At 33.1% G+C, this 72,089-nt stretch overlaps 3 protein-coding genes, 1 long non-coding RNA gene and 1 pseudogene across 5 annotated transcripts; 3 read left to right on the top strand and 2 right to left on the bottom strand.

Annotated features, from left to right (window-relative positions):
- The first annotated feature begins 23,221 nt into the window (after positions 1-23,221).
- LOC108450152 (RNA-binding protein 2) lies at positions 23,222-29,208 on the top strand. 2 transcript variants are annotated; one of them, XR_001866201.2, is made up of 8 exons: positions 23,222-23,621; positions 26,090-26,226; positions 26,319-26,607; positions 26,728-26,789; positions 26,926-27,007; positions 27,709-27,808; positions 28,722-28,808; positions 28,948-29,208. XR_001866201.2 is itself a non-coding variant. In XM_017747650.2 (7 exons), exons 1-7 carry the CDS (start codon positions 23,534-23,536, stop codon positions 28,747-28,749), a joined length of 786 nt encoding a protein of 261 aa, XP_017603139.1. In that variant the 5' UTR covers positions 23,222-23,533; the 3' UTR covers positions 28,750-29,208. The 2 variants fall into 2 exon arrangements, 1 of the variants encoding a protein (XP_017603139.1); XM_017747650.2 differs by having other exon boundaries at positions 28,722-29,208.
- LOC128292636 (uncharacterized) lies at positions 28,895-31,944 on the bottom strand (annotated as a pseudogene).
- Positions 31,945-32,449: 505 nt separating this feature from the next.
- Positions 32,450-34,152, top strand: LOC108450170 (SKP1-interacting partner 15). The gene has a single exon (XM_017747680.2). The coding sequence runs from the start codon at positions 32,668-32,670 to the stop codon at positions 33,775-33,777; it is 1,110 nt and encodes a 369-aa protein (XP_017603169.1). The 5' UTR covers positions 32,450-32,667; the 3' UTR covers positions 33,778-34,152.
- Positions 34,153-36,747: 2,595 nt separating this feature from the next.
- On the bottom strand, positions 36,748-41,051 carry LOC108450228 (transcription factor VIP1-like). Its single transcript, XM_017747756.2, has 4 exons — positions 40,262-41,051; positions 39,328-39,460; positions 38,155-38,239; positions 36,748-37,300 (listed from the first exon to the last, which is right to left on the bottom strand). The coding sequence occupies exons 1-4, from the start codon at positions 40,771-40,773 to the stop codon at positions 37,059-37,061; spliced, it is 972 nt and encodes a 323-aa protein (XP_017603245.1). The 5' UTR covers positions 40,774-41,051; the 3' UTR covers positions 36,748-37,058.
- Positions 41,052-56,327: 15,276 nt separating this feature from the next.
- On the top strand, positions 56,328-58,855 carry LOC128293039 (uncharacterized). Its single transcript, XR_008283061.1, has 2 exons — positions 56,328-56,404; positions 58,527-58,855. It is a non-coding gene; the product is annotated as an uncharacterized LOC128293039 (long non-coding RNA).
- The last annotated feature ends 13,234 nt before the right edge of the window (positions 58,856-72,089 follow it).

The following is a 72,089-nucleotide window of genomic DNA, read 5'->3' on the forward strand; positions in this document are numbered from 1 at the left end:
ATATCACTACCACTAGATATATTGTTTTTTTCATTTAAAAGAAAAATTATTGTACAATCATGAAGAATATACATGATTCATAATAGTACTATAAATTAATGCATAAATTTTATGTCTATAGTAACAATAATGTTAGAATAATTCAAAATAAATTAGAGATGCATCACCTTGATCAAATTTCTAAAATTTGCATCTTAGCATTGCCATCATCAAATCAACTTGAAGATGAACATCGATCGACCAATAAAAAACTGCCAAAAGCCTAAAAACTTACCACAAAACAAGATTAAATAATAAAAGTAAAAATAAAGCTACATCTACTTTCAACAAAAGTACTACAAAATTGTGAACAAAATCATGATATTGTGGATTAAATTAAAAACAAAATAAAGCTACGAAAAAGATGTCAATGAAACTACAACCAGCTCAAAGGCTGGTGCCGCCGCCAACGAAGCAAAGATTTAGTTTTAAAAAGTTGAGTGCCCTGTAAAAAGAATAGGAAAAGTAGTACAAATATGACTGATGTTCTAAAAATTGAATTAGTGGTCAAATCAGTAAGATAAATTTTTGTTCAATCATAGATCCAACAATAAATAAATATAAAATTATAAAAAAATAGCATTTATAAGCAAATTCAAATGCTATTTTTTTTTTGTCACGATCTAATCTTTTTACCGATTTTAAACAGTTGATTTGAAATTAGTTCAATCTCTTTATCTAAATTAGTATATCAATTAATTTTCAATCTAATCGATTTGATTGACCGATTTGATCTAATTCCAATAACACTAAACATTATTATGTGAAATAATTTTAAAATTATCCTCAATACATTTATTGATAAATTTTTATTTTTTATTTTCTCTATTTTATTTAATTAAGTATTGATGTTGTGTTTTCAAGGTTTAATAATAATGTTAAATTATCATTGTTAAAGAAATTTATTTAACACAAAAATAAAGCTAAACAAAAATCCAAGGTGATGGAGTTATTTTTCTTTTAAAAACCCTTCAAGTTAATTAGTTCCATGATTTTTCTCTTTTTCCAAATATATTATTTTTAAAGTTGAAGTATCACATTTTAGAAACCCTATAAAATTTAGGGATTATTTAGCAAAATATTCATCAAAAGGGGTTCTATTTTCCATTAACTCCTAATTACAACCCAACAAAAATATTTTTGTATTAATACAGAGTAGGTTCCTTTTCATCTTACTTGTTAAATATGATCTGTCCATAAGAATTATACTATTAAAGACAATGAAGAATACTAATAATAAGGATGGTGGTTGAAGAATTAGTTCAAAATAGTAGAAAATAAATAGAAAAAGTAGTCAATTATGCAGTAATGACAAATCCAGCTTTAGGCTTTGACAACCCTATTGTTAGACGGAATTTGTCTCTCAATTTTGTTTAATTGCTTTTGAAATGTTTAAAGCACTTATTCACTCAACAATATTTTTTTATAGTTAATTGGTTTTCAATATGTGCTTTTTATTTTTATTAATTATTGGAATATTTTTATTTATATTAATTATTTAAAAGATATTTAAAGTTTTAAATTAGTTTATATTTTATGTTTTATTATTTTAAATTATTTAAATATAATTTATCACAATATATAATTTTTGTAATATTTTATATATCATTAATTTTATAAAAATTTATTAATTACTTAAAAGGCATTTAAATTTTATGTTACATTATATTAACTAATATTTTTACTTCCCTGCATCATGTTTAAAAGGGACCTTTTAACTTTTTACTACAAACTTTGACGGCAATGCCAAACACTAATAAACTATACTTTTTCGTGGCACATTTTAAAAGTTCTTTCCCACAATAATACTCAACTAATGACTAGTTAAGGATAATATTATTATTCTAGAGACTATATTATTAATTTATTTATTTAAAACACGGAAATCAAGGTGGAATATAACATTGGAAATGCTTTTATTAATAAAAATATGATAAATACGTATGTAATTGTAATCATCTCATGATTAATCTTTGAGCATACTTTAGTAGCACCCTCCTCAAAATGAGACCTTCTACCCTTTCAATAGGTTCCGGCCTATACCTTCTAAAGAATGAAGAGCTTGACCTCCAAGGAAGTGACCAATTCCCTAACAACCTTGTAGTTTCCAAAGCCAACACTGATTTTTCCACATTCATTGTTGTTATTTTAAGGGCTCAACTTCTTTTGATCAAAAGCTCTACACAATAGCTTCCACAACCTAGAAGACAAGCTTCTTTAGACGAAGGGATACCCATAACCTTCATAAGATTAGGCAAGCTAAAGATGCATGAGATGAATATAATGTCGTTAGCTCAAATGATCGAGGTAGGCTTTGTAGTAAAAAATTTACAAATTTGCCTTAACATTCTAATAATTCAAGGGAAAATGGACTTGATGTTTAAGATAGAGCAAACACCCTTAGAGGAGCAAGAATTTAACAAGGATCCAAACCGGTTTGATAGAGTCTCAAGCTCAGCACATTACATCAAGCCTATGATGATATTAGTTTGAAATTGTTAAGGAGCTTGACATTGTGACTTTGTTCGTACAATTTAAGACATTGTTCACCAACAAAACCCATAAATTATGGCTATCAAAGATACCAAAGTTAAAGCCAAAGATGTCTTGACTATTGTTGAGCAACTACCATTTGATGCTCAGTGTGATATGAATATAATTGAGATGAAAGGGGACATTTGGTTCCTTTGGCTTTTAGTTGTTGTCATTATCAATCATCTTCGCCACAAAGAAGAAGAGATCCATGCAACAGTTAAGGTACATGCTACCAATACTCAATGGCTTTTATAAGTTATTCATGCAAGTCCTAAACTATGTGAATGTAGGCTAGTTTGGCACAATCTAAAGACTATAGATAATTTACACAATATGCCTCAGCTCGTTATTGGGAATTTTAATAAAATTGTTTCTATATCAAATAAGAAAGGGCCCTTCCAACTTTCTTGTCCTGAAATGGAAAGTTTCATAATTGCATAAATTGTTGCAACCTCTTCTATCTTAATTCCAGGAGTCTATATTTCACTTAAACAAATTTTAAGGACTAACAACACCTAATTCAAGAAAGGATCAATTATACTTTCGCTACTCCTCAATGGAATACCACCAACCCTAAAGCCCAAGTGAGCCGCTTACCAAAACTAGATTGGACCATTGTTTGATTTTCCTTACACTTTCTAATTTGCAATGGCCAATATGTAAAATTTCATTCCGCTTCCTACAAATGTGGCTTAATGACCTTGAGTTCCAAGACTACGACACCTTACACTTAACCTGGTCGTCGGATCCAAATGTGTGATAACACATTATGTTGCCAGAGCAACTCAGGTTATCTCAATCCAGTTAGGGAATAATTCGAAATATTTATGACATTCAATAACATAACATAACATTTAATGTATTATACCTTAACCTAGTTAATTGAGTGATTTAATACCTATGAACATGCATACTAGTTCGATCCATTTCATAGCATCATCGGCCCCCAAGGTTATTAATACATAAGTCACATGGTCTTTCACTAGCTTTTGTAAATCACAATCCCATTTCAATCATATCGATACACTACAAGGCTTTACATTTTATTTTCAGGTATTAATCATATTAATTCATTTCATAACATTGATATGTAACAATTTCATAATCAAACATGTGACATTTTTATATTTCATTTCTAATTTACTTTTTATTTTAATCATATTACTGTAATGTTTTAGCCCCCTATGAACTAGAAACAAACTTAAGATGGATACACGGCTCACCAACACATCAATATAAAATGTCCATAGTGCTCATTGGTACATCCGAAATAATATGCACCTAACACTCATCAATATAAATTGAAGTAATACGTACCTAACACTCATCCGTACGTTCAAATTAATACGCACCTAGCGCTCATCGATATAAACCAAGAAACTTCGTATAACAAATCCTATGACATGCCGACTATACTTGTAACTCGATTCGAGACTGTTTAATAGGACATTCATATTTATAAAATCCACAAATTCTCATATCTTTTATTTAAATACATAGCATTTTTATATTTCTTTCATTTTGTTGTCATGCTTTCACATATCATGTACATATTAAGCATGTTTTTCTATAACTCTAATGATCTATCACTAAATCAAAAACATGTAATACACATTCATACATACAAGATTTCAACAAAACATTAGGTATCAATTACAACTTTCCACTCATGAAACAAATCATTAACATCATACCAATTATTCTTTTCATTATACTATTATTACACTAAATCATTACAATTACTAAAACTCAACCTTCCTTTCATGAGATTAACCATTAATATCCCTTCATTTTATTTCGTTCAATATCTTTTCTTTCAAGATATCATATATATTTTTAGTTCAATTTATACTATTTTATTTCAACTCACTCGTCTAATTAAGAACTAATAGTCTAGGTTCTCATACCAACAAAGATTACTCGTGTATCTAACATATAATCCAACAATCACCATTTAAAAGCTTACTCAACAAGTAGAAACCATAATCAAAACAAAAATTAACATCAATATATTATCAAGCCAAATATTTAATTATCTTATACAATAAAGACAAATTATGCTAGCACAAATCAATTTCGTTATCCGTCACCCATTTTCGCCTTGACCTTGACATTCTGACATTATCATTAGCTACATACAACAGATTTGGTTATGGGAATAAAGTTAGTACTTCACTCAATTAAGACATATCCAACAACCGACATATTTGTATATATTTTTTATATTTAGGTCCCTTTTAACCTTAATATTCGAAATGCTCATATCTCAAAATTTACTGTAGCAGTCCGGTTTTAGCTAAATCGGAACAGTGATTTCAGAACTATAAATCTGAGGTCATAAAATTATTTTAATATTATTTTTGGTGTTTACAGAATGTGATTATATATGTGTAAAAATTTCTTGAGCTAATTTTATTGTTTAATAGCTCAATTTGAGAAAAATGACTTAATCGCGTAAAATGCAATAGTAGCATGCTATAAGTTAAAAGTGCCAAAGTGCTATCGTTTAATAAGTTTGAAGCCCTTATGATGTTATTAAACCATTTGAATAATGTATGGACAAATATGCCTATAATTAGTGGAATGTTAATATTTATTCATTAAGGGTAAATATGTCATTTTGTAAATAAGTTAAATTAAATAAAATAAAGTTAAAACTTAAGCTTCATTTCATCCATATTTGGCCGAATATAGTGGAAGAAGAAAACATAAAATTCATTTTAGGGTTCGGCAAGTAATTGGCTTAATTGAGGTATGTTTTGAGCTCGATTTTTTATGATTTCTACGTTTTTGTGATCGTTACTTTGTGTTTTACCTAGCCCATGTCTCAATTTTTTAAAGTGTTGATGATTTTTAAAGTTTCCATTGATGAATTCATGTGTTCTTGAATGTTTGATGATGGAAAATGAGTATTTGTTGATAGATTATCATGTTTTGTAAAGTGATTTTTAGTGAAATTGCATAAAAGTGACTAATTAGTGAAAAGTGTAAGATGTGTGGTTAAATGTGTAAAATATTGATAAATATGGGATTTTATGGAGCCTATAGATATTCTTCTAGCTTGGATTTAGTTGAAATTGTTGTAAATTGTGTTTTTATGAAATAGGGACTAAATTGAAAAAATATGAAATTATAAGGGTTAATGTGTAGAATGTCCCAAATTATGTGTTTTGGAATAAAATTGAATGAATTGAGGAATAAAAGAGTTAATTTTGAATGTATATAGATTAAGAACGAAAGAAATTGGATTTAGATCGAGGGAAATTGAAAGTTATCGAATAGTCGATCTGGTCCCTCTATTCCGACTACGAGGTAAGTTCATATGCAAATAAATATCTTTAAATTGAATTATATGTGTTTAGTTGCCATTGAATTGTTATGAATGTTGAACGAGTAATTACGAGCAAGAATCGACAGAGTTACGACATCCAAAAATCCCATACGAACTTTAGGAATAGTATAGGATATGAATGTTATGACATTAGGTTACCGAGATGAGATTACATGTAAAACCATGTCTGGGAAATTGGAATTGTATTGAGATTACATGTAAGACCATGTCTGGGACATTGGCATCGTTAATCGATTACGTGTACGACCCTATCTAGGACAGTGGCATCGATATGTGATAACATGTAAGACCATATCTGGGATATAGCATTGTACAAGCTTATGTGATTTCTGAGTATCCTTAACGATTCTGAACTATTCAACGGGAAAAGACAAGTTGTGATAGAATGTGTTAATGAGTTTAACGACTCAAGTACGTACGAGATTCATACGATAATTGGAAAGAGAAGTGTTGATGAAATTACATGTGAATTTGAATATGTATTCATTGAGAAAGGTTTGTGTATCTATATGTGTTTACTTGTACTTGGCCAATTGATAGAAATGTTGTGTAACACCCCAAACCCGGCCCAGACATTACGGCCGAATTCGGCGGGTCACATTGAAGTGTTTTTCGAAAACCATGTTTTCATTGAAAACCCTTCTTGATGTAAAACTCATTGGAGCGTTATTGTAAAACTCATGTTTTAATTAAAAATCTTTGAAAATAATATTTTCGTTATAGATTAAAGTGAATGGAAGCTGTGCACCAGGTAGGAAGCCAGAAAAGAGGAGGTGAGTCTATTGGACTGCTTAAGTACCAAGCTCTTCATGGATCCAATCCTAGACATGCACACATCCATTGCCACACTTAAAGCATATTACTTGTCCACGAACAACAAATTAATTTTAAGTCCATTTAAAATATTTATTTTCTTTGAAAACATTTACGTTACGGAAGCTTTGCTCGGTAATCGTGATATTTTGAAAATAAGTAACTTTTATAAAACACGTCCTAGAGCTAACCAATTTAATAACCCAAAATATTAAAAATAATAAAAAGAGCGACCTTATTACAACTTAAACCAGAATAAAAATAATCAAAATAATAAATGCGAAACTTATTTTAAAGAAAACAGAAACTTAATCTTCGTGGCCACTCTGAATCTCGCCCATCTCCAAGTCCACCAACTAGGGCTCACCTGCAAGGATGGAAGAGAAAGGGGGTGAGTTTGGAAAACTCAGTGTGTAAAGTATCCCAACCAGAGCCCAAATCGGTTCAAGCTTTACTGGGCCTAAGCCCTATTCAGAAATCAGTGTTAACTGGGCCTTAGCCCATATCAATATTAATCTAGGCCATAGCCCCTTACAGTATCAGAGTATATTTGGCCTAGCCCATATCAGTATCAATCTGGGCCGTAGCCTTATTACAAGTCGAGATATATTGGGTCTTGCCCATATTAACATAGTTGGGCCCGCTTCAATACAGTTGGCCCATAACAAAATAGTCTCATATGATTAATGCATGATAACCCCATCCAACCCTGCACTTGCCTCCGTCCATCCTACACTTCCGTGGGGAATAAATCACCCACGCCATCCCTACACTTACAAAGTGTTAGCACCGGTTAAAGACTAACTATAATCCGTAGCAAAGCTACTTATATCGTAATATGTGGCATGACCACCGAACAGGTTCTTCCTCCATAACATAACCTGGATCCCATACAATGAGATATACATGTCATGGCATACAACAAATGTAATCGAATATCATGCATTTCACTCAAAATTAACCCTAGGGGTATAACGGTCATTTTGCACCTAGGGGTAAAATGGTAATTTTCATACTTAGGGGTAGTTTAATAAAATTTACTATTCTAGAGTTTACATACATATTCTAACCATTAACACATTAACAGAAGCACTTACCGAGTGTTTTTACCGAATTGGGCCCGTTGGCCCACTAACTTATTTTCGGCCCATTAAGCCCAAATATACCAAAGTGCACGAAATTGTGCACTCTGCAAGCATACTGCTTGCGATTACCAAAACTAACAAACAACCATCTCACGAGGCACGCTCGTAAGTTCATAAAATATTGGCTTTCTGGCATTTCGGCTTTTCGGCTTTTGCCGATTTAGTCTATGAGTGGGTGTCGTTTACACACCTGATTTGCGATATTCCTTGACGAGATCTCCTACGTGATTTCTCCTATAATCAACCGCTTATAGATTAGATCATGCTAATATTTAAACCAAATCGAAAACTACCTATTATCATTACTTACATATTCGGCCACCATCCACAATGGCCCTAGAATTCATACCTTTGCCGAAATTGATGACTAGATCTAGATTTAGTCACTCCGATGATCCAAACTTTTCACACACTCCTCGATCGGCAGCCTTTAATCCTCATTAGCACTAACAAACCAAATAACACCAAAAACCCTTTCAGTCTTAGTCGACAGCCACCTTATGTATATAGGGGTTTTCAGCTTTTCTTAAACCACAAGATACAAATGGAAAGAAGGTTCGAATACTTACCAAGAGATCTACTCGTTGAAGAACATTCCAAATACCTTTCTACCCCAGTTCCGTTGTGAATTCAACTTAAACGTGCATAGAAAATAGATCTAAATATTAATTCCCGAATCACTAAAATATGAAGATTTTAGGCTTTTGGATCTATCCTAGAAAATGGCTATTGCGATCTAAAAGAAAAAAATAGGTGACGATAAGTTCACCATTGAAGAGACCATCAGTAGAGGAAGAGATGTAGGATTAGAGGTTCAGTCTTTTGAAAGATTAAAAGGAAAGGAGATATAGTTTCAACCAAAGGAGTAATCGGCAACCACTATTTGAGAAGAAAAAGTTGTTTTAAAAAAAATTTGGCTTCGAGGAAAGAAAATAGAAAAGGAGAGAATTGTTCAGCTTTTGAGAAAAATAGAAAAGAATATGAGCAAACGAAATAAGATAATATTAGAATAAAATAAAATCCTTTTCCAATTTTAATTCCTTTCTTATCTCCTTAATTCATGGCCAAGTTCAAAGTTTGAATTTAATTCAAACTCTCCACTGCTGAGCAGCAGTCCACCACTCAACCGACTCCTCCTGTTATTTCAATTCCATACGGCCCTTTCCACGCACGTACAGCAAAAAGAAGCACCCTCCTACGCGCAATGCTGCTCGAACCTAGGACCTCTAGGTTGCCCAGCATGCTGCTGGCCACTGGGACGCGCATTTGCTTTCAACAATTTACCGTCACATTTAATCTTAAAGGTTACCTGCTGAAGCTCCAGTCCGCTTAAACATAAAAAAGGGATATTTGCCTTCCACGCCACTCAAACCTTCAACCTCCAGAACACTCAGCCACCCTGCTTGCCGCTGCGACACACCCTAGCATTTGTTATATTTCGACTGCATTTACTTATAAACCTTATCCGCTTCAGTCACGGGCTTCTTAAAAAAATAAAACAAGTTTTGGTTTCCTCTGCCTTCGAACACGTGGCCACCGGGTCTCCTTAGCGCGCTGCTGCCACTGCGCCAAAGCGCTCTTTGTGTTAAATTATACTCGCAAATCCTCTTAACCCTTATTCTAGCCGCGATCTATATATTAAAAAAAAACCCAAATTGCGTATGCCGCGCCTTGAACCCAAGCACCTCCCACACCTTCCTAGCGTGCTTAGCCACTGGGCCAAATGCTCCTTTATACTAAAACGTAGCCCAAATTTTTATTAAGGCCTACTGCCCAGATTCCCTAAGGTAGCATAAAATTAAAATTTTTCTAGAGTCTTAAACACCAAAACAACAATACTTTTATAAATATATATATATATATATTATTTTATTTTTCCCTATCTAATAATAATAATTATAATAATAATAATTTTATAAATATATCTAATAATAAAAATTTCAAATATCAATAATACAAGAAATAATAATAATTTTCATAAAAATTTTTCAAACATACATATAGTAATATTTTTCTAAGAATAATAATTTTATCTCATAATACTAATTAAAATTTCGTAAAAATTTAAAATATCCGTAATAATAAAAATTTTCTAGTAGTAATTCAATTTTTTTCTTAAACGGTAATATTTAAAACTTCTTAATTATTCAGGTTTTCTTCTATCTGAATTCCAGACTCAAGGCCCAATTCTTTCTAGGCCCAATTTTTGGGGCGTTACATGTTGTAATTCACATGATAGCTTTATTTGTATATGACTTACTATGCTTTTAAAGCTTACTTTATGTGTTCTTTCTATGTTTTATAGATTTTCGAAGCTAGCTCGGACATCGAGGATTATCGGGAACCATCATCACATTATCGACTATATGTTGGTACTTTTGGAGCTTTGTATATATGGTATATGATAGGCTAGTATTATTTTGGTATGTTTTGAGTTATGATTTTAGCCATGAGAATTGGCTTACTTTTGGTTGAAATGTTGGTATGTATTTGGTAATTTAAGTTGACCTAAGTGATGTGTTTGAAAAGTGATATATGATATGTATATTATGCCTTAGATATTGGCTTGTTTTGGATATGTTTTCTTTAGTCGTTGATATAGCTAAATGGTGTTTTGTGACATGAAATAGATAATAAGATGATAAGTTAATGCATTTGAAATTTATGCAAGTTGTGATGATTTTAGGTATATGGATATGGTATGTTTCGAATATGAAATTTAGTAGTTGAATTGGCTGATGATAAATAGCTTGATATGTGAGTGATTTGGCATGTTTTGGTTTCCTATATATGAGTTGAAATGATACCATTTTGATGGCTAGGTGTGTTTGAGAAAAGGGTGGCAAATTGGCTTTGCAAACGGCCTATTTTTGTCCACACGGGCAGAGACACGAGCATATGTCTCAGCTATGTGCAACACACGGTCATGTTACACAGCCGTGTATCCCTTGGGGTACCCTTTCGAATTAAGTCAGTATACCCTATAGTTTTGACACGGTCTAGACACACGTGCGTGTCTATTGGCTGTGTATGGCACACGGGCTGGCACATGGGCGTGTGGTTGGCCATGTGACCTAAGTCAGTAACCTCCCTAATTTTCCCATGGCCATGGCACACGGGCATGTATCCGGCCGTGTGGTACAAGTCAGTATGTATGCTCTGTTTTCACACGGCCTATGACACGGGCATGTCTGGTTGCCGTGTAAGGCACACGGCCTGTTCACACAAGCGTGTGACCGTGAAATTAAAGAAATTTTCTAAGTTTCTTAAAGTTTGTATATGTTATTGGTTTAGTCCCGAACCACTTCTAAGCATGTTTTAAGGCATTGTAAGACTTTACATGGGACAATGTGTTTGATATGAATGAAGTTTGATTATGATTGCATACATGTATGTGAATGAAGTGTGTTATCCGGTAATGCCTTGTAACCTTATTCCGACGACAGATACGAGTTAGGGGTGTTACATTTACCCAATCAAATCTAAATTTGACTTCGTAAATATACTACTAGGACCTCAATCTATCATTATTTGTTAGCAAACCTCAATTTTCTCATCTTATTCACATAGGTCCTCTCTACACATAATTGATCTCTTAGCTTATAATCTAATTCAGTAACTAATTCAATATAATCCCTCTCATTTCTAGCATAATTCAAACTTGTTGAACCATAGTCTAAATTTATCACTTTTAAACATCCAAGACTAAATTTTTCCTTTTCAAATTATTTAATAATTAACAATGCAACTATGTAGAAATTTTAATCCTTTCTTCAAACTCATCAATGGATTCATAAATTCTATAATTTCTAACCAAAATTAAAATTAAAATTTAATGGAAGAACCACTTACCTAAAGAAGTAGCTTACAATATGAGCTTGATGAGTGCTTGAAAAAGCTTTCTTTTTCCCTTGAGTGAATCAGTGATGAAGAGAAAATAATGGACTCTTCTCTCTCTCACTTTCACTAATATAATACATAATTATAATATAACTTTAATTAATATAAGGGTTAAATATAAAATTACTACCCAAACTTGTCCACTTCTCCCAAATTGGTACTTATAGTTTTTTTTTTCCCCAAATTGGTACCCAAACTTTTTTTTGTTAACAAAAACAGTACCTGAGTCTAACGCCGTTAAGTTTAGAACACGTGACAGAATAAGATTGTGACTCATGACATAAATGACATCATGGTGATGTCATAATCTAAAAAAATTAAAAAAATCTTTTATTTTTTTACTTTTCTCCCTCCCTCTCCCACAATTTTTTTGTCGTTCCTTTTTTCTTTTTTTTCTTCTTCTTCCTCCCTTAACTTCTTCTTATTTGGCAATAATAGTCAACAATTTTTTTCCACTAGTATTTTCCTTCTTCAACCTTAAAACCCTTCTCTCCCATTTATTTTTTTCTGTTTATTTCTCAAGAAGAAAAACCTAGTTCACATTGTCTCTTGTGTTTGCTTAAAAAGAACCCAATTCATATTTATTTTTTCCTGTTTGTTTCTTGAGAAAAAAAAACCCAATTCACATTACTCAATCAAAACATTTTGGAAAACAAATGTCAACATGCCATGAGCAACCATTTTAACTAAACAACATAATTTTGTATCCTAAAGGCAAAACCTTTACACAAAAATTACATGAAACAGATACTCCACTTAGCTCTAAACCTCAATTCAAATCATATGCACTTAGCAGAACTTAAATTCTTTCTCAATAACAAATGTAGCTAAGTGTTATTTGTGGAAACAATGTAGCTAAGTTTTAAAGCAAGTCAATAGTTGAACGACTTAAAATATTTTATCAAATTACTCTTTTAACTTACTTTTCTCCTAAAGGAATCACAAATCAAAACAATCACCGATAATGCATAAAAAATATAAATTTCTTATCAAATACAAATCCATCATCAACAAAACTTGAGCTTTTTCAAATCAAACTTGTAACATCCCTAACTCGTCTCCGTCATTAGATTAGGATTATGGAGTATTACAACACATATCAAAACAATTTACATCATTAAACTATTCATTTATTAATAACAACATTTGAATATGCATTTCATTCTTAGCAAAATAACATTTATGGGCTTGAAAACGAGCTTACTGGGTCCTAAAAATAGTTTGGGAATAATCAGGGACTAATTTGAATCAAAATAGAAAAACATGAAAATTTTTAAAAATTTTAGAAACAGGAATCACACGGCTGTGTGGCCAAGCCTTGTGAAAGAGGCCAGCCCGTGTGGCTACCCCACACGCTCGTATAGATACCCCACATGCCCGTGTGGATACCCCACACAGCCGTGTGCTCAAATCGTGTAAGTAACTGTGACTGTGTGAAAAATCTTGCACTTAAAATTAATAAGGCACACGACTGTATGATAGCCCATGTCCTAAGCTGCGTGCACCTTAAAAAGCTTCCAAAATAAGACATCTTTCATCCAATACTTAGATACCAAGCCAAATCAAAATCAACCCCACACGCCCGTATGGATACCCTACATGCCCGTGTGGATACCCCACACAGCCGTGTGCTCAAATCATGTAAGTAACTGTGACTGTGTGAAAAGTCCTGCACCTAAAATTAATAAGGCACACGACCATGTGATAGCCCATGTCCCAAGCTGCATGCATGTAACACCCCCTACCCGTATTCATTGCCGAAATAGGGTACGAGGCATTACCGGAGTTTACTGAACATTTTCAGATAATTTTGAGTCATTTATTATTCATATTTTGAAATAATCATAACGTCTCTCTATTGGGCCCTTGAAGCCCAAAACATACATTAGAAACCAACTGAAATAAAATCGAGATCATAAAAAAAATTTCGCAAAATCTTAAATTATATTTTCATCTAAGTACTTACCATTTCAATGCTCCTTATAATTAAACATGTTACCATTCAATCAATAGCTTGGCACTTGTCTAAGCGTCAAACAACAACATTGTTAGTATACTTGCACATATTTCATATAAATTCAACATTGATATACCAATTTTCTCAACATATCACACTTGAGTTTAATAATAGTCTCAACTTACATAATTTCCTTGTATCAACATATCAAAGATAATTATATATGTACATGTCACAAAATATATTATTCTCTTCTTGTTTCTTCATAAGCATATATCATTCATTTCGTTATATCAATATTTCATGCACCATCATTTCCTTATATCTTGTATATATTTATTTCGGTAATAGTTCGTATTAAACTTAACATAAATTAAATTCCATGTACTTATACTTATTTCGTTTATCTATCTTCTTAATTATTTCATACAACTATTTTGTATATATATTTCCATATGACCAATTCCTGTAAACATTTCACACAACCAGTTCATATAACCATTCCATCTGATACATATTACCTGAATATCGATTGTTCAATAGATATCTTGGCGTTTCTCTTCCTCGATCTTATTTATCTTTGACATGATGTCATAGTATCTTTCAACTATGGTTTTACTCGTTTTCTGTCATGTTGCCATGGTATCTTTCAACCATGGTCTTATTCATTTTCCCGTCATGTTGCCATGATATCTTTCAACCATGGTCTCACTCATTTCATGTCAGGTTGCCATGGTATCTTTCAACCATGGTCTTACTCATTTCATATCACGTTGCCATGGTATCTTTCAACCATGGTCTTACACATTTCATATCACGTTGCCATGGTATCTTTCAACCATGGTCTTACACATTTCATATCACGTTGCCATGGTATCTTTCAACCATAGTCTTACACATTTCATATCAGGTTGCCATGGTATCTTTCAACCATGGTCTTACACATTCCATATCAGAGAGCACACTCCATGAACCTTATCCTTACAGTGGGATTACCGGTCAAAGCTAAATCCCAGCGACAATTACTCTAATGGCGTGGATCCGAATTACCAGTCGAAGCTAAATTCAGACCTAATTCGGATTACCCGTCCGGGCTAAATCCATTTTACACATATTCTTCGGGAGGGCTATATCAAGATAGGATCACCCGTCCGGGCTAAATCCTTTTTACCGTCAATTCCTTTTCAGAGATCCATCAAATTTTCCTTCCGTTTAACCGAGATTTTTTTTCCCTTTTTTTTTTCAAATATATCAATGTTTCATAAATTTCCATATAATGAACATTCAAATCATATTCATATAAAAAAAATGCATTTCAAGCATTTAAGAATATAATTCAAGTTACATGAACTTACTTGGCGAAATTGCAAAAATATCAAGATTAAGGGGCATTTTGGTAATTTACCATTTTCCCAATTTTCACCCGATCTTAAATTGAAAATTTCATTCAATTTATTAATTTAGATAATAATAAAAAATTCATTCCCTTCAATTTGGTCATTTTGACATTTTACAAAATTACCCCTCAAGTTTTACTTTTATTCAATTCAGGTCCTTAAGCCTAAAACATGCAAATTAGCCATGCTAGCTGGATATTCATATATATTTTCCTCCTCCTCCTCTCCATTCCACATCCTTAATATATATAACACACTTGTAAGTAACATTATCTATAATCTTTATTATTTACTTTTATGAATATTCAATTTGTCCATCTGTATCATAGTCACTAAATTATTTATATCTAGAACTATATAACTCCAAATTAAGATCCGGTAATTTTCCCTGAAACTAGACTCATATATCTTATTACCATAAAATTTTCAGAATTTTTGGTTTAGCCAATAAGTACAGTTTATTCTTGAAAGTTACCCCTGTTCTGCTGTCTAATAGTTCCGACTCTTCTTCACTAAAAATTAATTATATCCTCGTACAAGATTCAAATGATGTTGTCGTTTGTTTCTATGGAAAATCGGATAATTAAGGATTCTAAACATATAAATTTAAGCCCCTAATTATTTTTATCCAATTTTTTATGATTTTCCAAAGTCAAAACAGGGGAACCCAAAATCATTCTGACCTTGTCTCATAAAATTTATTATATCTCATGATTCACAATTCCATTGCTTACATCGTTTCTTTTATAAGAAACTGGACTCAATAAGCTTTAATTTCATATTTTATTCATCCTATAATTCGATTTATAAAATTTTTGGTGATTTTCCAAAGTTACACTACTGCTGCTGTCCAAAACAGTTTTAGTGAAAAATGTTGATTTCCATTTTGCCCCAAATTTCACAGTTTATACAATTCAGTCCTTGCTCAATTAACCCCTCAATTGAGCTAATTTTTATCAATTAATACTTTATTCTATCATTTTAAACTTCTTCATAACCCCTAAAAATCAGAACTTTAGCATTAGACATTAATTCCAAACTCTTTCTTAATTAGGTCCTAAAATGAATTTCCATCAATTTTACTTGATAAAATCATCATATACCAAAATTAAAGCTTCAATTCTATGATTATCCATCATATTATTTCAGCAATCATCCATAAAAACTTTAAAAATTAGCCATGGAATCAAAAACTAATGAAATAGTAAGTTGGACCAAATTGTAAAATTCCGAAAACATAGAAATTTCAAGGAGAAAGCAAGAATTAAACTTACATGAAGCTAGAGCATGAAAACCAGCTTGAACCCCCTTCCATGGCTGTTTTTCAGTTGATGAATATGAAGAGAAATGAAGAGAATTCTAGATATTCCAATTTAGTCCCATTTTTATTTAGCTAATTTTGGCAATTTTCCAATTTTGCCCTTATTCCACTCATTTCCTGATTTTTCTCAGCTATTGCCGCCCAAAATATCTCCTTTGGGCTTATTTTCACTTTAGGTCCTTCCTCATTTGACAATTGAGCTATTTAATCCTTTTAGCAACTTTTACACATTTTCCAATTTAATCCTTTTTATTTAATTGACCACCCAAACGTCAAAATTTTCTAACGAAATTTTAATACTACCTTATTGACATTTCGTAAATATTTATAAAAATATTTATGGCTCCGTTTAAAACATCGAGATCTCGATACCTCTTTTTCTCAATTTTTTGACCAAATAAATCTTTATAAAACACAATTTACTATTCCAAAAATCTTTTAAAAACAACATTTGGCTCGTAAATATTAAATAATATAATCTACGAGTTCATTTGTCGGATTTGATGGTCTCGAACCACTATTTTCGACATCGTTGAAATTCAAGCTATTACAGTGCACCTTAAAAAGCTTCCAAAACAAGACATACTTTCATCCAAAACTTAGATACCAAGCCAAATCAAAATCAACCATTTCCATACTTTAAAAACACATTTAAACAAGCCTAAAACATGCCAAAATATTTAACCTAAGTGCCTAACCAATGTGTCCTCATTGACACCTCAATTCAATTATCAACTTTAATTTACATGTCACACTAAACTAATTTGCATTCAAGATCATAAGTTCATATATAAAACTCAAGCCAAACTTATCATTTCTTCTTATTCATTCATATCATCATTCAAACACTTAAATAAGGTTTATATCAAATGACCAAAACAACTTTATATGAACATATTCACACCAAGATTAAAGGCACATACACAAGTAAGCTTATACCAAGCTTAAAACATAATATTTGTAATAAGTATCCATACATATACAAATACACCTATTATATGCCATATAACCTAAAATAAACATATCAAAATCTACCAAAATGTATATGGATAGTGTGACCTTCAAGTTGATTTGATCGCCCAACTCCACAAAACGTTATCTACAAGGAATAAGAAAGGACACAAGTAAGCTTCACTAAATTAAGTTCAACTATTAAAACGATAAAGCTTACCAAATTAAACATAACAAGATTAAAAATCAGAGTTTCCTATGAACCACAATCCACAACAGGTGAGTTTATAAATAAATAAGTACGGGATCATTCACTATTAAGCCATAATGCTATCAAGAGATTCATGAATAACCTTTCAACAATTCAATAGCAAGACATTTAACATAATAAATATTGTCTGATGAACGATATACAGATATGAGTACACAGTTATCCATCTGAAACACGCCAAATGCTCAAGCAAGCCAATCCAACTGATAACACGCCTTAGCACCAAGTGTCTAGCTCGTAGGCTAACATCTCTCTGAAACACGCCTGGGCACTAAATGCCAAGCCCCAAGGCTTTAATCTGCCCTCGATAACACGCTAGAATCACTATAACATATCGTGATAGTCCCTAAAAAGTGTTGGACTTCGATATATTAAGTGTAAAATCACAAGTTAGGAATCATCGTCTCATCTCAAATCAATCACCATATCATGCACACTATAACCTATTGGCATGCCAATCGTATTCTATTCTATGTTCATTCGGCTCAAAAGTTATCATCATTAATCTGTATTATAAACGATTCATTACTTCAATTCTCATTAATTTAGCATCTAATATATTAAATTGAACATTCTCCAATCAATTTTTTCATTCAATATGCAATTCAAAATATAGTAAATTAAACCGAACAAAATTACCAGGGCTACACTGAAGAGTTTGCAACAGTCAGGGATTATTCAGCAACTTTTCCTTTTCCTCGGTTTTCTACTTGATCTTGATCTATAATATAATTTATTTGTATACTATTCAATTTAATACACATAACTTCTTATTTACAACTTTGTACATTTGACCCAAACATTTACACTTTATTCAATTTAATCCCTAAAACCAAATCAAACTTAATTATACAATTAAATCCTCAACCCATAGAACCAAATTTTAACCACATCAAAACAGTTCATATGGGCTAAAATTTCACAATAAAACCATACTTATTTTTGTTTATTTCCAATTAAATCCCTAAACTTAAAAATCATACAAAATCTCTTAACAAAATATTTCTGACACCCAAGTATTGAAATCTACCGTTAAACTTCAAAAACACCCTAAACTCATCAACAGTATCTTCCAAAACATTTGATAGTTTCAAAAATAGAGGTACGGGTTAACTAGACCTAGTTGCAACGATCCATGAAAAACTTATAATAAACACACTTACATGCAAGGAGATATAGCAAACCAAAGCTTCTTCTTCTCCCAACAATGGCATTTTGTTCTCCAGCCAAAATATAACCAAAATGATGACCAATTTCTTTTATTTCCTTTTGTTTTGATTTCAACTTAATTACAAAAATGTCATTCCTTATATTTTTTAATCCATTTCCAATCAACTACCGTTCACTAACTATTGAAATGGCTTATTTTCCATAATAACCAATTCTATTTTACTTAATCACCTAATTGGCACTAAAATTTTGCACTTTTTACAATTTAGTCTTTTTTACTTAATTGACTATCCAAACGTCAAAATTTCTAAACCAAATTTTAGTACAATACTAATTACCTCGTAAATATTACTCACACATTGAAATTGTGGTCCCAAAACTACTATTTTCAAAACAGGTTATTATAAAACCCAGGTCAAAAAGAATTTTTCTTAATTACAAGAAAAATAAAACAAAGACTCCCACAAAAAATCACCATATTTTAATAATCTAAAACAAACCCACATTATAAAATTTGAAGCTAAAATGAAAAAAAGGTTAAGAAAATTTACTAGTTTGAAGCTTCTTGTCAAGGTTGTTGATTTCGACAAGCACCTCTTCTTGTTCTTTCCTTAATCGATTGAGTTCCTTTAAGTTTTCCAATATTGAAGCAATGTCCGGCGATGACATCGTATCCTATTCTTTGTCTTTATTAGAAATACAATGTTGTCTGTTTTACAGGATAACTTAAAGCTATATTTTTTTGCTCAAGAAAAAAATTTGTTGGCTATGCCTAAGACGACCCATAAAGCACTTGATCACGATCAACTTTGTACGCCTACTTGAGTATTGAGCATTTTCATGTAAAAATGAAATTCCTTGGAATGTATAATTGCAACTCCGTAAAATGGAATCGAGTAACTTTTTTCTTGCACATGGAACCATTCATATATGTGCGGATAACATATAGATTTATTTTAAACATATAGAATATAGATTTATTTTATAGGTATCCGTTTGTATCCATTTGATTTGATTGACTTTTGCTTGAGCCGAATGATGAAAAATTATCATGTCTGGTTCTTTTGGAGGATGGATCTAGAAAAATGCACCTATCCTAATAACAAAAAGACCTACCAAACAAGAAGAAGAAACTTGGGTTGAGGGAAGAAGAAAGAAGGGGGGAAAAAAGGAACAACAAAAAATGGGGGGGAGGAAAAGTCAAAACAAGAAAAAAGTTTTTTTTTTTAGATTATTACCATGACGTCATTTATGCCATGTGTCACAATCTTATTTTGTCATATGTCTTAAACTTAACGACGTTAGGCTCAAGTATCAATTTAGTCGACAGAAATAAAAGTTTAGGTACCAATATGAGAAAAAAAACCATAGGTACCAATTTGGGAGGATTTTTATATGATAAATCATTCTCATTCACCACTTCATGTGTAAATTAGCCACTAAAGAGTTTGGTTAATTGCTAACCAAGTCTTTGATCAAAGAAATATTCAATAGTCCTTATTCGTCTCAATTAAATTCTATACCACTTGATAATTTCTGCAATCCAATTTTAGTGTCCTCTTTACATCAAAGCTAAATAATAATTTAATGACATTTAACATAATGTTCAAAACAAATATTTTAGAGCGTTACAATCAAAATTTATAACAAGTTAATTTGCCATCCAAATTTTATCGATGGTCAAATTGCACCCTAGGCCATGGCTTATCATCTCTTTAGGGACATATTTAGTTCCCACCTAATTTCCTCTATTTAATCACATTACAAATTGGTCCTTGTACTGCATCATTAATAAGCTTCCAACCTAGACCCTGTACTATTGTAATATTCAATCCCTTGATTACTTTATAATTTAATTACTAATATCCATATTTTTTAGTTTCGTACTTGTTTTGTAATTGTACCGATTAAAATTTCAAATGGCCCGATTTAATAAATTCAATCCTAAAATTGACTTTTTTTATACTAACGAAACTCAGATCGCTACAAAGACATTATCAACAAGTTTTGGATCAAATACCTTCAACCTCCTATAAATTTTCAAAGAATTCATATCTTACCTAGATGAATGGGACAAAAATACACTGAGGGTAAGTTTAAGAAAAGAAACAACTTCTTGCTAGATTGTCGGCCATCAAGAGAGCCCTAGTCGAATACCCCAATGACTCCCTACTTGACCTCTAGAGATTTATAGTTGTAGAATACTCAAACATCCTCAAACAAACGAAAAAGCTAGCCCTAAAGTTTAGAGTCAACTGGATAGTGAAAACAAACGCAATATTAAATTCTTTCACCTCATGACTATAGGGTGGCATAGCCATAATACAATACTTTGATTCAATGATCGAGAAGGCAATTAGATCCCAAACAAAATAGTGGTTGAGTCTATTGTTCACAATTACTTTATGAACCTATTTTGCATATCCATAATCTCATCACTTACTAAATATCCCACCTCATCTATAACATACCCTACCCTTAACGTTTTGGGTCATCAAGCCCTAGGCTAGAAGCACCCATAATTGATGTATACAAAGACAAAGTTCTATGGTATTCAACTTGTTTAACGAGTTAGGAGTAAATGGCTTATACCTATTCTTTCTTATAGAAGTGTTGGCCCAACAACAAAGATAAAGTACTAAAGATGGCACTAGAGGTGTTCTCTAGTGCCCAACTCTCTAAAGGACTCAATGACACAATTATTGTTCTCATTCCTAAAACAAAAAATGCAACCTTTATCAACAAATTCTAATCAACCGATTTATGCAATATGACTTACAAAATCATCTCTATAGTTATAGTTGCTAGGATGCGACCAATTCTTCAAAAACTCATATTTCCATACTAGGCCAACTTTCATATTGGGAGGACAAACTTTGGATAATGCCATTATTGTCCAAGAAGATATGTACTCTCTAAAGTGTTTAAAAGGAAAGATTGGCTCTACAAACTTTAAACTCGACCTAGAAAATGTTTATGACAAGTTGGAATAGAGTTTTATTAGGAGAGTTTTGAGTTACTTTTAACTTTCTCAAGTAATGGATTGATCTCATCATGCGTTGTATCTCTTCGACTCTACTACTGTCATTCTCAATGGCTCTAAGTTAAAGAACTTCCAACCATCTAAAGGAATAAGATAAGAGGTATAAAACTAGTTTTGGAGGTCGCACATGATTATACTCTCAAAGATAAAAAGTTCAAATACAATTTCAAAGCAATGTTGGATAGGGTTGATTTGTGTGATGAAAGAATTCAATTCTTTTTTATGGGTTATAAACTTATTATCTTTCGATAGGATTGAGCAAGAAAAACAAAAGAAATCAAAAATTGATCTAAACTGAGGTGTTTGAACGATTTTTTGAAATACACATTAAAAATTCCGATTATCCAAACCGATTTTTATTTTTATTTAATTTATAAATAATTTAAAATATTTATGATGTAAAAATAAATCTTTTATATTTAAAATAATAAAATAAAGAATTCTATATAAAAACTTATTTTTCAAAAATACACTAATGGTATTGATTTTTTATTTAATTTAAAAATTATTTTTAAGAATATTTATGAAAATTTATTTGAAACTTTACCAAATAATATAAAAAAATCATACAACAAAACCTATCTTATAAAAAATAAGTCTAAGACCCCAAAACCCTAAATTAGTATGAAAAATCAAACAAAATTATCACTTAGGGTTTTAAAAATCCAAAAAAGTTTCTAATCAAACCTAATTGATCTCGCATTTAATTTTGGATATCATATTTTTGTACAAACTTTTTCATTTGTTAGGCAAGCCTTTGAGCTTAGATGGATAATCCAACCATTGAACAAGTCTACTATTTATATAATAATTTTTATTTGAATTTAATTATAAAAATATATAAATACTAATCTAAGAGTAATATTTTAATATTATCCGCCAACACTAGTTAATACATTTTAAATCACGCTTGACCCATTTTATAAAAAATAAAAATAAAATGTGCTTAAAGTTGACGTACTTTTTATATATTTGAAAATTAGTCTTTTACTTTTTTTTAGGAATTTGGTCTTTCTACTTATCAGATTTAAAATAAAAGCTAAATTGTTAACATCATTAAAATTCTTTTGTTAAATTCAAGTTTATTATAGTTTTTTTTGTTGTTATTGTTGCATAATTATTAAATGAGTATTTCTTTATTTCTAAATGCCACGCTAATGAATTTAATAAAAGAATTTTAACAATGTTAAAAATTAGACTTGAATTTTGAAATCTGAAAAGTATAGGGACTAAATTTTTAGAAATAAAAGTCGAGGGACTAAACATCAAAGGTAGAAAAGAACAAGGACTTGGAGCATATTTTACCAAAAGGAGCCTACTTGACCCATGATCCGTTCTAGTGGTGATCCATCCGGAAAGATTTATGAAGGGTACTGCACCGAAAACTTCCGAACGTATATACTGACTCGCTAGTCGTCTGAGTTAGGAAATCTTTTCACTGGTTACCAGAAACTCAGCAGGAAATCCGATTTGCAAAAAAAGAAAAAAATGAAAGGAATAGAAGTAGATTATATTTATAGCTAGAGTTAGGGTTTCCTTGATTCTGGGTTTTCCACTTTTTTCCTCCTTTTGTAAAGGGAAATTTAGAAAAATTAAATTATTTTAATTGTTTTTTTGTAAAGGAATTTAGAAAGAGTAAATGGCAGATGGTTACTGGAATCGGCGACAGCCAAATCCTCCGATGCTCTCTTCTGGTGGGATGCTTAAACGACCACGTACTGATTACGGTAAACTTCTTTTTTTGCCGCTATAAATCCTTTTTCTGTTGCCATTTTGTTTGTTTAGTTTTCCAAAATTTTGTTTATTTCTGTTTTAGCTTTAGCTGCTTTTGAGATTAGTTTAGAAAAAAAAAAGTGGAAAATTTTCGGTTATATTGGTTGAATTATGTTCGAACTTAGTATTGGAGTTCGATGTTAGGTTTCATTTTGTTGAATTAGATACATTTATATGTAAGCACGAATCAAAATTGATATTTTTTTAACAATGAAAAATGGATGCCCATGTTACTCGGAGTCACGGGTTGAGTGTTTCTTAGTATGCATCTAAAATCAGTATGCTTATTATTATTTTTTAAGCTTTTCCATATATTTGGGGGATCAAACCCTAAAATACTCTTCCTGTACTCATTAGGCATCTTATTACATTATCAAATCTTGCTAAACAAGTTAGTCAACCACGACCTCATTGAGGCGTTTTCAAACTTTGATAGGAATTGGATATTGGCCTATCACCATTTCAGTTTTCGTCTGGGGCAAGTTCTTGTTAAACAAGTTCCTCAACCACCCAATCCCAACCTCATAGAGGCATTTCCAAACTCTGATAGGAATTGCATTTAGACTGATCATGATTCCAATCTTCATCCGGTGCAAGGTGTTTCTGATCTCAAGGTTCAAAGATCTTATTTTACCCTTAAAGTCACATTTTAGGTCATCTAGTGGTATATTTTGATAACCACGTCTTGAGAGTAAATATAATTGAAGGCTTATGAAATATTTCCATCTCTCGATAATCTTATCAGCCTCCACCAAGACCATATGGTTGTTATCCTTAATAGACATACCGGTTCCCAAGTATCTAGTCTTCTTCTCCCTCATCTGAGGAAAGCCTATAGATACAGTTCCCTCCATCTTATGGGTCCAATTTATCAAAAAATACTTTTATATCTCTCACTCTAGCATCCTTTACAGCCTTCTTGATCTCCTTTCTTTTCTAGCTTGTATTTCTGAAAGTTTTTTTTATCCCTACAATTTCTTAACTTTGTATAGTCAGATCGTTTGTCCTTAATAACTACCTTTACTTCCGCACTCCACCATGATGGTTCTTACGTTGTGATATCATGCCCATAGATTCACCAAGTTCCTATTTAGCTACCAGCTACCAGTGTGATACAATCAGTCATCTTATTCCACATCATAATAGGGTTGACTTTATCTTCCCATTTAGCCTCCTTGGTTAATCTAGCCACCAAAGATGATTGTGCATTCCCTTCCAAAATCCTCCATATCCTGGGTTTAGGACACGTCTCAATTGCTTATATGTCTTTCTAAAATAAAACTTAAAACTGGAAGTTGATGTTGCGTAGCTATACTCTCCTCCAGTATCACCTTACAGTCTATGTAACAACTCTATACATCAGTAAGAAAAATAAAGTCTATTTGGCTAGCATTCTTTCCACCGAGGTGATTAGATGGGAATCTCTTTTCCTGAGTAAAGTGTTTGCTAAAACCAAGTCTTTAAGATTAAAAAAACCTAGGATGATACTTCCTCTTTGCTTCTATCCCAAAATTGTACCTGCCATGCACACTCTCAAACCCCTAAGACTTGCCCATGCATGTCCGTTGAAGATGTTCCAATGAAAATCTTTTCTTCTACGGATCTGCCTTGCACCACTTCATCAAAGTCCTCCCAAAATTGTCACTTAATAGCATTCTCTAGTCAGTTTGTGGTGCATAAGTATCAGTAATGTTTAAAGCATTGGCTTTTACTTTTGAGTTTTATGAGAAATGTCTCATTGTCCGTCCTTATAATTTCAACAACCAACTGATGGTCTTAAACTATACCTACTCCACTTCTACTCCACTTCTAGTTACTATATCTACCCAAATGATATAATTTGTGACCCCACTCACCATTAGATTTAACTTTCTTATCTATCTGTTTAGTCTCTTGAAGGCAAAAATGTGGATATTCCTTGTAATCCTCTGCTAGCTCTACATAATTACATGTAAGAGACCTTGTGTTCCAAGATATTAAACCTATGCTAAAGTCTGGCCTTTCTTTAATCCTATCTGTCCCTTATCTTGGGGGGAATGGATCTTTTACTCAATTGACACCATATCCAGTTGTTGATGTGGCACGTTGCTTAGGGGCAACAGCCTAAAACCCCATGCCCATTTAGCATTGCTCCTGGCCACAAAGAAGCTGCACATTGCTTAGTAGTGAATGTCCCAATGTTAATTCTCTTATCTTGGTTCATGTCAAAAGATGTGACGGGATTTCCTGCTGGCTATCACAGGTGCCCTGCAGCCCTCCTTCATTTGAGTGAGCCTGAGACCAGCAGTGCAAGCACAAGTGAAATTCCATTTTGTTTGTAATCAATTTAAGAAAATGCTTGTTTCACTTTGCATGTTTTTTGAAAGATATTATCTGCTTTAGGAAAGAGTTGCATATAAATATTCAATTTTCAACTTAACAGATGCTCCGCCCTTTGGACCACGTTCAGCCCTTGAGATGCCTAGTTATTTGGCAAGAGATGATGATCATGGTGGACATCTGTCTGTGAGGGATACAAACTCTATTGGATCAGCATATGATCGTTATCTCCAGAGTGCAGTACCTTCTTCGACTTTTACTCATGCTTATTTATACTTCACCTTGCATCTCCATTGTTGTTTTCTAAAGCATTCATTAAATTGCTTTTGAAGAAACTTTCTTCTTTTACTTCTGGAGAAGCTAGTGCATTTGGTGGGTCAGGAAGGGCTGTTGGTGGTGCAATGCCTGTTCATCCAATAGCTGATCCTCCCCTGATGGGTCGTCTTGGATCTGCTGCTCCAGATCTGTCACCAAATGGTCATAATATCGGTTATAGTGGTCAACATCCAGTGGATGCAATTGCAAGGCCAGGGCGAGATACTGTTCCTCTCCCTCCTGATGCTTCCAATACTCTATATGTTGAGGGATTTCCTCCTGACAGCACAAGGAGGGAAGTAGCTCGTATCCTATGTAATTTAGTGCTTGATAAGATATGTTGATATATTCTTTTTATGATACGGTATTTTTACTTTAGTGTATTGCTTCCAACTGTTGGTTCACATTCCTTGATTGAGATTATAGATATCTTTCGCCCTTTTGTTGGATATAAAGAAGTACGGTTAGTGAGCAAAGAACCCCGACAGGTAAGTGGACTAGGCATTGCCAAAACTTAATTTGTCTCCTTTAGCATGATTTCCTTTGTTGTTTTCTTTACATATGAAATTGTCATGAGTGAGCGTGCTGCTTTGAATGCTGAAACCTGGTGCATTGGTAATGCAGCGTGGTGGAGATCCTATTCTCCTTTGTTTTGTTGATTTTTCAAGTCCTGCCTGTGCAGCAACTGCAATGAGTGCCTTGCAAGGTGATCTCTTCGTCCATTGTTTTTGACATTTATAGAAGGTAGCTTATCATTGGATGATGATATGAAAAGATAATAGGAAACCATAGTGAACACTCTAGAACGATATTGGTGCACTTGAGCATTTGACTTAAGTGGTAAGTTTCTGTATCCACTGTTAAAATAGTAACGCCCGAATCTCCCCTTCCTCGAAATTATATAAAAAAAAAAGGATATCTATAGCTTTTTATGCTATGATTTTTCTCTATGTCATAGGTTTTGCCCATCATCCACTCAATGCACATATCTATATTCTATAGAATATATAATTCTTTTGACCAAGTTTGGTATCACAAGTTAAATGAGACTATCTCAGTTATTGGACTTGCATAAAAATCAAATAAAGTAACAATAATAACTATATGATTAAAGATATATATGTCATTTTACTTCTCTATGTTTCAATAAAAAAACCTCCATATATTAATCACCTAACTAGAGGCATCCAAGAACCAGACTTTGTTTGGGCTTGGATAGTAATAAGGTTTGATTGTTCAAAAGTCAAGACCCAGTTTGAATCTGGTCAAGCCTAGCGACCTACCTAGCCTTTGACCAGGTCTACATGTACTTTTTTTTCCCCCTAAATATCTACATTTGACCAAATTTTAGTCTTTGTTATTTGTTAGTGCTTTTGATAGTTTTGTGATTATTGTTGTATTCTGCAGGTTATAAAATGGATGAACATGACCCAGATTCTAACTACTTGAGGCTGCAATTTTCTCGGTACCCTGGCCCAAGGTCAGGTCCTGGAACTCGTGGAAGGAGGTAAATGTCACTTTCTGTAGACAAATAGGCTTGTTTGCAAGCCATTTTTAACCAAATTTTTATGGCTATCCTTTTTATAAATGGAAGGGTTGTGAGGATTGCCCGGCCTTATTAAATAGTATTAGTATGTTGAAAATTTGAATTTAAATCGCTCAATCCTGCTGAGCATTGGCCATAGAAATTGAGTGAGGATCAAGCAATTCTTGAGTTGCTTGCATATTTGAGGAATCCATGTTGTATGATAACTTAAGAGATAAAGGAGGTGTTTTTTGTTGTAGAGATGGAACATAGTAGCATTTGCATTTAGTGTTTAAATTCAGGATTTAGCGTTTCCGCCACCATTAAAAGCTCGGATTTTCACCGAAAACTGTTGTGTGTTAGCTAATGGATTTGGATGGATAACGTTGTGTTATTTTATTAATGATAATTGTTTTCTGCGTCGTTCTTTGGAGTTGATTATGTGCATTGTCATTCTAGATACTTGTCTAAGAATACTTAAAGCACTTTCATTCATTTATTTTCTTTGTATATTTTAATGGTTATGGACCCGACCCATCTGATTTAACAAATAAGTCAATCCTTGACTAAAAGCTCTTTAACGAACAATCCTAGGTTTACCCGTTCATTGATTTCGTTGAAGTGTTAATGCTGATTTTGCCATTATCATTTGTTATTGTATAAGTGAAAAATAACCTTCTATACTTGAAATCATATTTTACAATTTTGTCGAGAATTATTAGGTAGGTTATTACTATCATATCAGTTATGATCCTCAATCAATAGTATATTTGACAAATAGGGATATATTTATGTCATTAAAAACTTTACTAACTCACTATTAGCTTTAATTTGAAATCTTCTCCATCTTACTTGTGCTCCTTTCTCTTTCAAACTACTCACTCCTAAATTGAAGCCTTGACATACGACATCATTCAAGCTAAAAACAAGGGACCTCTTTCCAAAGCTTATAAAGATAATGGAGAAACCAATTTACATTCAGGTGATTTGCTATTTTGATGTAGTTGTTGATTGTTCTTTAGTCTCGCTGCCATGAACAAACGAGGAATTGATTTGCTCCTTGGCTTCTCATACTTTTGGATCTTCATACTCTACTTGTAAAATTCTCGGTCCATTGACAGGCCATAACCCTTTTCCTGCAAAGCAATCCTCCAATGCTTGAACACAAATCTTGGGATCCTCAACAGTTTCACGGTCAATGCAGAGTGCAAGTAGCATTCTTTTGTGTATTGTTCACTATATATCTTGTTTCCAGCAATTGGGAGAAGCAGAGCTGATAATATTAAGAGCAAAATCTGTAGTTGATTCTCTGCTTCGAAGCAACAGTTGTTAATAGTAACACAAAACCTTTTCCTTTTCCCCATTAGACTAGATGAATCAAACTGTCTGCTAATATGCTTTAACATGCCACGCTTGGGATCCAATAGCATTCTCCTGTCCTCTGAGCTGCTTACAAGTGTAGAACCAACATGATAAAAAGGGTCATCACTGGATCTACAGAATTATCTTACAAGCTTCACTATATAATGTCTTTACATCTTATCATCTCCAATCTGAAGCAAGGAAGAAATACCGTTATCAATTATGTTAGATTAATGGTACTATAGCCTGGCTTATACAGCAAATGCATGACTATTTTAATCAACCCCATTTCAACCATCTTAGCAGCCAGTCCTGCATGTTGGCACTAAAAGAACCGAAAATCTGAAGAATGATAATATTTTCAAACTTGAAAGAATCGAATAGCAAAATGGATGGATGTTCAATTAGATTGAAAACCAGACAAAAATCAAAGAAAATATCTTTTGTCAATAAAATGATGAAAATCCAATTAAAAATGTTAAAACAAGCTTCCCATCTAATTAGAGTAAATAATGACAGTAGCCAATAAGAACATAAAAGAATCCAATGAAAGAATAAAAAATATTTGATGAAAGAACCGGTAGGAGTGAAGGGTTTGAAAGAGAAAGGAGCAAAAACGTGATTGAGAAGAGTTGAAATGGACATTATTAGTGAGCTAACAAATTTTTTAATGACATCTAAATATATTTTTATTTGGTATTATATTATGAGTTAGGTCCTAATCAAAAGATGTGGATGGTCATTTTCGACAATTGATTGATAACTGTTTGATGATTGTAGTGACTAGTTTGATCAATTGGTTCTATTAATTGATTTTATTAACTGTTTATTTAAAAGTGTTTGATAAAATTTAGTTGATAGTTAAAATTGATAAGTATAAAATGACAAATAAGGGCAGACACATTTTATTATTAGGTATTTATTTGTTTACAATACTTTAGTCTTTATTGGGTGAAATTATTGAAATAAAACACTATTACTAAGTAATTAAAACATCCATTATGGAAATTAATTAGTGAATATTTTTGAAATTTTAAATAAACAAATTTATTAAGTTCCTTATTTGCAAATATTAACCTTGTGGAAATTGATAAATATTAATAATGTATCAATATAATTGTAATATGTATTCTTAGTGGTAATTATGTCATATTCTTAGTATGTAAATTAGTGATAACTATGTTACAAATCTGAATAAATTTGTCAAGTAGCATATTTCAATTAATATAAAGTTGCATAAAAATTATTTTACACAAGTAAATTGAAAATGAATTAAGAGTACATAAATATTCAAGGATGAATGGACTCGATTGAAAATTTTTCACAGTAATGTTGATTTTTGTGGATTCATAGTGGAATTTTTTTTTTTTTGAGATTTACTTTAGATTTTGGAGTTGAAAGTGAAAATAGGAGAATGGAAGCTACTGATATCTTTGCACCCCTTATTAGGTTTGAGAGCATGTGGTGAAGAGAGTAATTTTTGAGCAAGCATGGTTATATCATTCTACATATCTCATTCCCAATTAACTATTAAAAAAAGTTGTTCATCTCAGAATTTTTTATTTTTGAAGTTTTAAATAGATTTGTTAGAATAAACACAATTTAAAAAAAAATTGTAATGAATAAACATTGCTTTTTTGGGAAAGTTATAATGTTATAGAAAAACATAAATTTTATCACAAGCTGCATACAAAAGTAACAGATTTTTTTGATGAAACACAGAATGTGCCTATATAAAACTCAATAATGCTATTTTCGCTATTTTATATTTGGTTTTAAGACTTATTGTATCTTAGAAATAGAAATAAAGACCATATGAACAATGAATCACACTAGTCTCAAGGGCGAAGCTAGAAAATTTTTTTAGGGGGGTCGGATTTTAATTTTAATTTTTTATAGTTTATATTTTTTTAATTTGTAAATGATTAAATTGAATTTTTATAATTTTAGGAGGGCCAAAGTATAATTTTATCTTTTCTAATTTAAAATTTTTAAAAAATTTTAAGGGCCTAAAATGAAATTTTTTATTTTAAGGAGGGCCGGGCCCATGCCAGCCCCCTGGCTACGCCCCTGACTAGTCTATTTTTATTTTCTTCGATTTTTCTTTCTTGCACTAAATTTTCTAACATAATATAAAAATGAACACATAATAAATAAAATAAAGGGATCATTTTCTAATCTACCAACTTTTCGATGTTTTTTGATGTTGTAGTCTTTGACTACTGTAAATACGATCTTTTCCAATAGAAATTGCAAGCCAACATAAAGATCACCATTGTATTCAAAAGTAAGCAAATTTAGATTCGATATTTCATGGACATTTTCATTAAATTCACGCTCGTTAAAAACATTGATTTTGACAGACTACTTGAAAGATGAAGATTGATATTTAGGTTGACTGTGTTTTTTTTTTTGGTAAATTATATCAAGACTCACTCAACTTTAGAGTAGCTGATAAAATAGTCACTCATATTTTAATTCAGTCACTCAACTTTTGAAAAATAACAAAACAATCACCACTAACAATTTTTCGTTACAGACGTAACGGAATTATCATTTTTCATCACAGACTTAACGGAGCTACTATTTTTCGTTATATACTTAACGGAGTTTCCATTTTTCATTCCCTTATCACTGCTCTCCCATCCCTCTCCCTCCTCCCCGCTATCCCTCCCCTTACTCTGATTCTCTCTCCCTTTTCCTCTCTTCCCCACCATCCTTCCTCCTATTTGGATTCTTTCCCTCTCCCTCACCATCCCTTTGCTAACCCTCTCCCTTTGTCCCTTTCCCTCTCCCTCATTACAGAGGCAAAATCAGTGGCCAAGAAATGGTGGGACTTGTGCGAGAACCTCTCAACCCTTATGACGGCAACGCCTTTAAAGTTCTCAACACTAGGACCCTTCAAGTGGGTCATATCGAGCGTTCTATAGCTTTCGTACTGTCACCTTTGATTGACTCTCATTTGATTATCGTCAAAAGTATCATGCCTAATTCCCGTACTACCAATAATAAATATAAAATTCCATGCTAAATTCACATTTTCTCTAAATTAGAAGCCTTAAATTTTGTTAAATCCACTATTTCACGAGATGAGTTGAAGTTAATTTTTCACTCTGACGTATCTTTCACGTTACTTAAGACTAAAGGGAAATGATTAATTTTATAAAAAATATACATATAATATGAATTTAATAAAAAAAATTATTTTTAATTGGACGGGACTATAAATAATCTAATGGATAAGATAGATAAAATAATTTATCCTGAATTAGACAAAATATAATGAAAAATGTAAAATTGGGGGTGGGATGTAGGGGCGACGGAGCGTAGACTCCTTAGCCACCTTTGGAAAAGAAAACACAGTATCTTTACGCAACCCTCAAATTCTCCATTTCTTTTATTTAGTTTATTTAATTAATTAAAACCCCCGTGAATTGATCATCATCCCCTGCTTCGCATTGCATTCTCCATCGACGAAAATGGAGGATTCGCCGATCAACCGTCTACCCGAAGACACTCTTCATCAGATCTTTTCTTCACTCTCCCTTCGTCAGATCATGATTTGCCGCTCCGTTTGCAAGCTCTTTAACCGAACCTTGACCTCTTCCTCTTTCATTCACCTCATCTCCGCCCGATCCCATCTCCACCTCCTCGCTCTCCGCCCCCCTCACCTCCACCACCATCACCACAGCCGCCACGCCTCCCTCCACTCCTGCATCCACGTGTACGATCCCGATCAGAACCAATGGCTTCGATTCAGTCTCGATTTCCTTCCCTTCCGATCTCCTCACCCTGTCGCCTCTTCACTCGGCCTCGTTTACCTCTGGGCCGACTCACCCGACTCCAACAAGTCACTCATCGTCTGTAACCCCTTGACTCGTCAATACAGAGTCCTCCCTCAACTTGGCTCGGCCTGGTCCCGCCATGGCTCGGTGCTAGTTGACTCAAGGAACCGAGTCATGGTCTTAACAGAACTCGCTGCTCTCTATTTCTCCTTTTCTCAAAAAACCCAGCAATGGCTCAAATTCTCTTCGAATTTGCCTTCGAAACCCCGAAGTCCCATCGTGATTTCCAACTCCGTTTTCGCTCTATGCGACGTCGGATCGCCGTGGAGAAGTAAGTGGAAATTATTCTCTTGCGCTGTCAAAAATTTGTTAAACTTAAATTTAAATGTCATGAACAATAACTGGGAATGTTTAGAAAGGCACGAATGGGGGGACATTTTCGATATCATGAAACGACCGCGTTTAATACCCGGCGATGGGAACAAGATCTTGATGATTGGAGGCTTAAAATCCAATTATTCCTTTAATCAATCTTGTTCGACGATTTTGATATTGAGATTGGATTTGGAAACAATGGAGTGGGAAGAGGCGACTAGGATGCCTGAGGCCCTGCACCGCTGGTTTCAGGATAGTAAATTTAAGGTCTTTGGAGGAGGGAATAGAGTTTGCTTTTCTGGGAAGAAAGTTGGGAGGTTGGCTCTTTGGGATTGCTGCAAATGGCGGTGGATTGATGGGGTTCCCGGAAATGGAGACGAGCTTTTCCGGGGATTTACATTTGAAGCTCGGCTTACTGCAATTCCTTAAAATCTTCGCTAGGTGTGTCCTTCCATTATTTACTACTTTGAATTATTTCTGTATTTCCTTTGAATCACTTTGAATGACGGTGGATTGATGGGGCGCCTGCAAACGGGGACAAGCTTTTCTGGGGAACGTTTGCGGTTCCTTAAATCAATGCTCAGTATGTTCTTGCATTGTTTACTACTTTGAATCATTCTTGTTTTTCGTTTATGTTCTTTTAGTGAAATGGACGATTCAGGGTAGTGCAAAAAACACTGTAATCTGTTTGTCAACACTCAGGACTCAAGAATGAAAAAGTGAGATTTGCGTTCAATTTGTTCTCAGGCAATGTAACTCGTTAATTATAATGGAAAAGAACCCAAGAATGTTACATTTCTTCTATTACTGTTTTTGATGCTTGATTGAGGCATTGTGTTCAAATATTGGATATTTTTGTGTTTATTTGCAACTACAATGTGTTTTTTCTCTGAAATTAATGGAAGAAGCTAGTGTTAGGAGATCACAATATGAAGCATTGTCAATGCTAATCGCATTTTCTTGTCATTTGCTAATCTATACTCTAGTTAGTGCAGTTACTAAGAATAACATTATGGCCCATTCATTGGAATGTTTTGTGATTTATGGTAATTCGGAATTAAAAGTATGAAGTCATAGTTCCTATTGATGTTGTAGTTTCTTCAAGGACATAAAATAGAAGCACCAGTTCGTAGAGATCCAAATTAATTGGATTTTGGAATGGTGCTTAAATATATTCTTTTGGCTGAGAGATTGCTCTTGTATTGGTTTCAGGATCCGAAAGGGGGTGGCTGTGGAAAATGAGAATTAAAATAGTTGACCTTAGTCAAACTAGTGGTTGAAAGGAAATATTTTAGAGTTTTTTACTAGTCTCTACTCTTTCTCTCGTCTTTCTGTATTCCTTCTTTCCTTCTCTATTTCCCAGGGTTTATGTTGATTTATTTTGGCCCAAATCATAATTGTATATGAGAGTGAAGATTCAAATGAATCCAAAATATAAATGGCATGCTTAAGCATGAATTGGAGCTTAACATATATATATTAGTCCTAACACGGGAAAGATCACTCTTTTGGCTACTAATTCAAGCATACATGCAAATTCAAATGCAAGAAAGAGGAAAAAGATATTTGTTCATATGATTTGGCCTTATTGTTACTAGTACTTTATCTCATTTGTTTTGGTTTTGGTCATTTCCTGTATTAGAAAGAATTCATAGTGTATGAGTTAAAGCAAACAAAAGGCCTATCCTCAAGCCAAAATGCATGGCTGAATAGAGGTGTTGGCATTAACAGTACGAAGCAAATAATACTATTATCTAAGACTTTGTCCTTCAAGATGCACTTAAAGATTGCCTTTAGAAACATCTGTTGTGGGCAGGGGGAGTATTAATGGTTCCATTAATTCTTCAAGAGTCTTTATCTCATGAATATTTGTTGTCTAGTAAATCATAAGTATTGTTTATATATGATAGGCAGCCATCGTTGCCTTCTAATTTAGATGCTAATCACAGACAGCTTGGGAGAGCATGAATATATCATCATTGGTATCAAGAACTTCATGCATAAGTAGACTCACCCTTGTTTTTTTAGGAATATGAATGGATAGAACACACAGATTATTGGTATTTTAAAGTAATACCTAACTGATTATCAAAATGATTTGAAAGTATGCACACTTGTTTGTTGTGGATCTTAAATATTTCCTTCAGAGCATAAGAAATAGTAGGTGGAAACAGATGAGATGAAGACATAAAAGGATCGGGATTAAGCACATGTGCTAAAATCCCTATTGCTAGTTACTTCATTATTTGCAAATGAGCTTGTATTTAGCTCAGGAAGTTAGGGCATGGTCCAAAATTCTAGCGTGCTTGGCATGCTCGTGGTACTACAATTCAACCAAGCATATTTTTGTTTAACTTTCGTGAATATACATTGCCATGCTTCAAGATGCAGTGACAGAATGTCTTTAGAAACACTTGTGGGCGGGGGGAGCATGATTCGTGAATGATCGTGTAGGAGTGCTCCTGGAGGATTATTTTCTTAGGAGTATTTGTTGTCTAGAAAAAGAAGATAATGTTGTTTATATGTGATAGCCTGATAGGTAGCCATCGTTGTCTTAGATTTAGATGCTAATCTCAGATAGCTTGGTAGAGCTTGAATATGATTTAATCAGCATTGATCATATCATGAACTTCATGCATAAGAAGATTGAGCCTTTTGAAGTACTACCACATGATATGAATATAAGCACACCCCCCATTTGATGCTACGTGCCCAATATGAGTATGTTCGATTACTTTAAATTTTCATATATTTAGAGGGTCCTTAGATATCCCCCATACCTTTGTTGTTATTTGTGTCAGACATAAGTACTTCAAGAAAATGAAAGGTTGGATCAACGTAAGTTTGATTTAAGTCAAATATTTCCTTTTGAGCATAAGGAAATGGTAGGTGGGAAGAAAGTGGAGGGTTTGAGCTCATGAACTTGCATCTTATTGCCAGTTACTTTGCATGTGAGTTGCTATTTGGATTTTGGATCACAAAGATGAGTTATGGTCCAAAATTAGCAACCATAGCATGTTCCCTCTACTACCATCTTAACCAAACATCATTTTTTTTTTTTTGTTAAGCTCTCATTTGGTACATTCTAACTCAGTGCTGCTACTGTCATCAGTGCAAATGCTTCCATATGTTTTAATGTAGACACTTTATGTAGTCTTCTTTTTTATTATTAAAACCTAACGCCCTAACTGATCTACTCTGACCCAAATTACCGTTTGATCAATAAAGCTCGTTTCATTAAAATTGATAATTATAAAAATACTTGTATATTGATATAAAAAATAGAAAAGAATTTTGAAACGCGACCCATGAACTGTCGAGTTCTTGAAGTACACTGAAACTACACCAGGAGATATTCTCTATTTCAGAATCCGAGTTAAACAAGCATCAATAGTCTAGTTGTAATGTATAAATGCGGCTGCTGAATATGAATTTTCATAGTACATTGGTACTGAAAATCAACATCCTAGCCCTCAATTATCCAATAGAATTTGGGACCTAATCTCTCCAAAGCAACACATTTCCATTCATCTTAGCCTAATTATGGAGATAATAAAGCCATATGTGAAACTTCTGATCCCACCAACACTCTTTCACAACCCTAACCTGTAATACATATACATTTATGTATACATATATTTACTATGTACAAGATATTATGTTGAATGCATTTTCTTATGTTTTCTAAGGATCCTTTTCCAGCCTCAAAACTAGGCTCCCTGGTTAAAATCCATAAACTGAGGTTGCGGATGTCCGTTATTGGTGGATGACTCGGGCATCTGCTGGTGCTGCTGCTGTTGCGGGGTTTGCTGACCACCAAAGTGATGTGGGGACGGTTGGTGGGAGAAAAACTGAGGTAGTCCGCCATTGAAATGGTTTCCATTCATAGCTGACAGTTGACCGGCTTGTATCTTAAGCCGCTGCACCTCTTCTCTCAACGCTTCATTTAAAGCTTCAACCATAGAAATATAAATGTTAATTTTAATATATCTTCAAAGCCTAATTTGGTAACTAAATGTCAGTGTTGTGTCTAGACGTGCCTGTGCCTTAGCATTAAAGACCCCTATCGAGCAGGGCCTATTTAATGGCGCACCACGCACCTAAGTGCAACTTTTTTATAAGGCAATCAGCATGGAAAAAGCCAGTCTGATTAAAGTACGCTCTAATTTTTTTTAATTTTCGCCTTTTCATTGGATAAAAGTCTACCAGTAACAAAGGGATAGTATCAATATCTATACTTCTCAATATTTGAGTATTCTACTATAGACATAGCCTATAAGAAAACCATAAATATTGAGTAATAAAATTTTACATGTTTTGTAGATAAACTATACCACACTAGTTTATTATTATTAACTTACACATACACATATGCACTTTACTCTACTCTATTCAGGCTAGCCTTTTTTTACTTGCACCTTTTCCTTAGAAAAAATATAAACGTTTTGATGTCTAGAGTGCGCCTTGTGCCCTTGACAATACTGCTATATATACCCATTTGATGACATATTGTAGGACAATACAAAATTGTATGGACTATGGAAGCAAAAATATGACATCCTTTCCCATGTCATATTAACAAAGCCCTTTAAGTGCACTCATGAATTTACAATTCAACTGTACCTTACTCTTTTACATGATGAAATCACTTAACTATGAAATGGAAGAATATTGATGGTTTTACCAATTGCATCATAGCTGATGAATGACCAAAACAATGCAGTTACTTCATTCATAATGCTCCCGGCCACCACCGGTATAATTGCAGTATGTAGTGCAAACATAAGGAAAAAGTATGCATATTACCATCTCTAAGCTGCGCTTGTTGCTCCATGGCCTGTAACCGTAGTTTGAGTTCCTTATTCTCAGTAGTCAACCCAGTAGTGTCTCTCTGCATTGAAGGAGAAAAATATTAGAATCTGTTCCCTTCACTCTGGGTACAGTTATCAAGTATTAGAGCCCTCAAAGATGCAAAACAGGTTTTCCAGGTTTGCAACTTCAGCAGAAATAACTCAATTGGACTCTATAAAATGCTAAATAATATCATATTGTGCACGATAACTAAGCAGTCCCGATGATAACCATATCAGATAAATCATGCAAACTTTTATGTGATATTTCCTATGTTAAAGGTACACAGTTATTTCAGTGCTACTCAGTTTCAGTGCTACTCAGACTCAAGGGGGAGTGTAGGATCCTGGTACTTGCCTAACACAAGTATGCTTGGAATTTTGAAAGTTTTTTCATATACTTAAATCTTATACCCTTGTCCCTATACTTGTTGGATAGGGATGTCAGACATTTAAAATAAAGAATCTGAGCGACATAGGCTATTTCAACTGCATATAGTTTTCTTATTCAACGGTTGACCAATGATAGTTTACAAGGTTAAGTGTCTAGGAAAAACAATTTGTAATGGAACTTCTCTCAAGAAGGTGCAAAGTGACTAAAGATACTAGCAACATATGTTCTCTATAGATATGGTAAGATTTTTCTAAGTTTTTTTCAAGTATTTTGAAGGATCCTTGAAAGTCATAACTTCTTGCTTATAAATCCAAAATGAGTGTCAAGACACAAATACTATAAGAAAAAAAAGAGTTGAAGCAATAGGCAACCCTAATTATAGTAATACGGGTCTAAACCCTTCTTCCAACTAAGAGAATTCTATGCATCTATACAACAAAGAAGTATTTTCAAAGGTGAAAGCATTCTCAGAAAAGATTTCCTCTTATATTCAAGTAGTAAATTAAATAACGTCCCAAATGAAATGTTTTAAGTATAACACGTGATTCAACCCATAAATATACTTGCAGGCATCTGTTTCATACATATGAGATTCCACTCGCAATTATAATCATAGCAATGAAAAAAAATATCATTTGAATACATGAACCTGGAAAGGATAAAAAAAGGGATCACATTTTCAAGATGTGAACTCTGAACCTAAATCAGAGAGGCACAAGGATAAAGTATATTTACCTGTAATATTGTGACCTGCGCGGAGAGATTGGTAGCTTCTGTTTGAAGAGTCTGAACTTTCCTCTCCAGCTCACTGGTGTATCGAATCTTCCTCTCCTTCGAACGCGCCGCGGATTGCCTGTTAGCCAGAATCCTAAATAACACAAACAAACTTCATTTGCTATGAAAATTAATTCCACCAACTTACATTCATAAGACAACGTCTATGCTGCTCCAATTCTGACTATTGTCCCAAACATATCTGTATTACACACTTACTGAGAGTACCACTATTAGACCCTTCTAATATATCGGAGAACTTTAAAGGATTTGAGTGTTACCCTACTTCTGTTATTAAGGTTGAAGCTAGTGCACAAGGCTCCCAGACAAGTTCTTAATTCAAACAGCCTTCCCAGCAGAGAGGCTGTTTGATCAAGCGAATAGTCACTAGAAAAGTGTTCATCATGACAGATTGACTGGCACCATCTTTCATTCTTTCCTCCTATTTTTTAATTATTAATAAAAGAAAGTAATTACTACTATAATACAAGCAAAAAGAGCTTAAACATGCTTGAGCTCAAACTAGAAATTCCAAGCTTGAACTCGATTGAATTTCATTTTAGCCTCAATTAAGATGTTTATTTGTAAGAAAAAAGAAGCTCAATGCTCATATTTATTATTTGTGCTCGCTAATTAAAAAATACTTTAAATATACAAAAATAAAAATAAAAAATAAAAACTCCATCAGATCAAAGATATTTTTTTCAAGTCGAATTTGCGAATCGATGGAAGATCAAATCAAAACTAAAGAAAAACAAAATTTGTCTCTCAGGAAATATAATTAATTAAAAATAAGTTGTAAAAAAAATTTCCATTAATTTGATTTCAAAATAAAAAGGATAAAAAAAAAAAAGCAGTAGCAAAAAGGATCAACTATCAGGAAAAAAAACCCTACCTTTTAGCTCTCTTGGGATCAATAAGAGCAAGCTCGGCGAGTCTATCAGGAGCAATAGCCTTCTTAACACCGTCAACGGCCATCAAAGACTCAACCTCAAACGACGCCGTACCATCCATCGAGTTACTATTCCTGTGGTGAACTCTCTTCTCTCCCGCCACTCCTTTCCCGCCAAATTTCTCATCTCCAGCTCCTCCTGAAACAGCCGGTCCAGTCAAGCCGAGTCCGTCGAAAAAATCCGAGTCAACAGAGAGACTACGGAGGTGGGAAGAGATTTGCCTAGGGTTACTGTGGGAGGAGCGAGGATGATGCCCGTTGGAGGAAGAATCGTCAGAGGAATAGATCGGAACGGGGACGACAGGTGGAGGAGTGGGATTGGAGGAGGAAGCCGGGAGGTCAAGGGAGGAAAGATCGAGGTCGGAAGGGTCGAAGAGGAGAAGATCATCGAAACGGAAAGTTGTGTCGGAGTGAGCTCGTCGGTGGTGAACTCCACGAGGAGGTATTTGGTCCATCTCCACTATCAGCTTCTGCACCACCGTTTCGGTAGAAATTGACGGAGGATAGTTCGGCGGTGGTGGTGGTTGAGTTTAAAATTTGTAAGAAATACGAGTTGAGAGAGCTTGGGGTGGAGAATGGGATATTTTGGTTGAAAAACAGATACACGTACAGAAGAGTTTGAACTTTGAACTAATTTTTTAATGAAAACTTAACTATTTTTTAATTGAGTTGACGTAATTTATTTTTTATTTATTAAAATCATAAATTTTATTGAAGTTCTCTTTCTTTGTTTGCCTCCTATGCGTATCTTTGACCTTCCTTTATATTTCCATTTTTTATGAGAATTTAATAAAATTGGATTACTGCTCAAATATTTATTAAAATTTTGATTGAAATGGTAAGATTAAATTTTTTAAAATATTATAATATTAAATATATATTTTAAATCTTAAGATGTCATTAAAGCTATTGGGTATGGTTGTAATATAGGTGTTAGCTCGATTTTAGAGGTAGAATTTCGAGTAATTGTTGATGGGCTGAAAACGGTTTGAGAGAAGGGAGTATGTTAGCTACTAATTGAGAGTGATAGTAAAACAATAGTTGACCTAATACCTGAAGTCAAAGTGATGGATTCACTGATATTAGAATTGGAAGTTCACAATGGATGACTAGGGATTGGTAAGTAGAGATTAGATATGTACCACGAATAGTAAACATGATTGTTGATGCTATAAATAAAGCGATAAAGTGTTTTATGGTGCAAGATGTAATATTGAGGGATAAACATTGGGTAACCAACCTATTGTTATCATTTGAGCGTTATAGTTCAACTTCTTTTTGCAACTAAAAGAATATATATTTAATTCAGTTAAGTATTTAAAGAATAATAATTAATTTATATCTCATTAAAATAATTAATTTATATCATACTCATAATGTGGGGTGAAATTATATAATAAATATATTTATGAACATTCCATATTAAAAGCGAATGAGAATTCGGTTGAAATGGTAAAATGAAAAATTTAAAAATTATGATAACTTGTGTTGAAATTGCTTTATATGTTAATTTAAATTGATTTTTATATATTTTATAACAAGTATAAAAGACAAAAATATAAGAAGTTAGACATTATATATACTATAGAGAGATATTGATAGATGTAGATATTGGTCACCACAATATAAATTAAATATAATAATATAAGATAAGATATAATTATGCCCATATTAAATAAAATTAAATGGGGAGTTCATATTATTATTACAAATAGAATATATTCATATATATAAATATATGTTTGAGCAATTACAACATTAGAATTAAACCGTTACAAAATAAAACGAATGAAGAATCGAAAAGAATTTAAATAAATCCATACACAAGATGTGCACATGATGGGATTGGATACCTATACATTACAATATTGCACATAGTAATATTCAAATCTGGATGCTCAAGCATCCAAGGCCTCCAACTTAATCAACGATGTCAAAACCTTATTAAAAATAAATTATTTACATTAAATACATGAACGTAAATATTTGGATATTAAATTTTATATAATACTATTTTTTTAATATGTTATGGTTTAACGATTTGTTTGAGTTTTTTTAATTCATCAATTAAAAAGAAAAATGAAAAAATGCCTACCCTTGCATTGTCTTAATTTTATTGTTATGGATAGTTTGTTGAAGGGCCAAAAGTCTTAAGTTGTGTTTGGTTGAGTGGAAAAGTAGAGGGAATGAAGGAGGAAATGGAAAAATAGAAAGAAAATAAATTTTAAGTGTGTTTGGTAGGAAAGAAAAGTAGGAGAAAAGAAAATTGAAGAGATAATCATTTTCTATCCTAATGCATAAAAACAAATCCTTCCAAATTGGAATGACAAAATGAAAGAAAAATGAGATTAATGTAGATATTAGTTTAAAATTATAGATTTTCAAATATTTTATTTTCTTTTCTTTCATTTTTCAACTCTATCAAGCAATGAAGAAAAATTTCTTTTTCTTTCAATTTTTTTAACATTTCCCACCAAGCACGTCTGTAAAAGAAAAAAGACATACATATTTCATCTTTCTATTTGTCTACCCTTTCACTTTTTCATCTTTTTAATTTTTTTTTCTACTCTACTAAGCAAAGCGTTAAGGTGATAGAGCTGCAGTTGATTAGTAAACAATGAGGAACAAAAAGGATAGAAGGTTTAGAAACGAGGATGAGAGGGGATAAAGAATCAATGCCAGTAATAGATCAATATTCTTCTAAAGAGTAGAAGGCGTATAAATGACATGTCTTGACTAGTTTGCCCATGGTTAGGTTGGCAAGATGATGTGATGTTATCAAGTTGTAATATATATGTGTGATAAGTAATAGATGTTTTGTCGGAGTAGTTAGGTTGTCATGGGTAGCTAACTTACATACACTTTGACAATATAGTGGAACAATTCCCTTAGTTAATAAGGACACTAGCAAATTAAGTTTGATCACGAAGGTGGTAATCCAATGAAGTTCGGTACCATACATCTTCCCGGCCAAGATCACCTTAACAAGGTATACTAATTACAATTATAATAAGAATTTAAAGTTAAGATAGAATTGTTAGGGTTAATTATACATTATATCTCAATTTGAGAATATTTTTTAAAAGTAAATATAAATATAGAGTAGCTAAAATATAAGACTAATATTCTATATAAAAATAATTCAAATAAATTGAAGTTTCAATGTGTTCAATTAGACCTATCTTTTCATTATTGGATTTACTAGATTTTAGTTTTTACTCTAGTCTTTCTCTTATTATGCATAAATTCAAATACAATTATTAATGCTCAAAAATATTCGATAAATACTAATTTTAAATTTAAACATAAATTTTATATTTGAGTGGTTGAGCTCTCCATAGTAAGAAAAATAAATAAATAAAAACATTTGAAAGATAGTGAGGGTGCATGAATGTTAACAAGACTTGTCACTCTCATTGCCCAATTTGTCAAGGGCGAAACTAAAAAAAATTTTAGACTCAAATTAAATTTTAATTTTATAATAGAAAATATAATTTCACAATTTTAATAGATTATTATATATTTATAATTTTTAAAAGATTAAATTAATTTTTATATTTTTAAGAGGAGAAAGGGTATATTATAAACTTAAAATTGAAGCATAAATAATAATCCCTTCATTACCAACCAATATATTGAAGCGATTTCTTTCAAACAAAAATGGAATGGTCTCATAATTGGCACTCCACGAAAATTATTATTTAAGCTTCTACTAATATTTAATTTAAATTTTATGAAAGTAAAATATTTATGTAAAAATATATTTACTAAAAAAAAGCACAAATTTTCACCATTTTCAAGTTTAATATATTTAAGTAGTATTTTTTAGTTGTTTATCTATTTTTTATATAAAAATATGAAAAAGATAAAATTATTATTACAATAATATTATTCTTTAAATTTTATTTTAAATTTTTAATTAAATTTACATTTAATTAATTTGTAACAATAACTCAATTGAAAACATTAATTGGAATAGTATAGATATTTCATTTTTTTTTTAAGGAAGCTTGTTGTATGGATGTATATATATTTGATTATGGTTTTAGTCTTTTATCATGTTAATTTTAATTTAGAATAATTTTAATTATTTATTTTTATAATATTATTGGTGAGTCCAAATTGATAACAATATTAGTAACACAAAGTAATGATGTCAATTTTTTATATTGTCACTCAAACACATAGTTAAATTAACGTGAAAATCTAACCAACTATGCTTAATTAATAATGAATTTACACATTAATCGAATATTACTTGAAACTGTTAAAAGAAAAATCACGTCATTACTTTAATAGCAACAACAACTGATGATATCAGTTTGGGCCTAATAATAACCACATAGAACGAGTTTTTCGATGTTGTAAAAACTGATCCAGTTAGTTGATCCAGCCCATTGAATTGAAAGTCAGATAACTAGCTCACGATATATAATCGAAAATAGCTAAATTTATTTCGAATCGATAGAAAATAAAAATCTAAATTAAATTATATTAAAATAATGGTTTTCTAAAATTAGAAAGAGAAAAGGACATTTTTCATTATTAAATTTTAAATACTATATGGATTACCGTTTAATTGTTGGCACATTAGCATCGTCATTAATTTGGGTCTCAAATCTTTTCCCAATTATTGTGGACAAAATGGAGGAAGTAAGAAGGGAAAATCATAGCATATCGTCAACTAATCAATCAATTAATAATTCCTCCTTTGATTTTAAATTAAATTTAATGGTGTGTGCATTTTGTTCCAATCCCTACCTAGCAATGCTCAATCCAAATTGAGAGTGATGAGATTGAAAATAGTAGTAATAATTAAATTCTTTGAAAATAATAGTTAAAATTATTAAATATAATTTAAAAATACTATATCTATGTTTATAATAAAATAAATAATACTAAATATATTTTTACATTAAATTATAATATATTATAAAATTGTAATTATTTGTTAAATAATAATTGATTAGTGACTAATTAAAATTTTATTTTAAAAATTCATAAATTATATTTGTATTTATTTTATTATAATATTTTTTGTAAAGGAATATTATTCATGTTTGTATTATTCATAAAAAGTATTTAATTATAAAATTTATTATTGATTCCTATAATAGTAAATTCTATGTATTTATTAAAATATTAGAAAAATCAAAATTATATACTTTTCATATGATATAATGAAAACAATAAAAAACAACTTTTGTTAGATATTTTTAATTGAAAAAAAAATGTTCGGGGAATTATAAAGGCGGTGTTAAAAATAAGTATAAACTGTTGATTGAGTCTTAGTTTAATTTGTATGAATATTATTACCAATGTAGGAGGACATGGGTTCGAGTGCACTAAAGCATATTATCTTTCTATTTATCAGTTGAAAAAAAACTATGAGTATTTTAGGAAATTTGATCTATTTCGTATTTTAGAATTCATAATTCAAAAGTTATAACTTGAACCTGTTAATTTATGTATGGAAGTGAAAAATTATGTAAAAATATGTAAAAATTTAAAAAATTGATTGAAATTGTAAAATTAAAGTTATTAAATTATGGTGGTATAAGTTTAAATTCTATTATATTAATATTTTATATATTTTTATAAAAATATAATAAAATAAAATATTTTTGTCCTTTAAAAATATTATTAATTAAATTAGTATCCCATTAATTTGTGTAGTAATTCAATAAGAAAAGATTATAGAATTTAGAGCGTAGTGGGAGTGAAAGCATGCACTAATAAGGGAGGTGATTTGGGTACAATGTCTTCAACCCAAAATATGAACTTTTAGGACAAAGGATGGAGTCGTTTGAAAGTGTTTGCATCAAAATCAAATCAAATCTGGTCGCATGTCTTTGTCTCCATTTGTTTGACTTTGACATGATGCCCAACACTTTCCACTTCTGTCCCTATTACCTAGTGGAGCATTGTCTATTTGATCGGATTATCTTTTCCATTTTCCATTTCTCTGCATCCACTTTTAAATATTACTTTTAATTTATAAGAATATTGTTTTAAATTCATGTTTCAAGGTGGGTTGATTATTTATTTATGAAAATTATAGAATAATAATTTAAACGTTAAATTTGCTTTTGGAATTTAGTGTTATTATTTTTATTTTTAGATTTTTTTTATTTTTTTATTTAGGATATCACCTAATTGTTACCACCATGTCGATACATGTCTTAATAATGAAGATATAGAGAGAAGAAGGTGGTGGTGTAAAGAAGGTTGATTTACCTAAACAGACGAAAAGCCGGAGACAAATAAGAGGAGAAGGAAGACAACTGAGAAGGCTAGGAAGACGATATACTAAGAGTAAGAGCTCAAGGTTAATAATGGGGATGAAGATCCTTTTTCTTTGTTCTAGAGGGTATTTATAGAGGAGATCCTTTTGTTTGATAGCAGTGATGTGATAAGATGGTTATCATTGCAGAGTGCGTAAAGGATGTACGTAGTGGGACTCATTTTGTTATTCCTTTTAAGAAAGTACAAGGTTATTATGCTCAGGTGGGTATCAACAGTCTTCAAAAGGTTGCTCACATTTGAAGAAGTATTCACATTAAAAAGCGAATACCCTAAGCATAGTAGCAAGTAGCCTAATGAAAGGGAATGTTTCCTCTATTAGCGTATGGTCCCATGATAGGTGGCTAAATCGGGAAGTTGGGCAACTGAGGACGAGTCAAAAAATGGGAAGTGGAGAACTGTCTTCAAGCATCCACTTGGTGTCATTTGGAAGTGCCATGTATCTTGCTTGAGTGGGGGTATAACACATTGTTAAAATTATTCTATTAAATTCATTGATGTCTCATCTTGAAATTAAAAAAAAAAAAAAAAACCATTCATTTGGTAGTCACGCAACAATAAAAATAACATTGAAGATGCTGATATATAATGACCAAAATTGAAAATTTAACCATTGTCTTGCCATATAAAAAAAGTAAGATAAGCCTAAGCACAAAATATATATAACCATGTAACATTTTAATAGAAAATTTAATGATATTAACTATTTGATCTAGTTAATAACATTATAGAAAAATAGGGACCAAATTATGTTAGAAACAAATGTATAAATATTAAATCTTAAATTTAGACATAAATAAGAGATCAAAATTAAAATTTAACTATTAAAAAGTGCCAGTGTACTCACGTGTCAAACAAAGGAAGGTCTTAACGACCTTTTAGATATATAATAAAAATCAAATTTCGGTTGATTTTAATAATGTATTATTTTCGGTTTGAATAAATCTGACTTGATTTGAATTATTTTAGCAATAAAATATAAATTTTTATTTAAATTTATTTATAAATTTTATATATTTTATATTTATAAATTTTACAAGATTTTCAATAAACTAGAATTCAAAAAAAATTAAATCTTGGATTTCAAATCTGACTCATAAGACATTGTGGTCATTAAAAAGGGCCAAACCCAACTTTTTGTCAATTGCTAAAACAGAACGTTAGGTCCACTTTGTACCTCGAAAGAGGGGACCGTCTTTTGCCTCCTTTCTAGAAAGACACCAACCTCAACTCCAAGAGTCAACTATAAAAATAGTTTTTTTTTAAATATTATATTTTAGTTATTTATATTTAAAATTTTATATTTTAGTCATTTACGTTATAGTTTTGTAATAAAGTGGTCACTTTACCGTTAAGTTCCGTTATCTCCCTAATGCTGATCTTATGTGGCAGTCCAAATGGGTTTTAAATGTCAACTTAGATGTCCTATGTAGCCGTCTACATTAAATTTATTTAATTAAAAACCTATTTTCATCCAGCAACTGGACACCCGAGTTGGCATTTAAAACTCATTTAGAATACCACATAGGATTGTCGTTAGGGAGATAACAGAGTTTAACGGTAGAGTGACCACATCGTAACAAAACGATAATGTAAGCGACTAAAACGTAACATTTCAAACATAAGTGACTAAAATGTAATCTGAGGCAAATAAAATGACTATTTTTATAATTTAGCCCAACTCTAAATATAATAAAACCATATAATACAAAATGTTATTTTGTATGATTATATATATATTTTGGATACAAGCAGAATTAAAACTCTATTCATGTTATTTTCAAACCATGTTTTATATTTGTGTTATTTTCATAGGTTCAAAATGTTATAATTATATTTTTACATGTTAATAATCTGTTTTATCTGGTTTTTGAGGCATTATTTTTTTGCTAATTTTGTGTTATATTTTATTTTGTATAGGATATTAAAACGATTCAATTTATATGTATGTTCGTGTTATGTTATGTCTAAATTTATCTCATATTTTATATAATTTTTAATAGTGAGTCAATTTGAAGAAAAAATTAAATATTATATCATGTTTTCGTTTTTGTTTTCATGTATTTAAGTTGTTATTGATTTCATAAGCTTTTACGTGTAAATAATCCAATCATATATAAATTTTGACATATTTATATATTTGTATCATTTTAATGTTATGTCGTGCTTTTAATTAAATAATATTTGCATCATATAATTTCTTAGTTTATCTCATATATTATCCAATTTATAATAATTATTTAATTTTAACTCTAATTTTTTCATAATTAAATAATTGCACTTGTGTTTTTATTTTACTTTTATAATCAATGTAAATATATTGCCATTCTTTCCTTCCCTTTTATCTTTAGCCTTTCATATGAAGGAAGAATTTTTGGCCTTTCTTACTCTTCTTTAGCAAGAAATTATGTAAATTACGCCATCACAATCCAAAATTCGATTGTTGCGTAGTCAGAAAATTGAAGGGTTTAAAAATCAAATTCTGCCTCCTCGTTAACTTTATTAGTAGTTTATAAAAATTGACCTAAAAAAATTTGAGATTTATAAAAATAATCTAAGTTCAAAAACAATCACCAAAATAACTTTAAATGAACAGTAGAATAGGGTTTTGGACACTTAATAGCCGGCACCATCTAGTGTTTTAGCCCCATGATTGCTTGATGATTGTGTTAGGCTTTAAAAAATTGATTTTTTTGACTTTGAGAACTCAATGGCCGGAACCATGATATTTTTTTTAAACCGTATCATATTGGTATACAAAAATACCAGTATTTTAAAAAAATTGGTTCTGGCTCTCTAATGGCCGGCACCAGACTAGTAATTTTTTTTTTGTTCTGGCCTTCTAATGGCCGGCACTAGACTAGTAAAAAAAAAAATTAGTTTTGGCCTTCTAATGGCCGGCACTAGGGACTTTTATCGTGTTCCAATGCAATTTTTTATTTTAATTTTCTACACTGATGGGCAACACCAGACTAGTAAAAAAAATTTTTGGTTCTGGCCTTCTAATGGCCGACACCAGGGACTTTTTTTGTGTCCCAATGCAATTTTTTTTTTACTTTTCTACATTGATGGCCGGCACCAGACTTGTAAAAAAAGAAATTTTTTTGGGTTCTAGCCTTCTAATGGCCGGCACCAAATTTATCATCAGATATGTATAGTTATTTTATCTTCCATTTGAGTTTTTGTTTGCTTTTTGTTTGCTTTATTAGTTGAAAAGCGAAATTAAAAAAATTAGTTTTTTCTTTGTCAAGAAGGAAGCAAAAATTTTTTAAGATGAGTTTCTAAATTTTTTTTGTTTGTTTTCACTTTGATGGAGAAATGATAAATACAACTGAATAAGGCTGTGTATTTCAAAGTCGAAAAAAAGTAGGAATGAGATTTAACAAGCGTGTTTCGCTGGCGGATTTAAAACGAAAAATCAGTACAAAGATAGCAACCTGTTGCAGAAACCAAATGTTGAGACTATTTTACAAATTTCCTGTTTCAACTGATCCGTTAAAGTTATCAGAAATGGAGCTTGAAGATGATGATGATCTAGGGACAATGATAGCAATTTATTGCCCCCCAGAGACAGAAAATCCCAGTCTGGTTGAGTTGTTCGTGAAGATAGCTGAACCGGATCCCATTCAAGTTGTAATTCCAACAAGCCAATGCTCTGAAATTGATTTTGATCTTAACATCTCCTGGGAAGATCAGTTGGGTTTTGGACGGTCAATGCCAACTCCCAAAAATCTAAACACCGGTAGATGTTTGTATAACATCCCAAACTCGTGTCTTCATCTAGAGATCCATCCAGAGGTGTTAGTCACCATAGACGATGGTTATGAAGGGTTTGATAATGATGATCAGTCCCACTGTGATCCCAACGATGATTTCAGTGACCCCGATTTGGATGACATCCCTGAAGATATAGACGAAGAAGGGTCGGTGGAGGGTGAAAATGCAAACCCCCACTCGGCCAGGAACACGGGCCCTAGTATAGTTATAAGAAATAATCTAGGGTCTTTCATGACCGATGTGAATCTTGATGCAGCTCTTGCACGCGAGTTTTCGGAATATACAAATATTGTGCTAGCTCACTTACTTGATGATGAATTCGGCGATGAAGAGTTGTTTGCAAGACAACAATTCGATAACAAAAAAAAACTATTTAAATGCTATAAAACAACCTAGCTTGAAGTTAGGTGTGGATTATAAAGTAACGAAGTCGACACAGTATTTGTACGTAGGAAAATGTTGGAAAGCGTCAAGTGGTTGTAAATGGCATGTTCGAGCCGCGTTAATGCAATGGACATAGATGTGGATGATAAGGAAACTAGAAGGTCTACACACATGCACGTCCGCTTGTATGTCGCAAGACCATGGAAAGTTAGATGCAAAAACTATATGCAACTGCATCATCCCTTTGGTGAAAGAGTTGCCCACCATTCATGTGTCGGTCCTTATTGCGGACATGCAAGCTCGATTCAAGTATAAAGTGACGTACCGAAAGGCATAGCGGGCAAAGTAAATGACGGTGCGAGAGTTGTATGGTGACTGGGATGCGTTATACAACGAGCTTCAAAGGTGGATAGCCGGGCTGCAGGAGTATGTGCCCGGAACATTGACTGATTTGTAAACACTGCCGTATAAAGGCCCGGATGAGGAGACTCAATCGAGGAAATGAGTTTTTCACCGATTGTTTTGGATGTTCGAGCCGTGTGTTAGGGCCTTCCCTCACTGCAAGCCGATGGTGCAGGTAGACAGGACATGGTTGTACGACAAATACATGCAAATACTCCTACTTGCTGTTGCACAAGACGGCAACCAAAATGTACTTCCGATCGCTTTCGCCATCGTGAAGCGTGAGTGCTTCGAGTCTTGAGAATTTTTCCTCAGAAATCTATGGAGGCACGTTGTCAGATAAGATAACATTTGCCTTATATTAGATAGATCGAAAGGATTACTTGCTACGATAAGACGATCGGGGGTTCCGTGGAGGTCTGTTTATTGTATTTGACACATCACTGCAAACTTCCACAAAGATTATAAGAATAAAGATTGGAAAAAAGAACTCGTGAACATGGGTAAAAAAAATTATTTGTATTTATTTCAAAAATTATTTTTCAAAGTTTTTGTTGTTTTTAATGTAACACCCCAAACCTGGCCCAGACGTTACTGCCGAATTCGGCGTGTCACATTGAAGTGTTTTTCGAAAACCATGTTTTCATTAAAAACCCTTCTTGATGTAAAACTCATTGGAGCGTTATTGTAAAACTTATGTTTTAATTAAAAATCTTTGAAAAGAATATTTTCGTTATAGATTAAAGTGAATGGAAGCTGTGCACCAGGTAGGAAGCCAGAAAAGAGGAGGAGAGTCTATTGGACTGCTTAAGTACCAAGCTCTTCATGGATCCAATCCTAGACATGCACACATCCATTGCCACACTTAAAGCGTATTACTTGTCCACGAACAACAAATTAAGTTTAAGTCCATTTAAAATATTTATTTCCTTTGAAAACATTTACGTTGCGGAAACTTTGCTCGATAATCGTGATATTTTGAAAATAAGTAACTTTTATAAAACGCGCTCTAGAGCTAACCAATTTAATAACCCAAAATATTAAAAATAATAAAAAGAGCGGCCTTATTACAACTTAAACCAGAATAAAAATAATAAAAATAATAAATGCGAAACTTATTTTAAAGAAAACAGAAACTTAATCTTCGTGGCCACTCTGAATCCCGCCCAGCTCCAAGTCCACCAACTAGGGCTCACCTGCAAGGATGGAAGAGAAAGGGTGAGTTTGGAAAACTCAATGTGTAAAGTATCCCAACCGAGCCCAAATCGGTTCAAGATTTATCGGGCCTAAGCCCTATTCGTAAATCGATGTTAATCGGGCCTTAGCCCATATCAATATTAATCTGGGCCATAGCCCCTTACAGTATCAGAGTATATTGGGCCTAGCCCATATCAGTATCAATCTGGGCCGTAGCCCTATTACAAGTCGAGATATATTGGGCCTTGCCCATATTAACACAGTTGGACCCATTTCAATACAGTCTCATGTGATTAATGCATGATAACCCCATCCAACCCTGCACTTGCCTCCATCCATCCCTACACTTCCTGTAGGGAATAATTCACCCACGCCATCCCTACACTTACAGTGTTAGCACCGGTTGCGGCACTAACTATAATCCGCAGCAAAGCTGCTTATATTAGAGTATGTGGCACAGCTACCAGAATGGGTTCTTCCTCCATAACATAACCCAGATCCCATGCAACAGATGTACATGTCATGACATATAACAAAGATAATCAGAATATCATGCATTTTAGTCAAAATTAACCCTAGGGGTATAACAGTCATTTTGCACCTAGGGGTAAAATGGTAATTTTCATACTTAGGGATATTTTAGTAAAATTCACTATTTTAGGGTTTACATACACCTACAACCGTTAACGCATCAACAGAAACACTTACCGAGCGTCTTTACTAAATTGGGCCCGTTGGCCCATTAACCCGTTTTCGGCCCATTAAGCCCAAATATACCAAAGTGCACGAAATTGTGCACTCTGCAATCATACCGCTTTAGATTACCAAAACTAACAAACAACCATCTCACGAGCGCTCGCACGCTTGCAAGTTCACAAAATGCTGGCTTTCTGGCATTTCGATTTTTCGGCTTTTGCCGATCTAGTCTATGAGTGGGTGTCATTTACACACCTATTTTTTGACGAAACGTTGACGAGTTCCACACACGAGTTGCCTACAATCAGTTACTAACACGTTAAACTATGAATCTATAACAACTTAACACATCAAACCCTTACTAAAAATTCGGCCATTAACACCTTAGGCACTAGCAATCCTACCTTTGCCGAAATTAGCGACTAGGTTTAGATCCAGTAGTTCCACTTGTCCAAGCCTTCGATCAGCAGTCTCTAGATCACACTATTATCACAATAAAACAGTTGTCACAACCCTTAGAGCCACAGAGCCCAAATCGATAGCCTCCTTAAACCTTTAGGGGTTTCGGCTTTTCTAAAACCTGAAATAAAGAATAGGTTCAAAAACTTACCACCGGTTCCTTCGGTTAATGATTCCAGTTAATTCCTACTCGATTCTGATGCAGATCTAACCCCGCAAATGTTAACAAAAATTGAGCCTTTAGTGATCTTAAGAATTCGGCTATGCCCCTATGGCTATGTGTTTTCGGCTTTTTGTAACTGTGGAAAGAAAGATGGAATATGGGAGTTTTGCTGTGGTCTTGTCGACAGAAACTTGGGGTTCAGAGGATTAGAGAATTGGTCAAAAAGATGGAGGAGAATCAGAGGGTTTTGGCTAGGAGAAATCGGCACAGAAGAAATATAGTCTTTCGGGATTTCGGCTTTTGTGTATAAGGCTTAGGAATAAATGATAAGAAAGTGGAGATGAGTAGAATGGTAAAAAGATTCGGCTATAGGGGAGAAAAGAAAAACAAAAAAAAAAAAGAAAAATATAAATTTGCAACTTAACAAAACAAGAACCGATTGAAAGGGAAGAAGAATTAGCCAAATTAAAATACCCCAACTAACCTAAAAAGAAAAATGAATCCTAAAGGCCAATGATATACGGCACTTACTAGTTATGGCTGAATGAATGTATTTCGGCATAGTAATTCTTTTTAAATTCCAATTCCCTAATTTGCTACTTGATTTTTGGCCAAATTCGAAGTTTGAATTTCATTCAAACTCCTAATCGATTAGCAGCCTTATCCACCTGCTGGTACCTCTTCAGCATACTGCCAAGAGTCCTAGTCAAACCCCAACTCCTTCCCCATGCGTACAGCAAAAACCCAGCCTTTCCTGCACGAGATGAGGCTCAACTCCAGACCTCGTCCGCCCATCGCCCATGCGCCTTCACCTGAGCTGCTGGCCACTGCATGCTTCTTTCTTTACTAATATAGGGTCACAATTAATATTAACCTTTACCTGCTGAAGCCTTAGTTACTTGCGAAATAAAAATAAAATTTCGCCTGCTATACATCTCGAACTCGAGACCTTCTAACCCCACACCTACGCTTCTTGCCACTGCACCGAAGTTCCTTTCATGTTACAATCTTCTCATAATTATTTATAAACCTTACCTGCTTCAGTTCTGGCCTGTTTAAAAATAAAACATAATTTGCCTTCCTTTGGAATCAAACCCATAGCCTCTCGACAGGCCTAGCACGCTACTGCCACTACACTGAAGCTCTTCTCATGATATAATTTGCTCACAATTAATCTTAAGATTTATCTGCTGCAGTTCCCGATTTGTTTAAAAACAAAATATGCTACTTACCAGACTCGAACCCCTAACCACATGCACACTCTTAACGCCTCCTTGCCACTTGACCACGTGCCTCTTTTGTGTCACCTTTCCTCTCGAAATATTTTTAAGGTCTCCTTGCGGAAATTCTTGGTTGTAAAAAAAAAACAACCATTTGCGCACGCCGTGCCTTAAACCCAGGTACCTCCCATGCCTTCCTAGCGTGCTTAGCCACTGGGCCAAGTGCTCTTTTATGCTAAAACACAGCCCAAATTATTAATAAGGCCTACTGCCCAGATTTCCTAAGGTAGCACAAAATTAAAATTTTTCTAGAGTCTTAAATCGAACCCAAGCCTTTTCCCACACAATAAATCCATCGTAATTTATTTAATTACTAGACTAAACATACTAAATAATAATAATAATAATAATTTCATAAGCATATAAAAATTTCAAATACCAATAATACAAAGAAATAATAATTTTCATAAAAATTTTCAAACACACATACAAGAATATTTTTCTAATAATAATTTTATCTCATAATACTAATTAAAATTTCATAAAAATTTAAAATATCCGTAATAATAAATATAGTAAAAATTCTCTAGTAGTAATTCAAATTTTTTTTTCTTAAACGGTAATATTTAAAACTTCCTAATTATTCAGGTTTCCTTCTATCCGAATCCCAGACTCAAAGCCCAACTCTTCTAGGCCCCAAAAATCGGGGTGTTACATTTAAAATGATGATTTCAAATTAAATATGCAGCTCATGAGTTAGAACCGTGAAGATTCAGGCAGAGGTTCGCGAGGCTTGAATCTCAGATGTCATCTTTACCAACAGATCTCCGGACATGGTTGGGTAGCATGGAGAATTGGCAATAGACTCAAAGTTACGATGAGGGGTTTTGTTATGGATAGATAACGACCAACCTGGTAGAGGCGATCAACTCTGTAATGAGGTGCATATGTCATCTCTCGATTTCTGCTATTTTCTCGGTAACATTCTATAAGTTGGCCATATTGATGCCTAAGATGGGTGTAACATCCCGATTTTAGGCTTAGTCGGAATAGTGGTTTCGGGACCACAAATCTAATGAGGAAAATTTCATTTTTATTATATTTTTATGGTTTACGATTTCACGGAATGATTTCGTGAAAATTTCGTTCAAAAATTTCGACAGTTGGGCACTCAATTTAGTAAAAAAGATTAAATTATAAAAAAGTGCAAAAGTTGAGTTTTACATGTTAGAGGTGTCTAATTGTCATGAAATTTTAAATGGAAGGTCCTTAAATGATAATTAAACCATTGTAAAACTTGTTGGAAAAAAATGGCCTTCGTTGGGTAAATTTGAAAGAATAGTAAAAAGGGCATTTTGGTCATTTAGGGGTAAAATGAATTAAAAGATAAATTTTAAACCCCAAATGTGTCCCTTTCTTCTTGCTACAGCAGAATGTACCAAGAGCAGCCATGGTTAGGGTTTGGTTGAGCTTCCAAGCTTAATAGTAAGTGATTCCGAGCTCCGTTTTTAATGTTCTATATATTTTTGAAATCCTGGTAACATGATCTGCTCATTTCTACCATTATTTTGAGTTAGGATTTATGTTTAAAAATTTACCCATGAATGATATGCATGTATTTTGATGTTTAATGGTAGAATATAAAGCTTGAAATTGTGTTAAACAACTTTTGCTAAGCGATTTTACGTGAAAACGAGTAAAACGACATAATCGATAAAAATACCTAATGTTCATAAGTACATGTTAGAGTGAGAATTTGATGTTGCTATAGAAGGGAAAAATGATCAGCATGTCATAAAACATAAGAAAATAGGAAGAAGTTTAATTTCCGAACCTTGGGGAAAAAGTACAAATATGTAAAAGTTTAGGGGTCAAAATACAAATTTGTAAAAATATGAGGTCTATATGAATAGTGTGACTAACTAGTAGGCTAAATGTGATATTATAGATTAAGAAATCAAGATTTGGGCTTAAATAGGGAAAATACAATGTTATGGACTAGAATGGTAAATTGCCATTTTTGGATCCGAGGTAAGTTCGCGTGATTTAATAAGCCTATTATTCATGTTATTATTGATATACATGAAGTATAATTTGTTATAAATGTATTGAATTTGATGTTAATAGAAATTTGATGGAATATGATATTTAAAAGAAATGGGTGATTACCAAGAATATGAGATCTTGCATATGATTGTCCTATTTGCATGAGTGGTTGTGCTAAGAGATAACATAGGTATGTACTCGAAACTCATGAGTACATGTTTGACATGTGAAATGAAATGGACTTGTGAAGAGAGTGCAAATGAAATAAGTTTTAGTATTGTTCAATTAATAGACACAAAAAGTGATTTGTGGTTAATGAATTGAAATTAAATGAGGAAATCTCAGTTAAACCTTCAGAATGGAAAAACGTGGTTCTAAGTAGATATACCACGGTTATACGTATAACGCGGTGCTAAGTGGATATACCACGATTACACATATTGATGCATGTAACGTGGTGCTAAGTGGATATGCCACAGTTACATATATTGATTCATTAACATGGTGCTAAGTGGATATACCACGATTAAACATGTAACGTGGTGCTAAGTGGATATGCCACGGTTACATATATTGATTTATTAACATGGTGCTAAGTGGATATACCACAGTTAAACATGTAACATGGTGCTAAGTGGATATGCCACAGTTATACATGTTAATTTGAAAAGTGGCGCTAAGTGCGTATGCCACAATTACATGTTAGCCCAATAGTGTGGAGCTATGTGCTAAAACCACTGGATATTGTTACTTTCCGAAGTGTTCACCGGGAGAAACAAGTTTGCTAAATGAAATTTAACGTGAAAAAAAAATGTGGGATAATACCGGAATATTAATATATAAGTTTTGAATTATGAGTTGGATATGTGATTGAATTTTTGATAAGATGAATATAGATAAGTATTATCTTGAAAGTTTATAATAAGAAATTTTAGTGAAGGAATGAAATCTGGAATAAACAATCTAAAACAGCAGCAGGGGAGTGGCTTTGAAAAATCACCAAAAATAGTAGAAGTTGAACTAGAAGTGAAATGAGATATGAAATTAAAGCTTATTGAATCTATTTTCATATAAAAGAAATAGAGCAAACAAAGGAATTCTGTATTTTGAGATATTTATATTTTTGTAAGACTGGTTCAGACTGATTTCGTGATCCCCTGTTGTAAATTGTAAAAATCATTAAAAATTGTACAAAAATAGTTTAGGAACATAATTTATATGGTTGGATTCCTTATTGAATTTATTTTCAGAAGAAAGAAACAAGAATCTCATTTGAATAATAAACTGTACTTATTGGCTGGACCAAAAATTCTAAAAATTTTATGGTGGAAAGATATATGAGTCTAGTTTCTAGGAAAATTTACGGATCTTAATTTGGAGTTCCGTAGCTCCAGGTATAAATGATTTAGTGACTGTGACTCAAGAAAACAGCTTAACCAGAACATGTGTAAATGTACAATTTGGATAGTTTTACTATGGAAAGCATGTTAGTAAATTGCTTATTATTTTCATGCGAGCTTACTAAGCGTAAAGCTTACCTCCTCCTTTCCATTTCTTTTAGTATTATCAGGTTAACTCGGGGTTGGAGATTGTCGGAGGCAGCATCACACTATCAAGCCAACACCTTGACAGTATAAACACATATACCAGAATTATCAAGTGAGTGGCATGTATAGGGACCTAGTTTTATAACATGTGTTATTATAATTTGGCCAAATATATTGGTCTTTAGTGAGCTAATGATTCTGACTTATAAATCTAGCTATTCATGTTACGTCTAATATTGGTGATGTGTATATGCTTGTTTGTCATGCATGGTTGGTAATATGTTATGAGTTGTTGTAAGAATGTCATGCTTGTGTCTTGATTGTGAATATATAATTACTCAAATATGCCATGTTAATTGCTATGAAAATGTAAAAGTGTATGTAGGTAATTAAGGGTGACAATTGGCTTGGAAAATAGCCTTGAAATTGACCACACGGCCCAATCCACACGGGTGTGTGACTCTCCAAAGCAAGAAAATTAGTTAAGTTGGCCAAAGATTTTCAAAGTTCTTGGTTTAGTCCCGAACCACCCCAATGTATGTTACAGGTTTCGAAGACCTATATAAGGGACGATATGCATATGTTTGAGATGTTTTAATTTTTGGTGAAAATTTTGTGGCCCGATTTTACATATTGTGAATGTTTAAGTCCGGTAACACCTCAAACCCTATCCCGACATTGGATACGAGTGAGGGGTGTTACAATGGGGTTGAGACAAGCTAAGCAGATCGAGGCCCAACACGTGTATATTAAGGTCGTCCGAAAGGCCATGGCGGTAAATAGTTGAAGGGCACAAACAATGAACGCAGAATTGTTTCGCGCGACTTGGAGACTTTCCGAGTTCAAGAGTACATCGGTCGTCGTTTGGGTCTTTCACCTAGGTTGTTCGCAATTGATCTGCGAAACAAGCGATGCGAGTGCGGGATATTTCAGACTCTTCGATATCCATGTGAGCATGTTCATGTAGCGTGTGCGAGAGCAAACTTAAATGTTGAACAATTCATAGACGAGATCTACATGTTGCAACGCACATTGCGTATATGGGGGAACAAACTTCCTATAATGCCCGATGTCTAAAACTGGAAAGTTCCACCGCCTGTTTTCAAGATGGTGCCTGACCGTAGTCTCAGTAGACATCCTAAAGGTCGACTACAATCGACGAGAATTTGAAATGACATGCATGTCAAGGAGACAGGTGAACCCAAACTGTACACTGTGTGTCAAACATCCGGACACAATTGATCAACATGCCCACATCGTGTCTATGTTTCCAGTCAATCGTCTCGTAATGTCGGACTCCAAGATGACGAATGATAAATTATTGAGCACATGTTCTTGTAAAAACATTGTAAATATATGAAAAATTAGATAAATGGTATGAGAAAAAATAAAAATTACATGCAAAGGTAGATAATTTAAATAAAATGAGAAAAAATAAATTGAAATGAACAAAAATAATATAAATGAATTGAGGAAAATTTAAATTTACAAGGAAAGAAAGATAAATTTAAATGAAATAAGGAAAAATTTAATTTCAAAGAAATGGGAAAAAACTAAAATTAAAATTGAAAGAAAGATAAATTTAAACGTAATAAGGAAAAAATTTAATTTCAAAGAAATGGGAAAAATTAAAATTAAAATTGAAAGAAAGATAAATTTAAATGAAATGGGGAAAAATTTAATTTAAATTAAATGAGAAAAAATAAATTTGCATGGAAAGATAGATAATTTAAATGAAATGAGAAAAAATTAAATTTGTATGGAAAAATAGATAATTTAAATGAAATGAGGAAAATTTTCATTTAAATAAAAATAATATAAATGAAATGAGAAAAAAATTAAATTGAAAAAATATAGTTTAAATGAAATGGAAATGAAATGAAATGAAATTTGAATGAAATGAAAAAAAAAAAAAGTGACGTGACTATTGTGGCGGCCTAGCTGCGTGGGAGGCTTAGGCCTAGGCTCGAGAAATGGCTCCGCAATGGCCGCATGCAGATGAGGTAAAAAATTTTGAAATGACATTTATCAGGCTTGATAAATGGGGTGTCGAGCTTAAAAATTAACAATAAAAAGTGAAATGAGATATTTTTTTCAAATTTAAAATTCAAATTAACAAAAATAAAATATGAAAAATTTTAAATGACCTTAATATTGAGACTACTTCTAATTAATATGAAAAAATATGAAATGACTTGAAAAGAAAAGTAATATGAACAAAAAAATTATATTAGGAAAAGTAATAAATTTAAATGAAAAAAATTAATGAAATGAAATGTTAAATGAAATATGAATATGAAATGAAATGTTAAATGAAATATGAATATGAAATGAAATGTAATTTGTAATGAATATGAAATTAAATGAAATGTTAAATGAATATAAAATGAAATGATGATTATGAAATAGAATGAAATTTAAAAAAAATTATAAATTTAAATGAAAAGAAATACTAAAATGAAAATAAAAATTTTGAAATGAGAAAAAAATAAATTTAAATGTAAAGATAGATAATTTAAATGAAATAGAAATGTAAATGAAATGCAAATGAAATTGGAACAAAATGAAAAAAAAAAAAGGTGAAATGACCCTTCCTACGTTAAGGCCTGTATCAATGGCACAAGGCCAATTTGGCTTTCCAATGGTCGACCTTACATTCGTCATTTTTTTTAAAATTTTTTTCAATTTTGCCCTTACTTCAGCCAAATAGTCTCCCACTATAAACAGGCTACTCCGACGACCATCGATGAACACCGAACACCTCCAAACAGATCAGACAACCGCTGTTCACCGTCAACCACTATTGACAACCGCCGATCACTCCATGGATCATAATCCTAATAACAACCACATTGCAGCCAATGTGCATAAGATAAACAAGAAATAAAATGTCTTATTTAATTTTAAATATTCTTTTTTAAATGAGAAATATAACATTATATATTTACTATAAACATAGGATCTGTACCGAATTGTGAAACCCCAGTTGTATAATCTCAGTTATTTTCCCGATTGAAGAGTTTTACCGTATTTGAATGTCGCAGGTTTTGGGGTAGCCGCGTACATTTAGATATCTGAGCTACGGGCCGATTTAATATCAGCCTTAGTTGAAAGATAGCGCCCGAAGACACATACGTTCCATCTCCCGTGTGGTGAGGTAACTATTACATTGCAAGACATAATAGTCCAACTAGGGCTATCTATAAACGACGAAGCAGTGACCAGGCTTGGAAGAGTGCCCGATCCGTGGGGCACTTGCCAGCGATTACTTTGAAGGGTGCCCCCCAACTACGAGGAAGGACGATTAACCAATATTAAATTTACTTGGTTAAAAGAAAACTTTCAGCATCTTCCAAGCAGTCCAACACAGATAAAAATTATCTACGCTGCAAGAGTGTTCATTCTTCAACTTATAGGTTGGATACTATTGCCGAACGTCAATCAAAATAAAGTCTCAATAATGTATCTCCCTTTATTAGAAGATCTCGAGCTTGCTGGAAGATTTAGTTGGGGCTCTACAGTGTTGGAATGCTTATACCGCGGGCTTTGTCGAGCTGCAAAGACGTCCACGAAAACAATGGGCGGTTGCTGCCTTCCATTGCAATCTTGGGCATTATACCAAATGTCATTTCTAGCATTAGTGAGCCACCAACCGTATGTCTGGCCACTCGTTAATAGGTAAATATATAATTCAATTTTGCAATCTATTTTTTAATTGTATAGTATAGTATACTCATTTTTTGAATGGAAAAAATAATCTGATAATTTATTCGGTTTTTTAGATAGGCGACTATACTGAGAATCGGCCGATCGTTCACCATACCCATGTACCGTATGATGATAGAGACTCATTCCAAGGATGGCGTAAAATATGATTCCGAATGTTTCTTTTTTAAATACAATAATTGCACAAGAAAAAATTAAATAATAACGTGTTGTGTATATTATGCAGTTTATATGGATGTCAGATGTTGAGGAAGATATTGCGGCGCTCATATCATCATGGGTTATCAAGCAGCAACAGCTGTTCGTGTCAAATGTGCCGTTGATTCATTTCTATATGGTGGAGTGGTATGATAGAGGTAGGGTTTTGAGGCAGTTTGGTTGCGCACAACTTATCCCGATCCCTCCTGTTGACATTAAAGAAGTCTACGGAATAGACAAAAAGGGTTTGGGTCAAGACGCTTTAAATTGGGCACAAAAACATGAACCGTATATATTTCTGTAGAATGATTAACATTCGAGGCGCCCTCCCTTGTATGTATTAGAAGGAGGGTTCTCTCCTACGCCCGAGTACATAGTATGGTATATGGCACACGGGAAACCCTTTATATTCTAAGGTCGTTACATGCTGATCCAAAGAGACGCGCAACCGGAATCTTCTCGATCGAAAAAAAGGAACGCACAACCACGTTGTAACCGAGTTCTTTCATTTGGGAACATCGAGTCTGATACTGCCTCGAACCTCGATCTTGAGCCTAAATATGAAGCATCCAGCTTATCATCACACCACCCGAAGCCCAAGCCCGAGCAACAAATTCCTCCATCGTTCGAGGATATTTTTGGTGACGACCTTGAGCCTCAATATTTGACACGGTTCGGATCGTCCTCATACTACCTGGAGCTCGATCCCGAAGCACGTACACCTACCACTAAGGATATTTTTCCATCGGTTCTACGGTCACGCTATACCTGTTAACTTCGGATTATAGCGTATATGATTATTCTACTTTTCTAAGTACACCGGACGGGACACCGGAGGCCAGACCGAGCAATTATCAAACGCTTCAGCAAGGTGAACAACACCACCGACGAAGGCATCTGGACCATTACATGCTAGCGCCAGGGACGTCACCGAGATCACGATAATTTTAATTTTTATCTCAGAATATTTACTTTATTTTGTAATTATTTTTTTAATATTAGTTTAATTTCTTTAAAATAATTATTTGTTTTAATAAATGACTTCAAATATTTAATTAAAAAATATAATTCAATAAGTAATAGAAATTGACAAATTAAATTTACAAACACAATAAAATACAAACATTCTAAAATATTAATACAAAAATAAAATTAAAACAAAAATAATACGCACTAAATTAAATTTAAACACCCAAAAACTACAAACATATGGGTAAAATTAATACACAAAATTTTAAATTCAAACTACATAAAATATGGACTAAATTAAATTTACAGATACAAAAAATACAAACATTCTAAGAAATTAATACACGAAAATATAAAAATGAATCCTTAAATCCTAAATAACTACGTTAAATTTACAGATATAAAAAATACAAACATTCTAAAGAAATAATACAATTATTTTCAATAGTAGTTTCTTCACAATTAATCGTCTTCGCTTGAATCAGTCTACGTTGCATCAATACAGATAATTGGATAGTTGAAACAGTCAGCAAAATTAAAAAGAAACAGAAAACCAGCTGTATAAACCAAGGGAAAATATAACTTCCTAAAAGCTCCAGATCCTTTCTTCTTTCATTGTCCCCTGATATACCTTTGCATAGAGACTCTACCAATCGATTCCAACCACAGCCTAGTTGCATAATAAATGCTATTGCACCACAGATAATGTCCATTTGCATTGGACATCTCGATTAGCCATCTATGGTACAGAAAGTCACCCAACACTTAATAGCATAACCTTTAGGGTGGACATGACAGTATATAATTCAACTTCGTTAAAATATGACAGTATATAATTTAACCCCAAAATTCGATTGTACACTACAAAAAACTCTCATCTACAATCCATTACAAAAAACTCCCATATACAATCCACTACAAAAAAAAAAACTCATTTGATGATATATTATGCAAACACTCTCATTTTGATGCCTCTCTAAAAAAAATATTTTCTTATCCATTTACACTATCAGAACCTAAACCACCCACTATATAAATAAGGTTTGGTGCCGGCCAAAACATACCCAACACCCAAGATTTCTTTCTCTCTAGTGTCGGTCATTACATGGCCAGCAACGATTTTTTTTTTTACTCTGGTGTCAGTCAATAAGTGCCCAACACTCCAAATTTTTTTTTTTTTCATTTCTGGTGTCAACCAATATATGCCCAACACCCAATTTTTTTTTAAATTTAATGGTGCCAACCATCAGTGTAGAAAAGTAAGAAAAAAATTACATTGGTACACGAAAAAAGTCTCTGGTGCTGGCCATTAGAAGGCCAGAACCAAAACTTTTTTTTTGTTGGTCTGGTGCCAGCTATCAGTGTAGAAAAATACAAAAAAAATTGCATTAGGACACGAAAAAAGTCTGTGGTGTGGGTCATTAAAAGGCCAGAACCAAAAAAAAAATTTACTAGTCTGGTGTCGGCTATCAGTGTAGAAAAGTAAAAAAAAAAATTTGCGGTGGGACACGAAAAAAGTCCATGGTGCCTGCCATTAGAAGGCCAAAACCAATTTTTTTTTAAATACTTGTATTTTTGTATATCAGTATGATACGATTTTAAAAAAATACCCTAGTGCCGGCCATTGGGTTCCTAAAGTAAAAAAAATCATTTTTTTAAAGCCTGACACAATCATTAGGCAATCATGGGGCCAAAACACTAGGTGGTATCGGCCAATGGGTGCCCAAAACCCTATTTTATTGTTCATTTCAGGTCATTTTGGTGATTGTTTTTGAATCTGAGTCATTTTTATAAATATTAATTTTTTTGGGTCAATTTGGTAAAATATCCATAAATTTCCTTTTCCTGTCCTCAAAGGGTTGATTTGTTTTTTTTTAATGGAATGAGTCAACCATGCAATTGAGGAAAAATATATAACAAACATTTATTGTAGATAGTGAAAGACAAGTTCTATCAACACAATAATAGTTTTAGCCTCAACATTAATAGATCATGACATGTTGACAATTGGCTATGATACGTAGGGGTATGCAAATTTCAGGTAAAATTAAATTAGTTCGGTTAATCGATCAGTTAACCGAATTAATTCGGTCAAGGGTCGATTAATAATTTTTTGAAAGTTCGATTAATAGTTAATTCAATTCAAAATTGGTTAATTAACCGAATTAACTGAAATTTTATATTTTTATATACTTTTACATATATTAAATTCGGTTAATTTTTTTATATGTTTTATACTTGTTTTAACTAAAAAACAAAAAAAAGCAAATAAATTTCAGTTAACCGACTAAATTAACCGAAAAAGTTCAGTTCGGTTAATGGTTAAAGGTTTAAAAGGTTCAATAAATTATGTTAATGGTAGGTCGGGTCGGTTAACCGATTGAACACTCCTAATGACATGTTGATAATTGGCTTTGTCACAACTCAAGCTCGACATATCTTGAGTATTTATAAGCACTTAATACAATAAGAAAATCAACCCCAAATGGTCCAAAACGGCGAGCAAAAATTGACAAAAAAAATCAAGTATTCACCAAACTAGAGAGGACGACAACAAAGCCATCCCTAAAATCACTTGTAAACACTACAGGAAAACAGAGTTTTAGCGGCGCTTAAAAGTGCAGCTAAAACTATTAGCGGTGATTTCACAAGCACCGCAAAAAACGCCGCTATAGACAATGCCGCAAAAATTTACGGTGTTTATTTAAAAAAAACGCAGCAAAAGATCATGACTTTTAGCGTCGTTTGTAGGTGAAGCGTCGCTAAAAGTCATGGCTTTTAGCAGCACTTTTGTTACAAACGCCCTAATTTTGGAAGATTTGCAATATACATTTTTCACCAATATCCAACCCTTCCTGCATTAAATCCGACAAAAAACAGCAAATATAACATGAAATCCAACAAAAAACAGCAAATGTAGCATAAAAAATACAACCAAAAACATTAAATCTATATGATACTTCAAATTAAACGAAAGATATATGATGTAAATTAATAAATGAAGTATAACTCAAAATATTCTTACAATAATGTTAAATGTGACTATGTCAAAAATATTCTTACAACAAGAAAATAAATGTCTAATATGGCAGCTTTTGCGACTGTTGAAACATCTTAATCATATGTCAAGTCAGAGTGGAGCTCATCGTACTTTTCTCGCTTCCTTTCTGCGCCATCATCTGCTGTCTCTACCTCCCTCATTGCTATCACGCCTCCTCGCTCTTGCATCCACTCTAAGTTGTTGCTGGAGTTCTTCATATTTTTTTTGAACCTCAGCAATTTGCTCAACTGTGCTCGCTTGCATCTAAGCTATCTGGTCTCTTAACCTCTGTATTTCAGCTTGAGCTTGACTTCCGGAAGGCATGTATTGCTGGGAGCTGGATCCAAAATATTGGGTAAGGGTAGCACTAGATCCTTGAAATCGAACCCGACCATACCTTTCAAGACCCAAAACTTCAGTAATAATTCTGTTATCAATGTCCTCAAGATTAACAGAACTATCAGTCGAAGCAATCGCTTCATACTCCGCCTTTTTCTCCTTTAGTTTCTCCTAATAAATCAATCAAAGAGTTAGAAATGAAATATTTAATAAAAAGCAATGCAACATAACTTAACATTATTTAAAACTACTAACGACGAATTAAATCATTATAATTAAACATTATAAATATTTATAATAAATAAAATTTTATTAAGTAAATATACCATAATTTCTCCAGCTTTGGATGTCATAGGAGATCCATCTTTCTTCCTATGCGTAATGTCAAAAAGCTGAAGGCGTCCAACTTTTTGACCAGACAAGACTTCCTACAATATAGTAGTAAAAATATTATTTAATAGTAGAAAGTCATTAATATTTGACAGAATTAATAAATTCATAATACCTCGGCCTCAGCTACAAAAGCAAAACTTCTCGACCCTGTCGTGTGCATGAATTTTTGTTTTTGCCTGCTGCTTGTTCCAACTCACTCACGGTCCTACATAATGAAATTATTATTACTTATATAATAAACTATACCGAAAAATTTATAAGAGTTTTGAAGTACATAATACCTCACATTTCTTTGAATTCCAGAATCTAACCGCATCTTTCTATTGGTACCTCAGCATTCTCAATGGGACATTTCGCAATTTTTCTTTGAGGCTTATGTCTTTTTTAAAATATTCTTTTTTCAAAGTGCTTTTATGGTCTCTCCATTTTTTACCCAATGCCTTCTTGATATAGTCATCCAAGACCTCTAAAGCAAATCTCTCCTAAAGAAACACAAGTTTAGAATGTAAATATAAATGAAACTTAAACCAAAGTATTATAAATTACATTCACGTTTTGTTACCTTAATATTATCGAGAGCTTGATTTTTGTTGCTATCAGGCATGTAATGCCATGATTCATAGTTGATGGGCAACATATTGGCATTTCGTGCTATAATGCCCAAATAGCCTGCTAAAAGTCGAGCTTCAGATCCAACAGGCTGACCATGACTATTACTTACTTTGACACGCTTGACAAGATTTAAGTCGTATAAATCTTTAAGTAGCGTACATCCTTGACCTTTGCGCGTCCCACCAATTTCAGCTGAAAAACGATATGTCTTATATTAAAATTGAAAAATAAATCAATAATAAAAGTCAACACACATGTAAAATAAACTTAACATTACTTTGAAATTCTGCAGGCTCGTCAAGTGTCTCCGACACATTCGATGATCCAATAACTGTCTGCTGTTCACTATTTGCTTCTTTTGAATTTGGAGTATTCTGGACAATACTTAATCTCGTAATCTTCTTCTACGCATTTTTCCTGCAATACACATGTAACACCCTGAATTTGGGCCTAGAAGTTTTTGGACCTTGAGCATGGGAGCGGTTGAAGGCAGCTTATAATATTCTGTTGTGCATGCAAATTTCGTTAATGAAGGCTTGTTTTAGTGGTTAAGTGTGTTGAGAATTGTTGGAGAAGTCCCGGTTTAAACACGGACTCTAGCAAAAATTTGGTTTAAGGTGAATCAAACCACGGTGTAGTAGGTAGGCCTTAAGAATATTGTTGGAGAAATTGTGACACAAAAAACCTTATGGCTTAGTGGCAAGTGGCGTGTGGAGCATTTGAGGGGAGGCATGGGTTCGAATCCCATAGCAAGCAAAGAGCATTTATTTTGCTAACAGGGGGCGGCAAGAGTTGGTGTTGAATTTAAACTCTGATGTTGGAGGATCCCACATCGGAAGCTAACATAAGAGTGGATGGGAAGTCGACTTTAAATAGAGAGAACCATGAGGAGAGTAAAGGTACCTTTCTTGGTCGATCCCTTTCGCTTTATGGCGTGCTCGTTTGGGTTGGGCGTCGGCTAAGAGTGCTCGAGCGTGGATTAACTTCGGTCTCCAATCGGTGTGTATTTATCACTACTCTTGTTGTTGGATGGCTACTTGAGCCGCGATGGTAGAAAGGGGCCATGTGGGCCCAATGGGCCTACGAGCCCAATTGGATAAGTTGTTTGATTGTGTAGTAAATATTGGACTAGGCTAGGTGAATCGCATATCTGTGGCTAGGTTTGGGCTAAAAGGGCCACACGAGCATGTGGGCCCATTTGGTGAGAATAGGCTTTAGGCCCATTCGTATTGTTATCCATGTTTAGAATACTTTAGTTTACCAATTATTGAAATGCCCTCGACTTGTAAAATTACCAAAGTACTCCGATTTACGTAATTACCGCTTTTACCCTCGATTTACGTAATTATCGCTTTTACCTCGATTTTTAAAATTACCGTTTTACCCTCGATTTACTGAATTACCGCTTTTACCTTCAGCCACTGTAATTACCGCTTTTACCCTCGATTTACGAATTACTGTTTTACCCTCGGTTACGTAATTCACTGTTTTACCTCGATTTATAGAATTATCGCTTTACCTCGATTTGTAAAATTACCGATTTACCTCGATTTACTGTAATTACTGCTTTTACCCTCGGTTTATGTAATTACTATTTTACCTCGATTTACGAATTACTGCTTTTACCCTCGGTTTAAATTCTGTTTTGCCCTCGATTTACGTAATTCTTGTTTTACCTCGATTTGTAAAATTACCTTTTACCTTGATTTACGTAATTCTTGGTTTACCTCAGTTTACAAAATTATCGTTTTACCCTCGATTTACAGAATTACCGTTTTACCCTTGATTGTGAAATTACTGAAATACCCCTGTAGGGTAGAATTTCTGAAATACCCCTATAGGGTAGAATTACTGAAATACCCTTATAGGATAGAATTACCAAAATACCCCTGTAGGGTAGAATTATCGAAATACCCTTGTAGGGTAGAAATACCGAAATACCCCTGTAGGGTAGAATTACCGAGATACCCTTGTGGGGTAAAATTACCATTTTGCCCCTAGGGTGTTAAATGACTGTTTTGCCCTTGTGGGCAAGTGACTGACTTGGACTGTGTGTTTGACGGATTTGATTGTGAATATATGTTGGTGATATGAATGACTTGACTGTGATTGTTTGATTCAAATATGGGCATGACATTCTGCATACATGACATGTTGCATGGGTTGGGATTTTGTACGGAGGAAGCGTTCTGGTGGCTATGCCACAAATATCTGTTCTGGTGGCTCTGCCACAATATCTGTATTTGGTGACTCTGTCACAATATCTGTTGACCGATCGATGGCTAAGTGCCGATCACGCTACCGAAGGCTGTGTGCCGTTGTTGTGGGCTTCGTGCCGATTATAGACCCGTTATTAATGGCTCTGTGCCAACCTAAATATGGCTTTGTGCCATCTTGACTATGGCTTCGTGCCAAACGTATTTACCTGTAGCTATGTGCCTAACATATTTGTTGACGACTCTGTGTCGATCATATTTACCGAAGGCTGTGCGCCAGTTATATTACCGTCACTGATGGCTATGTGCCGAAGTTATTACAGTTATCTATGGCTTTGTGCCACGTATTCTGTTAGGTGGGTTTGCCACATTATCTGATTCTGGTGGCTCTACCACAATATCTGTATCTGGTGACTCTGTCACGATATCTGCTCTGCGACCATGCTTGCAAATTCGTAGTGTGTAGCGGATGGGTGGGTCGAGTTGTCTCCCACATGGTGTAAGGTTGGTATGGGGTGTATACTACCGTGGATTGGGTTGGGATTGCATTCACATTCGATTCGATTACATCACGTAATTCGATTACATTACTAATACGATTCGATTCGATTCGATTCGATTACGTCACCTAATTCGATTCGATTCGATTACATTACTAATATTGATTCGATTCGATTACATTACATGATTCGATTCGATTCTCATTTTGGTTCCAATTCGATAATGTTTCTTATTCGTAATGGGCTAAGGTCCATCTGGTACTGTCTATTGTAATAGGCTAAGACCCGATTGGTACCGAAATTGTAAGTAAGGTGAGGCTAGACTTTTAATTCTTTTAGATGACTGACTTCCTTTTTATAGTAGGGATTTCACATCGAGTTTTCGTAAACTCACCCGCTTATTAACCTTTCGTAATTTCCACCTTAGATGGATCGGGGTTGCTAGGGGCTCGGAGGAAGCCACCCACACTATTTATGTTACGCTTTGATTATTACCTTTAAATTATTTTATGTGGGTTGTAGTAAAGCCGTTGTAATTTTCTCGATTTCAAATTTGGAATTTTATTTATTGTTCTTATAATTGCTAGTATTAGAACACGATTTTCCAAAGCAACTCATCGTTATTCAAAACATCACGTAACCGCAATTGTTTTTAAAGTAAGTTTCGCAACTACCAAGATTTTTACAAAGTTGTTAAGAATGTTATTCAAATTGAGGTTTTCTAACAAGGTTTAAAAAGGGTATAAGTTTTAATTATTAAGAAGGGTTTTAATGGAAACATGGTTTTCAAAAACACTTCAATGTGACACGCCAAGTTCGAGCCAAACTTCCAGGCCGGGTTTGGGGTGTTACAACACATAAAATAGTTGAAATTTTAGTAACAAATTACAATAATAACAGTACATATAAAATCGTTAAATTATATAACATGACCAAGATTAAAATTATAATATTACATATAATTAAAAAATCATAAAATCTTACTACATCATAATTCGTAAATATCTTCATCCACATCCTGACGAACCCATTGAAATTGCGTATTAGTAATAGGGATATTTTTCATTTAAGTTTTGTTCTGGAAAAGGCAAAGTTTCTGATCTTTCGACGATGTCATCTCTAATTCCATTGCCCATGTCAAACAAGTCTTTAGGGGTGTTTCAAAGTACAACGTACCAACCCTCATCAGTTGGATCTTTCGAGTAAAAAACTTGTTTCACTTGAGAAGAAAATACATACGGCTTGTCTATCAATTGTTCTCCAGTGTGAATCAATCGAGAGAATTTCACCATTGTAAAACTAAATTGATCGTTTTTAATTCCACGAGCAGTATTAACATCAGCCCATCACATCGAAATAAGACAACTTTCTATTTTCCATAGTAATCCAACTCAATAATATCAGTAAGAAGTCCGTAATACTCTACATTTCCCTCAACAGGATTACTGTCCCTAGCACCAGCATAACTGGTAATTGAAGAATTAACAACAATTCCACAATTTTGAGTTCTCCTCAATCTCTCGCGATATTTTGTATGAAATCTGAATCCATTGATGATGAAGGCACTATATCTTTTTATTACTC

Source organism: Gossypium arboreum, chromosome 5 (genome assembly GCF_025698485.1).
Source record: "Gossypium arboreum isolate Shixiya-1 chromosome 5, ASM2569848v2, whole genome shotgun sequence".
Lineage (NCBI taxonomy): Eukaryota > Viridiplantae > Streptophyta > Magnoliopsida > Malvales > Malvaceae > Gossypium > Gossypium arboreum.

Excerpts from the sequence above, each read along its gene's own strand:
- LOC108450152 (XM_017747650.2), top strand. The coding sequence starts at position 23,534 with ATGGCAGATGGTTACTGGAATCGGCGACAGCCAAATCCTCCGATGCTC. Across the intron at positions 26,227-26,318 it reads ATCGTTATCTCCAGAGTGCA|AAACTTTCTTCTTTTACTTC; the intron begins GTACCTTCTTCG and ends TTGCTTTTGAAG. Across the intron at positions 27,008-27,708 it reads TGCAATGAGTGCCTTGCAAG|GTTATAAAATGGATGAACAT; the intron begins GTGATCTCTTCG and ends TGTATTCTGCAG.
- LOC108450228 (XM_017747756.2), bottom strand. The coding sequence starts at position 40,773 with ATGGACCAAATACCTCCTCGTGGAGTTCACCACCGACGAGCTCACTCC. Across the intron at positions 39,461-40,261 it reads GATCCCAAGAGAGCTAAAAG|GATTCTGGCTAACAGGCAAT; the intron begins GTAGGGTTTTTT and ends TGTGTTATTTAG. Across the intron at positions 38,240-39,327 it reads CGCAGGTCACAATATTACAG|AGAGACACTACTGGGTTGAC; the intron begins GTAAATATACTT and ends CCTTCAATGCAG.
- LOC108450170 (XM_017747680.2), top strand. The coding sequence starts at position 32,668 with ATGGAGGATTCGCCGATCAACCGTCTACCCGAAGACACTCTTCATCAG.